Source organism: Peromyscus leucopus, chromosome 7 (assembly GCF_004664715.2).
Source record: "Peromyscus leucopus breed LL Stock chromosome 7, UCI_PerLeu_2.1, whole genome shotgun sequence".
In the NCBI taxonomy this organism is placed as follows: domain Eukaryota; kingdom Metazoa; phylum Chordata; class Mammalia; order Rodentia; family Cricetidae; genus Peromyscus; species Peromyscus leucopus.
In genome coordinates, this window is record NC_051069.1 from 90,184,937 (window position 1) to 90,257,025 (window position 72,089).

At 41.0% G+C, this 72,089-nt stretch overlaps 1 long non-coding RNA gene across 1 annotated transcript; it reads left to right on the top strand.

Annotated features, from left to right (window-relative positions):
• Positions 1-10,621: 10,621 nt before the first annotated feature.
• On the top strand, positions 10,622-33,391 carry LOC119088432. Its single transcript, XR_005092103.1, has 4 exons — positions 10,622-10,634; positions 24,634-24,640; positions 32,169-32,172; positions 33,334-33,391. It is a non-coding gene; the product is annotated as an uncharacterized LOC119088432 (long non-coding RNA).
• The last annotated feature ends 38,698 nt before the right edge of the window (positions 33,392-72,089 follow it).

Sequence of the window (72,089 nt, forward strand, 5' to 3'; positions counted from 1 at the left end):
GGCTCTCCTAACACCTTGAATGGTTTTCTTTAGCCTCTAGCCGGTGACAATACATTTCTGTGGTTTTGAGCCACCTAGTCTGTGGTAACTTTTTACAGCAGGGCTACATAAGACATGAATGGACACCCTTCATAACAAATGCTCAGTAGAAGACTGGAATGGGAAGTCAGTATCAGGCTCTACAGGAGTCAAAGACAAGTGAGGTAAGATTCCTGCTCTTCAAGTGACATATAGTTTTCTTTCATTCTTGGTGGGAGAACAGATAACTACAATTAACACTCAACAGTGGAAGTTATAAGTGAAAGCAGAAAGACAAAGTGAAAATACATGTCTAGGAAGGCTTTCAGGGTGAAGTTAGAACTTTAAGGATACATGACTTTGACAAAAAATGTGGACCGAAAGGCACCATTAGGAAGTGGGAACAGTCCATGGAGAGGTGTGGTCAGGGAGGAACAGGACATGCATGGACATAGTAAGTGGGCTGCTGTCATAGGTGATGGTATTAAGTGGTGAGTACCTTAGACATACACTTTGGTAGGAAATATTGACAAAGCAAGGGCTTAAAGTTTGGAGTACAGTGGATGTCTGCTTATATGACAATCCAAGGAGCCATTGGTAGCACAAGTGCCTCCTGAATTGACCTTCCAACACAAAGACCAAAGCATCCTAGGTACTTGGTGGGTCTTTTGATGAAGAAGTCAGTAAAATGTACCATGTATAAGTTCTGAGCAACTCCACTGCCTCATCACATGACTGATTCCTTTATTATTGAACCAGATTCTCTCCCAAATGGTGATTTTTGCCCTGGGACTAGCTTTGGGAAGGAGTGGCAGTGTCCCACCATTTGCTATCTATCTGAGGACCACCCAGTCCCTACAGGGAGAGGCTTGCCTTTTTCCCTCTGGTGGTTCTTTCCCAATCAACTTTGTAGCCATCTCCTGGGAACTCTTTCATCTGTAATCTTGACTGTCCCATACTGTGCTGGATAATTTTATGTCAACTTGACACAAGCTAGAGTCATCTGAGAAGAGGAAACCTCAATTAAGAAATTACCCCATAAGACAGGACTGTAGACAAGCCTGTAAAGGCATTTTGTTAATTAGCAATTGATGCAGGGAGGACCCATCCCACTGTGTGTTGTACCATCCCTGGGCTGGTGGTTTTGGGTTCTATAAAAAAAAGGCAGGTTGAGCAAGCCATGAGGAGCAAGCTAGTAAGTAGCACTCCTCCATGGCGTCTGCATCAGTTCCTGCCTCTAGGTTCCTGCCCTGTTTGAGTTCTGCCTTGATTTCCCTCAATGATGGACTAGAAGTGTGAACTGAAATAAAACCTTTCCTCTCCAAGTTGCCTTGATCACAGCAATAGAAGCCCTAAGACACATACCTTCCTGTCACTTTGTTTAGAAATTTTGTGTAACCACTTGTCTTGTTAGCATATGACTATATGACTAAGTTGCTTGGAAAGCTGAAGTGGGAGCATTGTTTGTACCAAGAGTTCACTACTAGCTTGAATAATATAGTGATACTCTGTATCATAAAAAAACAAAAAATGAATAGAAATCTTGTTTCTCATTCTCTGACCAAAGAATCAAGTCCCTCATTGTTAACCCTGGCTCATAAGCTCCTCTTCAAGGTCCATTCCTTTTATAATTCACTCACTCAATTTTGAATGCCTACTATGACATATTTACTGTGGTAAGATAATAGGAGAAATCCATGGAGTCTATTTAATGAGCAAAGGAATTTATTTGGGGGTTAACTCACAACCAGGGGAGATTTATCATAGGGTCTGGGAAAGCTGAGCTATGTCCCATGCTGATCTGCCTGGTCCAAGATCTCAGCATCCAAACCACCAGGAAGCCAAGATAGAGCTGCGTACATGTATCCTAGGTCTTAAGGGTCCCCAATCAGCCACGCCCCAGGGGTAGGTACTTCAAGGTCATAGGCAGGTGTAACAGTTATTTGCTGCTTCACTGGGGTGGTACTTCAAGGTCAAAGCTGGAACAGCTACCACTACATCAAGAATCAGATATCTGGACATACAGTAGCTGCCTGGGACCCTGTATCTCTCACAATCCAATACACCTAACTGCCATCTGTGTAATTGATATTCAATTATGATAAGTGTAAGGAAAGGAAAGAGCAGGTGACTGTGGAAGGGAATGAGGAGCAGAGTTGTCTTGCTCTAGAATTTTGGAGAGGAAAATTACGAGTGGAAAGAAGCCCATTTTGCAAAGGGATATATCAGAAATGGGGAGTGGGCATGTGCAAAGAAGCACTTTGTTAAGTTCAAGGAATTGGAAAAAGAGACCAGTGTGGATGGGATGGTAGGGTGAGTTGACAAATAGATTGATGTAGGTCATTCAGAACATTGGGCCATAAAAGATTAGGGATATAGTCTAAAGACAGTACAAAACCATTTAAATGTTAACTAGAGAAGAAATTTGGTTTAACTTTAATTGTATGAATTATCCAGTAGGAAAAGGGAAGCCAGGAACCAATATTGAAGACAGACAGGTATGGCTGTAGGGATGGAGATAAGTGCATAGAGTGGAGCTAGGTTTGGAGGTAAAGCCGACAGGACTGGTTTGTACATTGGAGAGATAGGGCACTGAGAGTGAAGGATATACAAATAATTGTAGTTCCAGCAATAACTTCAGTAAAGACTTCTAGAGAGGGAAGGGGTGAGGTGTGTGTAATATTCCAGTTCAGTTTTGAGCATGAGGATTTTGAGATTCTTGCAAGATTCAAGCATGATGCTGAATATATAGATTTGGCTCTCTGAGGAAATATCTAGGTTGGCTTTATAGTGTGTGTGGAGTCAGAGAAATGGATGAGACCCCTTGATGACCAGACCAGGAGAAGGGAGAGAACAGCTAACCTCTGAAAGGCACCAACATTTAGAGGTTGGATAGAAGAGAAGTAGGCACAGGAAGTAGAGATGCAGTAGCCAGAGAATAGGGAGGGGATGGGCTTCCATAGGGTCGGAGGGGATGAGACATTTCAAGAATGAAGCATCAGGGGCTGGAGAGATGGCTTGGTGCTCAAATACTTGCTGTATAAGCACGATGGCCTGAGTTCAGATCCCCAGCACCCATGTAAGAGCTGGGTGCAGCAGTACATCTCTGTAACTCCTGTGCTGGGATGCAGAGACAGGCAGATCTTTAGAGCTGGCTAGCCAGAAAACCTAGCCAATTGGTGAGCTCCATGTTCAGTGAGAAACCGTCTCCAAAAGTAAGGAGAAGAGCAATAGAGGAAAATATTCAACAATAACTTCTGACCTCCAAACATGCACGGACACTCATATGAACTTAAACACACACACACACACACACACACACACACACACACACACACACACACGAGACAGAGACAGGTAATGAGAGATGTGGGCTGAGGAGATGACTAAACAAATAAAGCAAAAGAGATAGACAGAGAATGAGAGAGAGAGAGAGAGAGAGAGAGAGAGAGAGAGAGAGAGAGAGAGAGAGAGGGAGAGAGCGAGCGAGCCAGATGTGGCTGAGGAGATGACTAAGCCAGTGAAGCAATTCCCTCAAAATTATGATGACCTTAGCTGAGTTTGGATCCTCAGGACCCCCACAAAAAGTCAGGCATGGTGGCACATGCCTGGAATCCCAGCAATGGAGAGATAGGAAGATTCAGTTAGATTGGCCTGAGTGGTGAAGTCCCAGGTCAAGGAAAGACTCTCTTTCTCAAACAAAAGGACCTATACCCGAGGCTACCACCTGACCTTCACATATGACTACACACACACACACACACACACACACACACACACACACACACCAGATATTAGTAAGAAACTGAGTGAGATAGGGCTCCAAATATCTGTGGGTGGGCTCTCTCAATACAGGATCTAGTCTTAGCCTTCACCATGGCTGCTACTTCAGCTCCTGCTTCACCACACTTTCCACGTCTGTTGCTGTTGATTGTAGGATCACTATTCATCCACTAGGCAGACAGGCAATTTATTTGGCACTTGCAACAATTCCATCAGGTGGATGTTGTTATCATTACTATTCTGATTATACAGAGAGGGACCAGGCTTGCAGAACTCAAAAGCTCCTTGCTCTGGTCTTGCCTTTATTTTGCATGCCTTCACCATCATCTTCTGTTACAAAATCAGAAAAGTTCAGAGCTAAAAGAGACCTTTGAAATGTTCTAGTACTCATTCATGGTTTTAATTGGAGAAATGGATCTTAGAAGTGGGAGTAATTCATGTTCATTTGCTGTCCCTTAAAGCTCACTGCAAGAATTCTATACACATCTCTCAGGCAGCCGTGCAAGAACAGGATGGGAGTTTTCCAGTGAAGAAACTCAAGCCTTGGGTAGTGTGGTCTTGGTTTATGATGTACTTTTCATAAGCAGTGAAGTGAGGATCTGAAACAGGGACTCAGTGGACCCAAAATTTCACTTGACTTCCTGCACCTTAGCAGTCTTCCAAGGATGTGAGAAAGCAGGAACTAGAAGCAGACTCCCTGTCAAAAAGCTCCACTCTTCTGTTTGTTATACAGGGAGTTTGGGGCCCACCCTTCATCATTTGTCCAGATTGTACAAATTGAGAATGCCGTACAGACACTTAATATTGTCCAGTGATCTTGAACTTCCTGCTCCGTCTTAGCTGGCAAAGCTCTCAGATAACCCATCTCACTGTTTTGGTCCTCATCTGTAAGCTGTAATCTTTCCCCTCAGCCTGCCTGCTTCCTGCCTCCTTCATTTCCAGGCTTAGAGGTTTCCTCATTATAGCTTCTATTTGCTTAAGATCAACTTTAAGTTCCTTTTATCTCTACTCTGAGCTTCTTAAAAAAAAAAAAAATCTTCCTGGAACTTTGATTGGTTGTTGTTTGATGCTTTTTTTCAAAGGCAGCCTGACAAAGTCTTTTCAGGGCATTTGCAGCCCCGTTCAATTAGAGCTAAGGCTTCAGCCAGCCTTCTCCTTTCCGATTTGAGGTCACTCACTGTGTACAGTTAGACTCTTAGCTCATACGTTTTTTTGCTCTTGGCTTATTAAGTCCACTTCCTTCAGAATTGTAGCTCTAACTTCTTTTTCCTACAGGAAAAATATATGTCTTTAATTATCATTATAAATACACCTTCTTGGAAACTTACAGTGGCAACTAGACAGTTGATACATAATTCATGAGGAAACAGCATAAGGGGAGAAATCATCTATTTTGCCTCAAGGTTTGAGTCTGTCATGGCAGGGAGGGTGTGGCAGAGCAGCTGATGTCATGGAAGACAGGAGGTGGAGAGAGGAAGAAGGGCCAGTGAAAACCTTTAGAAGCAGTGACTCATTTCCTCCAGCTAGCCCCCAGCTCCTAAAGCTCCTAGCACCAAATAGTGGCACCATCTGGGAACCAACTGGGCCAATGCTATAGCCAAGCCTTAATATCAGTCTAGGTGGCAGTAACATCTTTACTGGTTGTGATGTCACTCCAGCCCCTGGGGGAGGGGCAGATGGAATGAGGTGCCACAAGAAGAGGTGGTTCAGAGCCTGTTAGGAATGATGGATACTTGTTCCAAAGAACCCTTTGGAAGTTTCCAACTCGTCTGTGAAGTTGATGCTAAGAAAGACAAGGTCACTGGAGACATGATAGCACCCTTGTGCACACACACTTTTAACTGATAAAGGGCAGCCTTGGTAATGCTACTCTTCCCGATTTTCATTCTCATTCCCATCCTTCATTGTCTTTACTTTTCTCTCTTTTAAAAAGATTTATTTTTATTTTATGTGTATGAGTGTGTGCCTGCAGGCATATGCACCATGTGCATACAGCGCCCATAGAGACCAGAAAAGAGCAGTGGGTCCCCAGGACTATAGACGGCAATGAGCTGATGTGTGGATGCTGTGAAACTGAACCTGGTCCTCTACGAGAGCAATATGCTCTTCTACCCACTGAGCCATCTCTCCAGCTTCCGACTCTTCTTTGTTTCCATTATCCTTTCCTAGCCTTCTCCAATGTTCAACCCCATTCCGCCAGTCTCTCGTCTTCCTCACTGACTCTCTGTGATACCTACCATTCGAAGGAGATGTCACAGTAGGGCAGGGGAACTCTTCCTAGGAAGACTGTTGCCCTGGTGAGAGAATGAGAGAAAGGGCTGGGATTCTGGCTGAGACTAATTTCTTCCTCTGTCTGGCATCCCCTACATCTAAGGTAAAATAAATACTACTCATGTGAGGAGCCATTTCTTTTCTTAAACCTCTGCCTGGCCATCTTGAGTCTATCAAAGAAATTCATATTCTGTATATTAACCTAAATTTGGTTACACTTCTTGCCACCTAATACCATGACCTTATTATGCTAACTCTTTGCCTGCCTGGATTATGTCACAAAGAATTCTGCATTAACTCAACAAGAAAGAGCTTAGGGCCCAAATTTGCTTCTCCCTAGTTCCTAGATGGAGGAGCAGGGAGTGCATAATAAAGTTCCATTTTATCATAACATATAATTCAAATAAAGTTGGTGTAAATACAACAGAATCATTCCAAATAACACGCTGTGAATGGCAGGCCAGCACAAGATAATGAGGGTCTTAGAAAAGATATCCAGTCCCTATGTTCAAGAAGCTTAGATTTTACAGAAAAACAAAACAAAGAAAAACAAAAGCTGTTAGAGCTCCCAGCAGGATCTGCGCAGAAGCTCAGAAGTGTAAGGCTAAGGAATTGGGGAACATTCTTCAATCAAGTCCTCTCCTCTAATTTGCATATGACCCAGAAGTACAGAACTTGAATCTTACTCAAAGTTGGGTTCAGACTTCTGCACAAATGCTTATTCAGGCCCCAGTGGGTACTAGGTGAGGACAATGATGGGTGTAGATGCAGCAGAGCCTGAGTGTGGAAGGGGCCATATTGTTCATGTATAGCCAAGGCTGTCGTTGAACCCATCTCAACCTACCCTCCATTCTGGATTGCTCTGTCTCCTTCTCTCTCTCTGTATGTGGTATGTGCATGCGTGCGTGCGTGCGTGCGTGCGTGTGTGCGTGTGTGCGTGCGTGCGTAAGATAATGTAGCAAAATAAAAAACCTGTGCTGTCCTCTCCTCATCTTGTTAAATCAGCTGTAAGGGATGTGGATGACATGTAAACTAAAATTTTGGAGAACTACAGGTGTAATTCTGATGGGCGTAGTGACCAGTGCTTTCAACAGAGTAAAGAGGGTGGCTATGACTTCATTTCATCTCAGCCAAAAGGTGGAGAAGTCATAGCTGTGAGACAGATTAGTGACAAAGAAGAGGTGGCCTGATAGGAGTGATAGATACTTGTTCACAAAGAACCCTTTGGAAGTTTCCAATTCATCTGTGAAGTTGATGCTAAGAAAGATAAAGTCACTGGAGACATGATACCACCCTTGTGCACACACACTTTTAACTGATAAACATATGGACATTTGCACCTCCTAAATTCAGCACCACAGCTAACAGAATGGAGTCTATGGAAAAAAGAAAATTGGCACTAGAAATTGTATTTAGTTTTTATACAGCATAGCAGAGAAGAGAGAAATATTTATCCAATAGCAAAAGAGAATGCAAGAGATATTTATGTTTGAAAATGGAAAGTTGACTCCATAATTTTTAGGTTGTTTACTTAGTTATCATGAAGACATATTAAATTAATAAGATAGTCTCTGTGAAGAAGTGAAACAAAAGAATGAAAAACTGGCCTTTAAGAGTCAAACTAGATAGCCCTCTGTCTATGGTGCCTTTCTTTAGGAAAAAAAGATTTTTTTCCCTACTGGAAAACTATGGGTCCAAGATATCACAAAGCCAGTGTGAGATTTTGTAAATGACAGCATTTGCAGCTGAGCTGTGTGTGCCTTGTGGTCAAGGGGAGAGGTGCCAATGAATGTGCATAACAGCACACCATGGCTTGCTGGGCTGGAGCATCAATGGGCCAAGAAGGATGGACTGCAGAGTAAGACAATGCACTTCCCAAGCTAAAAGTTATGAAAACCAGAAGGGATGCAGAGGCCTGCCATTTCTTTAGTGGGACTATTGGCAGGGAATACCATGGACTGTATTAACACCATCTAGGGAGGCATCTGTACCTGATAGGTCCACAGGATACTCAGGTATACAATATGAGAGTAAAACAAATGGCATCAGGCCATGAAAGACGTTTAAGTGAGTTCTAAGGCAGCTGGTGAGTAACTACTCAATGAGCGATCCTGAAATGAGTTCTATGAGGAAAGAGAAGGCCCTGTGGCTGGCCTGGTCTGGTGAGGTTTACTGGGAAGGATAGGCAGGTAGAACTTGAGGGCTGAGACCTTCCGGTAAAAGAGTAAAGTAGGAAAAGGCAGTGTCTAATGAAAAGAAAGCGGCCTTCTAGTTTCAACCCTGACATATAAAAATTTTGGAAGTCAGCATCTCTATCCATATGGTGTAAAAAAAAATCCAGACACACTGAAATCAATCAAATGTCTTTATTGGATTTACAAAGAACTGTGGTTCTAGGGTGTCTGGGTTTCTTTTCCTGTTGCTGCAATAAAGTACTCAGAAAGTAAGCTAAAAAGGGGAAAGGGTTAATCTTTGCTGACAGTTCCAGGTATGGTCAATCATGGCAAGAAGTCAGAGCAGCAAGAACTGAAGGCATCTGGCCACATTATGTCCATGTCAGAAGAGAGCAATGGATGCTTGCATGCTGATGCTCAGCTTCTTTACTTACACTGTCCAGGATTCTCTGCCTAGGGAATAGAGCTGCCTAGAGTTGGGGCTTGCCACCTCAATGAACATAATCAGGATGTTTTCTCACAAAGAGGCCAACCAAATCTAGGCAATCTTTCATCGAGACTCCTTTTTCAGGTGATTCTGGAATCTGTCAGTTGGCAATTTATACTAACTGTCATGTAGGGAAACTCAATCTCCAAATCTAGAGACAGAAAATCTACAGATGGGGGAGTTGCTGATCAGAGAGGCTATGAGAGCCTAAGCTTAGGGATATCAAATGGGTGAGTGGCTGGGGGCCGTGTGTATACTGGAGTAAGACAGAGACCCCTGGAGTCTATAGTCTTAGGGGTTCTCTGACACTTGTGTTTTTATTCTCTAGTAATCCCACATTACTAGAAAATACTGCAAAGATATGCTGTGGCTCTGGCAGGGGAAGGGGAAGAATAGTCAATGTGCAGCATATTAGAAACTTCTCTGGAGCAGAGGTCCACACTCCAGAGAGTGAGACAGCTGTGTAAAAGCAAGAACTGAAACTTTATGCCAATTATGGAAGAGAAACTTTCCTCCAGACTTTTTATCTCAACCAAGGTGGATGAATCAACAGGGCATGGAATCTGAGGGAACAGATTTGCCAAACTGCAGCCTAGAACTGCAGGGGAGAAGGGATGATGAGCTATGCTCCTCATCTGTAGATTTTCTGTCTCTAGATTTAGAGATTGAGTTTCCTTACATGACGGTTAGTATAAATTTCCAGCTGACAGGATCCAGAATCATCTGAAAAAGAAGTCTCAACACATGTGAAGTCCAAGATATGACCTCACACTAAAAGACAAACTCTTAATGGGAAGATTGTTGATTGGTCCTCTACCTCAACTCCTTATTACCACATCATTAGGTCCCAAGTGTAATAAGTGACAGGGCAGCAAGACGTAGACTCTTATCAAGAAGCAATGCATAGGGCGGTCCCTAAGACAAGAGTTGAGACAGAAACAAAGGTACATGTGGAATTTCAGCCTCTGATTTTTATAACTAAAACAGACATTAAACAGTGAGATTCCCAGTCCCATTAAAATAAATCTTCACATTAAAGGCCCATTTACCTCAATTTCTATTATATAATACATCTTGTTCAATTAAACAAAGAAAATTATAAAATATTCCAAATGTGAAATTTAAAGACACAAAATAATCATCAGTACATATATGAGACAGATGCTAGAAATACCTGTAAATTTAAGATAACTATGATTAATATAAAGGCATCTAATGGAAAATTAGACAAGATACAAAGACAAGTAATTAAGCAAAGAGATGGAAACACTAAAAAGGAATTAAAAGGAAAGCCTAGAAATCAAAGGCATGGAGAAGTGGAGAATTGCTTCAAGAGGCAATTTAGACTCAACTGAAGAAAGAATCAGTGAAACTTAAGACAGCCAATAGATACTTTTCCAACTGAGATGTAAAGGGAAGAATGTGGAATTAAATATCCAATACTGTGAGATAGTATCAAAAATATAAGTAAAACTGGAAAACATGGAAGAAAAAGAAATATTTCAGTTAATCATGACTGAGAATGTTCCGGAATTTTTAAGTACAGTGGCCACACCAAACCATGGATCTAATGGGCTGAGAAAATATCAGGAGACAAAAGGAGAAGAAAATCTTGAAGTAAGCGGAAAGCAGCAGTAACACAAAACCATGAAACCATCGCAAAATTTAAAGGATAAAAATTACAGTGGACTGCCTGTCAGAAATCCTGCAAATGAGAAGAGAGTGGTATATTTAGTGTTTAGAGAAAAAATCTACCAATGTGGAATTCTCTGTCCAGTGAATTTATTCTTTGCAAATGAAGTTAAAGAATCCCCAACCTTGACATCGTAAACATTGGAAGCAAATTGAATGACTGCTGTATACTACCTTATGCCTAGAAATGCAATAATTAGATAAAGTGGGTCAATTATTTGTTTTAGCCTGTTTTGTGCTGATAAAACATAATGTCTGTTACCCAGTAATCTATGAAGAAGAGAAATTTGACTTCTCACAGTTACGGAGGCTACAAAATATCTCCTGAGGACCATGTTTCCATGCCTTACATGGCAGAAGGAGGAGGGGCCTAAAAAGGGGTGAGCTCTGTGATCACACATACAAGAGGGCAGTAGAGGAGTGCAGTTCTCTGATGGCATTGTCAGGATTCCATATTCAAAATCTATGCAACCCCCACTAGTGCACCACATGTTAATTTTGAGACACACATTCAGACTGTATCATATACCGTGCTTCAAAGACAAAGCTGTTCAAATACACATGGAGAAGTAATATTAATAGGCTTGCATCTAATAAGAAAAATTGACTTAATACACAATGACCTTCTAAAAGAGAGAACAAGTACAGATGATTTTATTGGTGAATATTATCTAATATTTTAGGAAGGAATGATACAAATTCTCCACAATTGCTTCTAGAAAAGTAATTGGAGGTAACATTTCTTAACCTCACTTAATCAGCCAACATTATTTTAGTACTAAGACCAGATAGGAGAGTATAAAAGAGTAAAAACATAGACCATTTCTTTTCTTTTTTTTAATTATTAAAATCTAAATGTGTAGCCAGGCTGCTGAATGTGTCTGTCTTCAGCAAATTTGTGTACCACAGCTATAGACCATTTCTTAAGAATACAAGTACAAAAGTTCTTGACAAAATACCACCAAATCAGTCAATAATGTGTAAAAGAAGTCACACACCATGCCTAGATGGGATCTTTTCTCACTTAAATGAGAATTCAAGACTAAGTCAATATTCAGAAATGAATCAATAAAATCAACTATGTCAAAAGGATAGGGAAGAAAAATCATATGGTTATACCAATTGATATAAAAAAAAATCCAACACACATTTATGATAGCAAGTTTCAGCCACCTAGTAATGAGGGAACATCCTCGACTCAATAAAATAGTCTATGAATATCCTTCTTAGCATCCTTCCTTAAAGAAGAGATGGAACTCTTTTCTCTTACTCTGTTTTTGTAGTATCTCCTGGTGAATCTCATCTACTGGAGAAAGACAAGAACAGATGTACAGATAGGAAGGAGACAAAGAAATCATTAACATTCGATATGAGTGTTTATATAGAACATCCAAAATAATTAAGAAACTCCAGAAACTAATGATTTCAACAAGATAATGGGAACTATTATTTAGAAAAAAAATTCTAAAGTAGTATTTTTCCATATTATATCCCCCAATGAACAAGCAGAAATGAACTAGAAAAATGACCACTTATTGAGACTCTTCCAAAAAAAAGTACATTAGCTGTGACTGCAACACTGCATGCAGAGAGTCAGTATGTTAAAAAAAAAAATTATAACTGTGACAAAAGAAATCAAAGGAGATCTAAATAATTGCAGAGATAGACTGTGTTTATGGATTGAGACACAACACATTTAAGATGTCAGTTTTTCCCAAATTGCCTATAGATTCAATGTAATTCCAATCAATATCCCAGCGGAGCATTCTGCAGATACAAGAAAACTGTTCCTCAAGTTTTTATGGAAAAGCAAAAGACCCGGAACAGTCAAGGCAATATTGAAGGCTAAAGTTGGGATCTATGCTGGTTAATTTTAAATGTCAGCTTGGCATAGCCTAGGATCACCTGGGCAGGGAATCTCAATAGAGAAATTATCTAGGTCAGATTGGCCAATGGGATGTCTGGGGGATTGTCTTGACTCTTGATTCATATAAGAAGACCCAGCCCACTGTGAGTGGAAACATTCCTTGGGATGGGGGCTAGACTATGGGTTAGAGAAAGCTGCAAAGGAAGAAGCAAGCAGGCATCATGGGTGTATTTGTTTCTCTCTGCTCTACACTATGAATGTGTATGAGTAGCTGTCTCAAGCTCTTGATACAATGAAGGGATGGCCTAAAACCTGGATTTATAACCCGAATAAACCCTCTCCTTCCAATGTTGCTTTTGGTCCAGATGCTTCACCACAGCAACTGAAGCGAAACTAAAACAGACTTTTCACTGCCTGATCACAAGACTTATGAAAACGTTATAGCATTGCAGTGTGGGTGGGGCAACTGAATAGGCACATGGCCCGAGGGGACAGAACAGAGCCTGAGAAGGGATCCCACACCAACAAATGGAGTGATGGCAATGCGGTAGAGAATGGAGCCTAAGCACCGAACATAGACACAGATCTTTCACACTCACAAAGCTGTACTCAAAATGGAGCACAGACTTACATGTAAATACAAACTAGAAACTGTCAAAAGAAGAGGCAGGAGAAATATCCAGGTGATCTTATGTTGGGCAATGTGGTTTCAGGTATAATGCCAAACATGCAACTCATGAAAGAGAAAATTGACAAGTTGGGTTTTATTAAAATAAACATTTTCAGACTTGCAAAATGGTTCAATGGGTTAAAGTACTCACCACTAAGTCTGGTGACTCTTGGGACATGGCAGAAGGTGAGAATGAAGTCCTGCAGGTTGTCGCCTGACCTTCCCAAGTACACTACCACACACACACACACACACACACACAGACCCCAAACAGATAGATAAATGTAATAAAAACACCACTTTCATATTCATGCAACAATGAGAACCTACCTGTGTTCACTCCCTGTGTTAGTTTGGATGAGAATATCCCACATAAGCTCAGATATTTGAATACTTGGTCCCCAACTGATGGTGCCATTTGGGGGTTTTAGGAGGTATGCCCTTGTTTTAGGAAGGACTATGTCACTGGAGTTGGGCTTTGGAAGTTTAGAACCTTGCCTATTTTGAATTCACTGTCTCTGCTGCATGCTTGTGGTTTAAGATGCGAACTCTCAACCTGCTGCTCTAGTAGTCCTGCCTGCTGGCTGCCATGTTTTCCCATGGTGATGGTGATGACTTTTATCCCTCTGGAACCATGAGCATAGATAAGTCCTTCTTCCTGTAAGTTGCCATGGCCATGGTGTCTTATCACAGCAGTAAAAGAGTAACCAATACAATTCCCCACATTCACATAAAAAGCAGGTGTGGTAGCATGAGTTTGTAATCCCAAGCACTGAAGGAGAGACATGTGAATTCTTTGGGTGTTGATGGTGAGCCAGCCCAGCCTAATCCTCAAACCTCAGGTTCTGTGTCAAAAACAAAACAAAAATCAAACAAACAAAATAAAAGATGGACAGCTCCGGAGGAATGGCACCTGAAGCTGAGATCTGGCCTTTACATGCATGCATACATGTGCACTCCTCAACACCTGCACATGTATACACAGACAAATAAATAAACTAAACATTTCATTTCTGTAAAAGACACTGTTGAAAGCCACCAATTGAAAGAAAATATTTATAAGAGATGTGTCTGATAAAAGACTTTCATGTAAACCCTACACATAACTCTTAGAAAGCAGACAACTCCTAAAAAAGAAAACTCTTAAAAATAAGGCAATTAAAGAGAGGCAGAAGTTCTGAACAGATACCACAGAAGAGATACAGATGGCAAATAAAAAACTAAAAAATGCTTACATCATTTGTTGCTAGGGGATTTCAAATCAAAACAAAAACAAGATGTCTCTGCATACCTCTTAGGATGGCTAACACCCAAAATGCTGAAGGTAATGTTTGGTGGGGATGTGAAACCTGGAGTATCACTCACTGATGGCAGGGATATAAAGTGGTGCAGTCACATTCACGGCAACTTGGCAGTTCTGAGCAAGGCTAAACAGCCTTGTCATATCATTCGATAACTGTACTCAGGCTTTTAGTCTGCTGATTTGAAGCAGGAAAACCTTCACACAAAAATTCACTGTATTTTTGTTTTTAATTGTCCCAAATTGGAAGCAACCAAGATGATTTCCAATAGGCGAAGGAATCAACAACCTACAGCACTTCCACACAAAGGAATACCATTCAGTGATTAAAAAGGAATGAGCTATAAAGATACAGAAAGACATGGCAGAACCTTAAATGCATATTGTCAAGTGGAAGAAGCCGTTGGAAAACATATGTTCAGTTCCAATTCCATCATGCTCTGAAAAAGGCAAAGCTGTGGAGTCAGTGAACAGACTCTATGCTGTCAGGGAAGGAAAAGAAGAAGTCTGAGCAGGTGCAGCTCATGGGAGCATTTTGAGGTGAATAAGTTATTTTGTATGATGATGTAATGGTGCGTGCATGCATCACACATTTGCCAAGATCCATAGAATTTACAGCACAGTGAGTGAGCCTTAACACATACTCATGTAAACAACCACTCAGGATGGTTCTAGGACTGAATGTAGACTGGGTAAAAGACTCTAATTATATTACAAATATATGAAAAAGCCCTTTAAAAATATTTTAGACAGGGTCTCTATGTAACTCTGGCCATCCTGGAACTCTCTGTGTATCAGGCTGTCCTTGAACTTACAGAGATCCACTGCCTCTGCCCCCTGAGCCTTCCATTAAAGGTATGTACCACCAAGCCTAGATGAAAAAAGCCTTGCTGAGGGTATAAGGGAAAAGATGCTCATCTCGGGAACTTTAGAAATGAGAGAGGACTATAGACTAAAGACAAAGGAACTGCACATAAATACTACTGTGGCTAAAAATGTGAGTTTCCCATGGTGGTACAGATTAACAATTCAGAAACTATTGTTCATGTGTGCTACAACTAAGGGACTAAATGAATGGACATTGGGAATTGGATTTCCATGGATGATGTAGACAGACAAGGGAAGTTAGAAGAATCCAGATGGTGCTAGCAGAGTAGGAGACATTGATCTATGAACTCATATTTCAGTTTATATAGATACAGATGAATGCATGTTAAAATCTTTGTAGATATGTATATATCAATGGGTTAGGAGCACATATATTTTATCCTCTGTCAGCTGAGAAGGTTTAGATCCATTAGCATTCTAGTCACAGTGCACATACCACGATTCAGATCCTTGTCTCAGATATAGTCTCTCACAGAAAGGTCCAGTGATCCTGGAGAAATGATTTATTGTGGGGGAAGGGAACCTATAAGATGATCCTGGAGCATCAGACAATGCCCAAAAGTTAGAGAAGTGTTTGAAAATACACAGCGACAGGGTTTGTCAAAGGGCCACAGAGTCAGCCGCATAAATTCCCAATGGCTAATGGGTGGAATCAGAGTGGCACTGGGTTGTATCAGCATAAAATAAACACCCATCAGCGCTGAAATAAGTAAGTGACTAAATAAGTCATGGAAAGAAATGTGCCTCCTATGTGTAAGAACTACAAATCACTCATGTAATTTTCTTACCTTTAACTTCCTACTCCTTGAGTGTGGATATAGTTAATTTTTTCCAAACAACACAGAATGGAAAGGCCTAAAAGGATGAGCTTGTGGCCAAGATGCTTACAAACAGAACTCCAGCCACATGATCCCCCTCACCCATCCTCTGCTCCAAAAGGGTAAGGCCTCTCATGGGAGGACAGCAAAACTTGACACATTCAGTTGAGGCAGGACCAAGCCTCTCCCCCTGCATCAAGAGTGAGAAAAGTGTCCAACCATAGGTAATGGGCTCCAGAAAGCCAGAAAGCTTGTAGTCTTGATAGGATGTGTCAAACATGGCATGCTACCTCCATGGAGATCATCCCCAGCACAAACAAGACAAAATAGGCCAACACCACAGCCCTAGTACAATCACAAGAAAAATATCAGACAACCTAAAACTAGAGTATATTCTAGAAAAACATTTGACCAGAGTGCCTCAAGTTTTAAAACTAAGACTATCAAAAAACGAAGGGAAGTCTGAGAAACTCACACCTAGAGGAATCTCAAGAAATCCGATGTCTACATAGAGCATGGCATCCTGGGCAATATTCAGGATCAATGATAAAATCGAAGGTATGTGAACTTGCTGTATCTGAGCGAAGTCTGGACTTCAGTCCACCATCAGGTGTCAGCATGGTTCACTAGTGACAGGTGTACCCTATGAATGTCAGGCTCTGATCATTGGGAGCTAGATGTGGCTTGTGTGGGAATTCTCTGTAGGGTTTCTGTAACTTTTCTGTAACTCTTAAACTTAAAAAACAAACAAAAACTCCCCCCCCCAAGAAAAAAACCAAGATAGACAGTTTAGAACAGGAAGAGAGCAGGGAGGACAAAGTCAGCCCTAGAGAATTAGTTGGTGAGGAGGAGGAACTGGTGAGGAGGAGGAGCTGGTGAGGAAGAGCTGGTGAGGAAGAGGAGCTGATGAGGAAGAGGAGCTGATGAGAAGGAGTAGCTGGTGAGGAGGAGGTGGTAATAGGAGGAGGAACTAGTGAGAGGAGTAGCTGGTGAGGAGGAGTAGCTGGTGAAGAGGAGGAGCTGTTGTAAGGATGTACCCACTCAGTTTGTCTTCAAAGTGAGGCAGAGAGTTGGGTCCTGATCCAAATATACAGCCCCAGGAACCAGAAAATCGAAACTCCAGTGGGTCTCTCATACTTCGTTCCATGAAATCTCTCATGCCAGGCACTTGCTCACTGAACCTTCCAGCAACTCTGAAGCAATTCTCTTTGCATGGATGAAAAATGGAAATCCAAAGAGGACACGAGTCCTGCTGGTTACAGTAAAGACTGTACATGGAGTTTGAGCCCAGCTCTGTTTCAATCTGTGTCCCTTGTTCTGCTTAATGACTTGCTGAGCACAAACACTATTAAGTAGCATCTGTGTCGGACGCTCTACGTGATTCATCATGGGAAATTCCTGATTTGGGCAACAGGTCCAGCATCTGAACTTTACAGATCAGGAAAGAACCTCAGAAGGGTTAACTGTCAGTTTTTTAAAGTTCCACAGGTAGGGCCAATATTCAAACCCCAACATTTTTGCTTTCTGGAGCATAGGGTTAAGCCACTAGCACATACATTTTCTGTGGTTGTTCTGGGAAGTGGCTTTCCCTGTAGGCTGTGGGACCTTCCAGACCTTTCTTTGAACTACCTCCTCTAAGTCTGGGGTCAAGTGGAATCACCAAATGACCACAGAAGCCTGCTTTGCTTCTGCATCTCTCACTGCCCAGAGATCGACGTTTCATACTAGAAGTCTCACCGGTTGAGAGCGTTACTGCAGCAGACAGAGGTACTGACCTGCTTCAACCCAGCAAGGGGAAACAGCTTCCTCTCTGCCAGCGGCAGACCTCTGCAGTAGAACTTAGGATAAATTTCTCCAGTAACATCTCACACAGCTAGCTACATTGAATGTGTCACTGTGACTTCGGATGCTTAATGTGTCCTCAAGTGTGAGTGTACAAGGTGAAGGCCAGTAGTGATGGCCTCTGGTAAACAGACTGGCTTCTAACTGCAAAAGCTGCTGGCTGTTTAGATCTCCTGATTGTGTTTGGGTGTTGCATCCCACAACCTGCATTGTAGTGGACAGCTGTTCCAGCTTTGACCTGGAAGTACTACCCCCACTGAGGCTTCCGGTAACTGTTGTGCCTACCTATGGCCTGCCCCCGAGGCGGGACCAAGATGAGAGCCCTTAAGACCCGAGATCCAGATGCGCCAGCTCTCTTGGTGATCCTGGTGATCCTGGATGTAGACTGAGCATAGTTCTCCAGAGAACACTGCTGGACCGCATTTCACCTCTCCCGGATCCTGTAACCTATCCCTTTACTTGTTGTAAGTTACTCCCAAATAAACCTCCCTTTTAACTACATGGAGCTGCCTTAATAAATCCTCCAATAGTAAGGAGCAGATTCAATGGTAGAAGGGACATACCAAGAAATCAAGGTCTCAAAGCCCATGAGAATGATGTCCATCTCTGTGGGAGGGCCTACCCATTTCTCTGTGAGAGGCCCCCTCTCACTTTTTCCCCAGGGTACTCTTGAGGAGGGTGAAGTGAGAAATATTTAGATAGAAAGATAGAGGGGAGAGAAACAGAAACACAGGATAGCCTCAGGAGGGCCTGGATCATTATCCATCAGCCTCTTTGGTCTCTTCTAAAGGGCCTTTTATAGGAATGCCAAGGGGTGGAGCAAAAGACCTCCCCCTAGTATAGCCAAGCAAGTGCAGACCCTTTCCAATCACCTGGCAACCACACATGTGGTCAAGCAATCCTCTAATGAAGCCCTGCTGGGTAAAGCAAGCTCATATCCCACTAGGAAACCTTTGTGGGCCTCCACACACCTCATCATCCACCCCAAGAGAAGATGCCTCCAGGAACATCACCATCTTTAGCATGGTCAGAGCATCAGGGAGCAGTTAGCTCAGCAATGGACTACCACATGCTCTCTGACGGCTTTGTTCAGAGTCAGTAGGTCATTTCCAAGATTGTGATGAGCCAGGGCTTAGCCTGTGCTGAGACCTGCGGGGTAGTGTTAACAATCCAATTCTCAATTGCAGCAGATGCATTGTTTCCTGAACACATTATATTTCTTCCTTGGGAAATGTTATTGCCTATGGGTGTTGGGGATTAACTTGTAAGCTATGGCAATAACATATTTATGATGGGATTTGCTTGTATTTTTATAGTATTTTGGGATAGAATTGGTGAAATGCTGCATTTACATGTTCTCTTGATCCTCTGGACTTCTCTTTAAAGTTTTATTTATTTGTTTGTTTATATGCCTACGTGTGTGTATACATGTGTGTGCTTTCTGGTGGATGTGCTTAGCTTGTACACAGAGGCCAGAAGAAGGTGTCAGGTGTCCTCTTCATTCACTTTCCTTCTGTCCCTCTGAAGCACGGTCTCTTTCTGAACCCAGGCCTCTTTACTAGTCTGGAAACCAGCAAATCCCAGCAATCCACCTGGCTTCACCACCCTTAGAGAGTTTAAAAACATTTTTAGAGAATGTCTGGATTATTATATGGGTATTAGGATCTGAACTCTGGTCATCATGACTGTGGGACAAGTTGTCCTGGCTGGTTTTATGTCATTTTGACATACAATCGAGAGACATTTAGGAAGAAGGAGCCTTATCCGAGACAGTGTCCCCACAGATTGAGCTGTGAGCAAGCCTAGCATGCATTTTCTTGGTAGATAATTGTTGTAGGAGTGCACACCTTGCTATGGGCAGTACCACTCCTTGGCTGATGGTCCTGAGTGCTATAAGAAAGCAGGATAAGCAAGCCACAAAGAGCAAGTTGCAAGCAGGACCCTTCTATGGCTTCTACTTCTGTTCCTGCCTTTGGGTTCCTGCCTTGAATTTCTGCTCTGACTTCCTTGGATGATGGACTACAAGCTGTGGGGTGAAATAAATCCTTTCCTCCCCAGCTTATCTAGGGCCATGGTGTTTTATCACAGCAATAGAAAACCGAAGACACAAGTGCTCTTGATTCCTGAGCCCTTTCTCTGCAATTCTCTCGACTTTTGAGGAAATGAAACATACAAGATCCTGGGTGAAAAGGTTGAAGATGTTTCTTTCTCTCCAGGTGAAGGCAGAGCAGGTTACAGCTCTTAAAGAAGAAATCCCAAGATGATTGTGCCTGTAGTAGAGTGGAAAGGAAAGCATGTGGTGGAAGAGATATTTCTGCACACATTTTGGAATTGTCCCTATGACAGCAGGAGGTAGGAAATTAAGTTTATCAGAATTTTGATTTTTCTGCATCAACAAGGGATGGACTTGGAGGAAAGAGAAGGAATAGAATGTTAAATTTTATGGGCCAGTTTGGGGTTCTCTGTTCGGTGAGCATTGTGTTCTTTGGCCCCTGCAGTGATCACCTGCTGCATATTGTTTAACATGGTCTGGCAAGCCTGACTGAATAATGTGGGGTGTTAGTTATTTAAGATGGGAAATAGGATAGCAATGCCTTCTTGGCCTCCTGCCCGATGGTGTAGTTGAACCTCCAGCTATATCTTGGCATGGCTGGCAAATTGGAGGAGCTCTTCTGCCAGATAGCTGTGTTTAATGGAGATCGACGAGCATCCTGTGTGAACACACCCCAGAGGGAGAAGGAGCCAGGCACAGTCCATGTGTCCAGAACAAAAGCCCTGTTTGTTGGCAGACAGGCATCGTGTTTTCTCCTCGCCCAGTACTCATTGGACTCAGCCATTCATCCAAAACACTTTTACTGAGACATTAATATGTAGCAGTCACAGTGTGGTATGTAGATGCAGCAGCGAGCAGGGCAGAGACAATGCCTGTTCTTCCTCCATGAACATTAGGAGGCCAGAAGTAAACCTGAAAGAGCCAATGCTCTAAACACTTTGGCAGATACTGGAGCACAGTTCACTTCCTCTAAAGCAGGTGTTGGGTAGAGAATGGCCCCATCATTCGCAGCTGGCATTTTGGCACCATCTAGACTCTGATATATATCAGTGGTCCTTTCTGATGGAGTAGGGAAGGGAGATTCTTCCTGACAGAGCTGACATCTTCAGGTCCAGAGGAGAAGCAGAGACCATGGTACCTCCCAGGGCAGTGACGGAGACCACACTGCTGGTGGGAACACAACACCAGCAGAGGGAAGACGGGGAAGCAGCAGATTCTGTGATGACTCGAGGAACTGAGGTTAAAGAGGGGGGCTAACTGTGCTCAGAGACTACCTCCCTGTCTGCATAGTTTTGAAAGTTTTCTTTTGAAAATTTCTTATGTATGGGCAATATATCTTAATCATTCTCCATTCCTTTCCTCTAGCTTCCTCATTCCCCCCAACATTTCTCCTATCTCCCTCACAATTCCACACTTAACAAAAAAAAAATAAATAACCTACTCAGCCCAATTAGTGCTACCCATATGGGCATGTGTATGGGGTCAGCCAATGGGACATGGGCAACCTTCCAATGGCTACCCACCCCAAAGAAAAGTGACCCTACCTCAGGCAGCCATCAACTACCTTTGGCTCCATAGCTGGACGAAGAACATTAGGAGCCCCACCCTGCTTCCTGCTGGAAATTTTGCCTGGCTTTGCCTTGTGCAGATAACAGCAGTGGCTGTGAGTTGACATATGTAACAACCATGCCATGTCCAGAGACTGTCCTTTCACAACACTCCTCCTCATCTTCAGGCTCTGAAACTGTTTTAGCCCAGTCTTCCATTATGCTCCCTGAGCCTTGGGAGAGGGCCTTGATATATATATATATATGCATGATATATATATATATATATATATATGCATGATATATATATATATCATGCATGCCTGAGCACTCACAGTTGCTTATTTTCAGCACCCTGAGCAATTACAAGTCTCTGCATTAACCACTGCCCTCTGTAGTAAGAAGCTTCTTTGAAATCAGGGTCGAGAGCAGCACAAATAGAGATACAGACATAAATATTTAAAAGAAGTTTGACAACATGACAATTTAGAACAAAAAACCCTAAATAAACCAAACCAAACAAACACACAAGTAAAAAGAAAAAGAACCACACAACAACAACAACAACAACAACAAAACCCATGAATATGTTCTCCCCTGAGGGCTACAGCTACTAGGGAAGTCATGGGTGTTGACCATGTTTGCAGTACCAGGCATGCATTGCCTCATGTAGAGTAGGCTTCAAATCCAACCAAGAGAGGGGATAGTTATCTCCATACTTTTGATTCCATGGAACCAAGCAGAGACCCTGGAGTATATTTTCAGGACATAAACCTGTTCATCTGTTTGTTCATTTTCCTCCTGAAATGGGCTCATACACCTCTAGTGTGTAGAATGAAGTAACTGTGTGCAATCATCAAATATGAGGACATCACTGATAGCACAGCCCTCTATCTCTATTTCCACCACCACAGTAACTAACACTGTCCTTGAAGTCTTACCTGAGTCCTGGAACTGGGATACGAATTTTGAATATATATTATTGCTAACAATGTAGAAGAATCTGAAGGGGCCAAGATAAAATAAGGTGGACCAGATTTATCTGTCTGAAATAGCAAAGCATAAACAAAACACATGAGATGATGGTTTAAAATACATGAGCACTGGATAACAGAGGGCAGTGATGCCTAAATGATGAAAAATTTTTAAAGTGTGCCTATGATTACTTCAGCTCATCAGAAAAACTTTACCCTTAAAGTTATGGGGTTTAGCTAAAACCACACACTTTAGAAGGGGAGACCCAAGATTCTTAATGCTGTATGCTTTTCAGTGGCATCAGATGGCTAATATTCTTTGAACATGATTCATAAAAAGATTGCATTTTAATCCCCCCTTTCTTTTTCCCTGGCCAATGAGCAATACTTAGTACCATGTGACATATTATAAACATACTATTTTTTTTTATAAATTCCAATCTCCTCTTCCCTTTTTTGGCAAATAGAAAACAGTAGGGATTTTCTTCATGCTCTTTGTGTGAATTTTCTCTTATCTATTACCTCTGTGCCTTTGTTGTCTCACTCATGAATTCTAGTGGATTTTATAGCGCTATAACTTAAGGCTGCACACAGTAGGTAGGGCACACACAGATGGTATCTGGGCAGAAATTATTTGTTATGATATCTGATAGGTACAATGATAATTCTGGGAAATATAGGGTGCATAGGCTTTAAAAACCTCTATTAGAACCTTAAAAGTGACCATTTCAGATCAGCCAAATTCTGTGTAAACCAGAAATGTCTTCTGAAGCCACAGAGCAATCTCCTGAGGTCTGGAAAAACATCCAGCTGTAATGATGTTTGTCAGCGCTGCAAAGGAGAGGGATGGATGGCTGGGCAAGTCTCCCATGCCATGGCCATGTCTTGATCAGGAAACCAGTGGAACCCTGGGATAGGGCAATTTGACTAAAGGAACCAGGAGATCTTGAGGCCACAGTCTCCTGTGGGCTTTCCACAATGGCAAAGGATCCTTATCCCTTTGTCAGAGCAGAAGATAGTAGGCTTTTCTTGTTTGGAGACCATGCAATGACCTTACATGAGGTAGCCACCCCACAAGATTTCATAAGATATTCCCTCACCCCCTCTCCCTCATTAATCTAGGCCAGTAACAAAGGCCAGATGTCAACATTGCCTAAAGAGAGAAAACCAGTCCTGCTATGGGAAAAATAGCTTAGAGCCTGAAGGGTTTGTAGAGACCAGAGCATGTGTGTGTGAACAGTTCTTATGGGTGTTGAACTAGAAAAGGAAGTAATACTCTACAGGAGAGGATTCGATGTTGGTGAATGTACCCATGATTTTGCATTCACTGACATGGGAGCTTGCATTTGACATTGGTCTAATGTCATGCTGTGATGATCCTTTGCAGCTTGTGTGTCAAGATAGACTAAGTGCATGGTTGTTTTTAAAGTGTAGTATCAGAGTCATCTAGGAAAATAACAATCATCTGTTGAATCAGATTTTAAGAGTGGATCCCAGAAATTTGTGCTTTAGTGAGCTCTCTAGATGACTACTTTACAACCCTGTAATGTTCCCTGGGAACCACTGACCTGCAGTACTGAGGTAGAGAAGACACAACTTTTCAGTGCAGTATTTGGGGACTGAGTCAGGGTGCTCAGAGAGATCGTATTGTTAGGACACATTTATTACGAAGGATGCAATATTCATCTTGGGTCTGCTCCCCTGGAGCACCCTGGATGTACCCTTTCATTTAATCAATAAAGATAAAGAAGGCACAGGTGAAAGAGACATGGATGTCTTAAGAAACTTGGTGGGGCTGTATCTGAAGGATGGAGTTAATTATGGGAGATACTGCCAATAATCCTGGGATTTCTGATGTCAAAGGGATTCTGGGACAGGTAACAGGAGTTAGGAATTCAAGGCAAGAATTGCTAGAATAGGCAGGAAGGACAAAATGGCAGCTGGGGTACATTGACCTACAGGGGTTTGCAGAAATGACTAAAAATACCAAGGCAATTGCAGGCAGGTTTGCACCACGATGGAATGACAGTCAGTCTTAGCATTGTTCAGACTGTAGAAAAGGAAACAGACTCTTCAATGACTGCTGCAATGGGAAGACAAAGCCTCTCACTCAATTTAGCGTACAGTTTCAGACTCTGTACTTTAAATAGAAAAACACACTAGTTCAAAAAAGATTTAATAGTGTAACTTCATGTCTACATGGTGAATACTCTGTAGACCTTTTTGTACAGTGACCCTGCCACTGCTAGACTCATTGTTTACTGTAAAAAGAGAAAACCCCAGACTTGGGGGAGCATCTGTTAGTTCTAAGGTCTGAGCTGGCATCAGTGCCAAGGGACTGATATACCATCATGGGCTTTGAACCTGAAAAATGCTTAGCACAGCATTCCTGTGCAACGTCAGTCTTGGCTTCCTTATAGCTTTTCCCTGATTATTTCTGTATTCCCAAGACCATTAAAAATATGTTGCCCAGTTTCTGGTAGTTCATGTTTTTCTTATTTTTAGCTATGACAGAATCTAAAATGGCTATTGAGCTACCAGCTTAGTCTTACTCAGGTAAGGCAGAATTGTGCATTGTTAGTGATTGAAGTCTACCTTTGACAAAGCTGGGCTGATAGACGCATCTCTGTCTCAGTACCGAACCTATAACATAGGTTTCTCTGTTTCCGAACTAGAACAATGTAGCTGCCCCTTCTGTATTCTTCTTTCCCTGCAGGCAGGCCTCAGGAAAAGGAAACCTTCCCAAGCAACAGGCATTCAATGGTATATAGTTCAACGCCACACCACTTCCTAGTGCCCCGAACATCAGGGGCGCTCACTTTTTGTCAGACCCAGAATGTTCCATGCTTGAGGACTCAGTTGCATAATTGAGTACTGATTGACAGAAAGCCAAAGAAATATGGTCATAGCTGTGAAAATTACCCATATTGAATTACCAGGACCAGCAGGAGAAGCATTGGATGGGATCTATCGACCCTAGTAGTTCCCAATTATATAAACATACAAGAACCCAAGCCTCCCAACTATGGTTTTCCCTTCTTGTCTTTGCTCAACTTCCATGTCATCATGACATGGAGGAGATTATTTGATGTCCCCACCTCCTTATTTATGTAGTCTTCCTGGAGGGGCAACTCTGGCTAGCTTCCTCTGACATGTGTACAATAGTAATGGATCACTGAGATCTACAGAGATCCTTCCTATGGTAGACCTCCCATATCAGTTGATGTGCTTTCTCAGTGTCCTTGTGTTTTCCAATTCCATGGTGGCTTATTTTGTTTGTTTATGTCTACTTATTCCTAAAACATTTTAATACACACATGCTTCTACACATGCACACACACAGTTTAATACCCTTTTGTTTTTAATTGATCTGAGTATTGTGAAGGGAAAGTTCAAACAGACAGTTTCTGATATGTATTTACTCATTCTCCAAGTTTGAATAATGAAAGAATTTTCTGAGTTTTCCATAGAGAAGAAAATAAGGATTTACACGGCACAAAAAGACAGTATAGATTCTTCACTGTGCAGAATTATTCAACTAATTTTTCTAGTTAATTGAAGAAGTACAAACACTGATAGGGCATCTTTTGGATATCAGGAAAAACTATCCAAAGGGCAGGATTCTAGCATTTCAGCATCTTTTAGTCTAATTATTGTAGCTATAGCTTAGTGGTAGAGCATTTGCTTAATATGCATGGGGTCCCACGGTCAATCCCCAGTATTTCAAAAAATAAGATAAAATAAAATTAAAAGACCCTGTAGTCTAGTTAGGGAGGGACTGAAGGATGCATGAAAATAGGAAAGCATTGACATCATGCATAAAGCATCTGAGGCAGGATGCAAATGGAGATCTCACTATAGATATCAGCAGGACAGTAATGCCTGAGCAAGGTTCTCAAGATGCATCAAGTGGGTAAATTGGAAGAATGGGATATGACAGTTCTGGGAAAGAACATTGTGTCTACCAGGAAATGCAAGTACATCATTCTGCTAGAGTTCAAACATCAGTGGGTAGAGTGAAAGGAAAGAAGCTGGAGAGACAGCTAGAGTCAGTCCATGATTGCTATGAATTATTTGAATGACAGGCCAGTGGTTCCAAAGTGTCTGTGGACCAGTGACACTACAGCATCAACGAGCTTGTTAGAGCTACAAATGCTCAGCCCCGACTCCAGTAAATGAACAGTGAACCCTTGAGTTGCAGCTAGAAATCTTAGTTTCAACAATCTCTCCAGGAGGTTTGGATGCATTCAGAAGTTAGGATAACATCTTCAGGGGGTGAGGAGCTATGCCAGGTTCTGGGTACTGTAAAGCTGTGAGTATGGAAAGAACTCACAGTTGTGTGCAAACTGGATCAGAACGAGAAGCCCCATGATAAGTCGCCAATTGGAAGACTACTCCAGTTGTCCAGATGAGAAATTATGAAGACTAGAGAAGACCAGAGACTAGAGAGAAATAGAAGGGGTTGGATATGGGAAGGGCAGACTTTGAGGTCATCTGGACATGGAAGATAAGGGAATGTATCTAGGCCAGGGGGCCTTTGCTACTGTCACTGAGGTGGTACTAAAGTGACCTATTATGATCATGCCATCCAGCTGGGAGAGATGATGCCTCCAGGCACATATCCCACATCTCTTCCATAGGGATGCTTATTAGTTGCATCTTCCCCTTGACTCTCATGATGAAGATGTCTCTTTCTGAGCCATCAGAACTACTGACATAGGGATTACAGTATTGTTCATTGTGCACACAGAAAACATCTCAAGACCAGCCCTGCTGCTGAAAAGAATGGAAGGGGGGCATTGTAGTGCTACGGTATTTCATAACTTCTGATTGTCTTATATTTCCCTGGTACTTACGTATATCAGAGGGGAGGTGGACTAAAGTGAGTCACATGGCTGTCAGTACTTCATCAATACCTATGTTTATACTGTCTCAACTTCTGTGTATTTAGATGCCAACACAAAATACAGTTAGGAAAGTCATATCTCTTTCTGTTTAGGAGGTTGTTCACTTCTAGACTCAAACATCTTTTAAGAAGGTTCGAAACTCCAGGCTACAAACCAGAGTGTGACCATGCCACCCTGATGTTCTAGCAACAAATACCCAAGGGTCACATTTACATATTGCCACATTTCCACCAAACATTCCCATGTGGGTTGAACTGTGTTCTATTAAGCAGTGCTTTTCAACCTGTAGGTCAGAACTCCTTTGGGGTGTCATATATCAGAGATCCTGCATTTCAGATATTTACATGACAATTCATACAGTAGCAAAATTACAGTTATGAAGTAGCAATGAAATAATTTTATGGTTGGGGGAGGGGTCACCACAACATGAGGTACTGTCCTAAAGGGTCACAGCATTGGGAAGATAGAGAACCACTGTGCTAAAGGATATATTTAAACTCAAACCCCAGTACATGTGATTGTGACCTTATTTGAAAATAGTCTTTACAGATGTGATCAAGTCCAGAGAAAACCAGACTTGATTAGAGTCAGGCTTGAGCCAACGGCTAGCTTTTATTTAAAGAAAGAAATACAGATGCAGAGAGGACATCGCTAGCCCATGGTGGCAGAGTTTGGAGTGATGCACACCCACAAGGCAAGGAACACCCAGGATGAATCTCCACCAGGAAGAGTTAAGCAAGGGTTCCTTCTTGGGCCTTTGAAAACACCTTGGTTTGGGGTTTCTGATCTTTGAGACCAGGAGACAATACAGTTCTGCTCTTTAAGAAACTCAGTTGATAGTAATTTGTGCTTGAAGCTAAAGAAACCAGCATATCCTTCAAATCTTTAATAGTTTAAAATCTACAGTTCTAGTCCCCCAAATACCAAGGCAAAAAACAACCACAACAGGCACAAGATGATTTGAAACTTTCATGAGACAGGCTTTGATATCAGGGGAGCCAGAGAGATGGGCAAGAAGCCTCCTGTGGATAACGCATAAAGAAAATAGATCGCATTCTTTTATCAGGCTGCCTTAAAATGCGATAGACTGCCATCTAAGAAGTGAGGGGAAATTCCCCGTAATTTCCAAGGAAAATAAGGACAGTCAGATAACCCTCCTATCCCCTGACAGCATATCACCAAATGAGAGATGGAGAATAATAGAAAAGATGGAGAGGATATAAAACGGGCCCCAGACATAGAGCATTGCTGGATTAACTCCAGCGGCATTTGTGTATGTTGTCATGTCAATAAAATTACTGAAATTGAAACCTGAAATTGAACAGAGTGTGAAGGAAAGACGATATTACTCAAGGGATCCAGGCAGTAAATATTCACATTAAGAGGAGGTGATATCATGGAAGGTTTCTGTGCTTTGTGATGCCATTGAAGTCTAAACAAAGAGGGTATAATTTCATTATTTCCCTCTCTGCCATTCTCTGCAGCACAGAGCACTTGCCTGTAATGAAATTGGGCTCCTGAGAAGTGAAATCAGAGTTCAAAGATGCATCAGTAGGTTGGAGCGCATATTCATTTGTTCACAAGCCTTGTGGGGCTGCTTTCTCTCAATTAGGAGCCACGCACTTTCCTTACTCACCAGCAGGAACTGATGTGAAGAACAGACAATGTCCCATTCTTGGACAAGGGAGAAGGCTGAGTCTGAGAATAACTGAGATTAGCTCAGTGGTATAGCTAGAATCCCACCTTTCCCCTCACCTCTGCTTTCTTGGTTGTGGAATGTTTCCTTTTGGTCCTATCTTTATCCTGGAGACCCTTACTACATTTCAAGTGCACTCTATCTGTACATGGAGCCCTTGCTATGGGCCTCCCATATCTTCCATTTCTTCTGGTGTCTTAGGGAAAGTCTGGTCTGTGTTTTTCCTTTTGTGGAGTCTGAGAACCACAAAGGGTAGGTTGTCCCCTTTTCTAGTCCAAAATTCCCTGGCAGTGGTTTTCATCCACAGCAGACTGTGTGCCCAACAAGAAGACTGACACCCCAAAACCTGATGGGGAAGGATATTGGAAATTCTGGTGCTGATCGGATCTGCCCATAGGGCAGGTTTCTGCTTCAAAATACACAGAGAGGGCTTCCCACACCCAAAAACCTGCCAATGTGTCCCCTTAGGGATTATTCTTTATTGAAAGAATTGGAGCTTGCTTTAAGTTCTCACATTCTTATAAAAACAAATCAAAGGGAAACAAAACACAGCATCTAATTCATCACTGGATCCCTCTAGGAAAGGCCCAGTGTTGTCAAACTGGAGCGGAGCTCTGCTTTGTCTTTCCTAGGGAAGTTATTAATATGCCGAGCGCCAGATAATTTTAGCTGAAATTTTACAACTGATGAGAGGCAACTCCCATTATGATCCCTGTTTATAAATGGAAACCTGCCCTGGAAATGCTAACAATTGTTTTGTTGTTTACCAAGCTTATAGGGTTAGAATTAGAATCCAAGTGTATGTACATCTCTCCCAACCAACAGCACGGCCATGCCACATTGCCACTCACGAACTGCAATTTTCAGGGAAGCACAGAATGTTGAGTCTGGTGACTATCTTGGGCTGTGTGGGCTACTAGAACAAATGTCATGGGCTGGGTAACTTATAAACAGCAGAAGTGTCTTTCTCATAGTTTTGGTGGCTAGGACTTCCAAGGGCAAGGTGGTACTGCCAGAGGGCTGGTCTCCCAGCTTGTAGATGACACCTCTTGCTGTGACCTTAGAGTGGCCGATCTATGGGGCCTTTTAAACAAGGCCACCAATCCCATACTTGAGGACTGTGACTACATGGCCTAACTATCTCCTAGTGGGCCCCACCTCTTCATACTATCTCTTTTGTGGTTAAGATTTCAAAATATGGATTTTGGAAGACTAAGACATTTAGACTGTAACTGTGATTATCAAAGTAACTCTCTAGACAATGCATAAGTTGCCATATAACAGTGCTGACCTTGGTTGTATAGCACCCACCAGCTTACTTTTAGTGTCAGAAAACTCACCATATTTGGGGTCAGATCCAAACATTAGAATCCATGTTTGGTTGTGATTAGGTTATTACATTTGTAACCTCAACTATTCAATCATTCTAGCTATTTCCTCTGGTACCACCTAAAATAATCTCTGTGCTGGTGGAGTGCTTGGCGATAGGATTGGCCTCTCTCTAAATCTTTGCTCTTTATTTAGTCTCTGAACTGTGATGATCTCCAAAAAATTTTCAATCCTTAGAACATATGAAAGTTTGTTAATGCCTCTTTGTATTTTTGGAGAGCAGAATTTGGATAATATTGTAGGTGTGGTTTAGTCAGGGAATAACAAAGTGATACTTTTATATCCTGATTTTTGCCACATTTGTATACTGGTACTCAACATGATATTGACCTAAGTTTCACACAAGATTAACTTGGACTCTGCTCTGGGTTATGATTTGTGAGGACCCAGGCATACCCCCACACCATCAACAAATAAATTTTACGAGAATAAGCCATATTAAAAATGTTAGCCCTTTGTGTATCCCATTGGCTAATGTTTGTAAAGTCATGAACATACTCCTTGACTCAAACTGAACTCATTAAAACCCAGTGATCGAATTGCAGCTGTCCAAATTCTTCCCCCATGGCTATTTGCCAAAGACTTTCATATAAAAATCTGTAAGTGAAACACTCTTATCAGTTCCAAACATTGGCTAAGCAAACACTATAGATACAGGAAGTGCATTTTAGACGCAGGCTAAAGTTTTCTATGATTCATTCAGTTTAGAAGCAAGAACAATTGAGATCCCTAGAAACTGACAAAAAGCGTGCTGCCTCCAGTTCTGCCTCTTTTTACCTCCTTCTAGGTGGCAACTGACCTTTTCCTCTGCACCAGCATGGCAGTATGCTCAGAGTCAGCTGCTGTGCTAGGTCTAGCTGGTGAATCTATTCAGTTTTCCCTAAAGCACTTGTATGAATTTTGGACAAATGTACTAGGTTCTCTCTTGGCCAAGATATGGTCTCAGTCTGCTTGAAAATAACAAGAAGTAGCAATAATTAATAATTATTTGATAGTCTCTATCGACATCTTTCTGTCTCTCTCTCTTTATTTAGCCCAACATCCCAATAAAGTAGATGATGTAATTTCCACTATCAAATATAGTTGCCATGACTTTAGTCCCAGCGCTTGGGAGGTAGACGCAAAAAGATCAGGAGTTTACAACCAGCTATAGAATGTGTTTGAGGCCAGTCTAATCCAAATAGGTCTCTGTTTCAACAATTAAAAACCAAAGCTCTGTCTATTAAACAACTCTCCAGTCTTCCTTCTCCAAGTCCCTTGCAAACAATACTCTATTTTCTGTCATTGGGATCTTAACTACTTTACAACTTTTGTATAAATGAGATTATGTGATATCTGTCTTTTTGTCACCAGCTTATTTCATTTAGCACAGTGTCCTTTAGTTTATCCATGCTGCAGCTTATTGCAGAACATCCTTTTTAAAGACTATATAATATTCCATTATGTGGATATAGCACAGTCTATTTACCCATTCGCTTGTTAACAGATACTTGGACTGCTTTCATATTTTAGATTTTATGAAAATATCAATATTGGGATGTGTGTACAAATACTTCTGAGAGACCCTATTCATCATTATTTTTAGTAGAATTGCTAGAACATATGATAATTATTTGTTTAAACTTTTGTAGATGTGTATAGGTTTATACAGACCCACAGTATGCAATCTGACTAAGGGAAGGGGAAAAAAGCATTTGACTGGGAAAAGAACTCCAGATAAGACTTGGACCCTGGAGTCGTAATCAGGGATTCCTAGCCCATGAAAGACACATTTTTTTTTACTACTTAGCAGCCAAGTATTTACATGGTACCAAGTTAACCCAAGTTAGTCCTAAATTAAGATTCTAAAGTGAGGTATGGAGGGCAAGGGACCTCTGTCTGAACAGAGCCATATAGAAGACAAAACAAAAATACTTAAGGAAGGAGAAAAGATGCAGTCCCTGTACAACCCATGTGGGAAGGTGATAAGAGTGGAGCTGTTAAGGCTTCCTAGAAGTCTCAAATCTTACAGCTTTGTGGGGGGAGAGGGCTTGATGTCAATGGTTCAGGCATTTCTCGCATGCCTAATAGCAATCCAGCATCTTCTTCATTTCTTCATCCCTTATTAAAAATTATTATGGGGCAGTGCCAAACACATATAAAGAGAAGATGATGAATCTCTAGATGTCCAACACCCACATCAACAAGTATGCGTTCACAGCCAATCTTCTTCCTGCTGCGTACCCAGGTAACGGTCTTGCCCCTGCAGGACCTCCACTGCTCTGAAGCAAATCCCAGCCAAAGCATCAATTTGTCTGCAAGCCCTTCCCACTGTATCTTTGAACGTTAGAAGTTCTTTTCTTTTTCACTTAAAAAATACCATCAAAGCATCATTCATTATTCATTATTAGAACAGCTATTTCTAAAAGCTATCAGTATTTGCATTTTGGCTAATCTGAATCTTTCTATGTTTTATAGTGTGATTTCATCCGCCCTCACATTGCAATTGTTGATATCTATCCTAAGTCTCTGAACCCGAAGGTCCTCTTCCATCTCTCACTCTTTCTCACCTTTTTTTTTCTTCTTTATAATGTAGTCATTGAAGAAACAGAGTTGTTTTTCCTAAATACTGTCTGGGCTTTGCTAATTGGATCCCATGGTGTCATTTAATGAGTTCCTCTGTTCCTTTAAATTGGTAGTGAGAACTAGGGGCTTGATTAAATCAGATTTTATTTTTTTATGTTTTTAGAAACTGCTGCATGGTGGAGTCCTATACTCTCACCAGGAGAGTTAATGTCCAGGGGTCTCTCTGTGATGTCACACTTCCTAGATCCACTGGTTCATCTGTGGTTACTGAATCCTTATTTTCTTATTGCATCATTTTGTCTTCACTTAGCATTTCATTTAATAATATGAAGAAATAATACCCTTGCCATCGATTCGCTTACTTTGAAATGCAGCTCTTTTAAAACAGAAAGGTACAGGGCTTCGAAAGAGTCCTGTATTGTTATTTTTCGTCACTACCTCCCCGGGTCGGGAGTGACTCAGAAAGACAAATATGGTATGTACCCACTCATAGGAAGATACTAGATGTGGAACAAGGATGACTGAACTGCTACTCACATCACCAGTGAGGCTACCTGGAAAACGGGACCCCAAAAAAGACATGGAGAAGTGGATGAGATCTACATGAACAGCCTGGTCATGAGTGGGAACAATGAAGAGCGACGGTCGAGGGAAAGAGAGTGGGAGATCCTAGCTGGATCAAGAAAAGAGAGGGAGAACAACGAATAGGAGACCATGGTAAATGAAGACCACATGAGAAGGGGAGGAAGCAGAGAGCTAGGGAGGCCCACGGAGATCCACAAAGATACCGCCAGAAAAGACTGCTGGCAATGGACGAGAGACGGCAGGAACTGACCTACTCCGGTGATGGGATGGCCAGACACCCTGTTAGTTGTGCCATAAACCCCATCCAAGGAAGGTCTGAGGAATCTGGATGCAGACATCCATGGCTGGGCCCTGGTGGAGCACTGGGAGTCTAATTAGTGAGAAAGAAGAGGGTTTATATGAGCGAGAATTGTTGAAGCCAGGGTTGGATAAAGCACAGGGACAAATAGCCAAACGAATGGAAGCACAGGATCTATGAACCAAAGGCTGAGGGCCCCCAACTGCATCAGGCCCCTGAACGGGTGAGACAGTCATTTGGCTTGATCTGTTTGGGAGGCAGCCGTGTGTTGGTGCCGGGTCCTGGCTTGTTGCATGAGTTGGCTGTTTGAATCCTGGGACATATGCAGGGACACTTGGCTCGGTCTGGGAGGGGGGGACTGGTCCTGGCTGGACTGAGTCTACCAGGTCGACCCTGGTCCTCAGGGAGACCTTGATCTGGAGGAGGTGGGAATGGGGGGTGGGATGGGGGGAGGGGGAGGGGGGCGAGAGTGGGAGAACAGGGGAATCTGTGGCTATTATGTTGAACTAAATGATGTTGTAAAATAAATTTACTTAAAATAAAAAAAAAAAAAAAAAAAAAAAAAAACAGAAAGGTAAGTAGTTGATACCCAACTTTATCAGCTTTCAGTAATGAACTGTTTCCCTAATTTCCCATTAGTTACTACTGATATTACTTTTTGTGGTAGTATTTCGTTAGTTTAGGACTGGATTTGTGAATTGAAACACGTTACACTGCTATCAGTCCATTAAAATGTATCCTTATTGATGACTACTTGTCTCACCTTTGGGTAATGGGAGCCCTTTCAACTTGGATCCCTAGTCCATTTGAAAGAAAGAAAGAAAATCCTTTATTGGTCCTTAATTACAACCTTGATAGGGTGTTTCAGGCTCATCTTTTGGGTCCCCCTTTTCAGATCTGAATTGCCATTTTTTTTTCAAGTAAAGTCCTTTGGGGAAAAAGTATTTAGAGACCACAGTCTGGACCTCAGTGTTGTGTAGTGCTATGAGTTAGTCATTGTTCTAAGCTTTTTAACACATGGAGCCAGGATAAAACTCAAAGTATTTCCAAAGATAAAATTCATGAGTTCATACTGAGACTGGAAATTACAGCTCAGGATTACAGGGTTTCTACTGAATCTCATTGACCTTATACCTGTAATATTTCTCTAATATTAAAATTACAGTGCTCAAAAATGGACAGTGACTATTTTTTGGTGTGCTTTCTGTTTTATTTTGTTTGGGTATTTTTTTTTTTTGTCTTATTGATTTGTTCGTTTTGATTTTTGGTATCTTCTTTTTAGAGATGGGGAGAGAGAGAGAAACACACACATACATATACACACACACAAACACATACACCAACATGGTAAAACCAAGCAATGTAATACAGAAGATAATTGGATAAATACCACTCATAATATTTTTATGGTTTTTTTCTTTAAGCTTTGTTCTACTTAGGACTTACATGTTTTAAAGCATCTTGGAATAACTTCTCTGTGTTGTTTTGCCACTCCGTTTAGGTGATAGTTTTTTCCACTTTGTTTTAGAATTTGGAGAAATTAGAATTCACACAATTATTTTTTAAAATTTAATTTTGGTTTATACTAGTGCTTTAGTTAATTTGGGCAGCTATAGCCAAGTATCACAGGCCACAGCTTCCTAAGTTTTCCCACTCTCAATCCCTTTTTTCATAACACAAGACAGGTAAGTATATAAAATAGATATGCAAACCAAATGTTTAGTGATATGATCATAAATTTATTTTAAAAATTCCTTGGTATCTATATAATTTTATTGTTGCCGTGAGGCAACTCTGCCAGAGAACACATTGTCATGCTTATAGACAAATAGAAAATTTTTACTCTCACTGACTGGCCACTGTATGGGGAACTCACCCAAATCATGCCACCCTGAGTCTTGCCATTCTTGGCTCTGTATGTATAAAAACCACATTCTGGTTTATCATGCTTCAATTAACAAGAAAAGTTAGTAATAATTGGAGATACAGAAGCCAAAAAAAATAAATAAATAAAACAAAACAAAACAAAAACCAGGGTTAGTATATTTAGGGTGCTGTGGATATTGCTCTGTATAAATAAAATACTGATTGGCCAGTAGTCAATCAGAGGGACAAGCAGAGAAGAGAACTCTGGGAAGTGGAAGGCTGAGGTAGAGAAACACTGCCAGCTGCCACCATGAGAAGATGTTAAGATACCGGTAAGCCACAAGTCACATGGCAACTTATAGATTAATAGAAATGGGTTGATTTAAGATATAAGAACAGTTAGCAAGAAGCCTGCCATGGCCATACAGTTTATAAATAATATAAGTCTCTGTGTATTTACTTAGTTGGGTCTGAGCAGCTGCAGGACTGGTGGGTGAGAGTGATTTGTCCTGACCCTGGGCCAGGCAGGACCAGGAAAATGCTAGCTACAAATTTAGGGGCCTTCCTAGAACTATGGACTATGATGTATTAAGTCTTTATTCTCATTTTGGCAGGTGTTGGGGTCTACATGCTGGGCTCTTAGGTCAGAATGGTGCCTAAGTACCTTTAACATGGTGTCAATTGTGCTGAGGTCTGGGGGTCTGCACACCATTTATTAAAGACAAAAGCAAATTTACCTACCAATGAGAGAGGTGTACTTGTTTATTTTTCCATAAGGAATTAAACATTGGATGAATATTTAATACTGTAGGATGCACAGATTTTCAACATCTTTCAGAATTAATCAATACATTGATTTTTATAATCATCAATGCTGAGAATACAGCTTCCTATAAATACAAAATAACAGCACTATGTTTAGGATTTTTCAGGAATAGTTGGAAATTCTGTTCTAATCTCAAGCCAAATTTCCTTTAACAATTTTTTTTATTAAGCAGAAGTCATCAATTCAAACAACAATTTTAATCATTAAACATTCCAATATAATACAACCCAAATGTACTGCAATGTGAAAGTTCCATGTTGAGGAACATAGTTGAATAATATTTAGTGTCTTTATTTTCAATAATTAAACTATTAGGTTTTTTTTTTAAATAAATGTAGAAAAATTTGTATTTACAGTAAAAACACTGCAATTAGTAACATACAATAGCCTAAAATTTTAGCTAAAGTATTTCAGGAAGTATTTTTTAAAAACAGTATTATTTTTTCTTTAAATATTTCATACATGTATATAAGGTCTTTTGACCTTATCTGTCCCTTAATACCTCCCTCTAACAAATCCCAGGACCTATCAACCCATCTCTCTCATTATTATTATTATTATTATTAATATTATTATTATTATTATCTGAGTCCAGTTAGTGATGATCATTTTGGCCATCTACTAAGGTATGAGCAACCTATCAGCAGCTACATCCTCAAATAAAAGTGACTGGTTGTTCTTCAGTAACCATTACCTGCCCATAGCTCTCACTCTACAGGTGGCAGTCTCAGGATCACCTAGCCTATCCATGCTAGAATTTTGACCTGCTTGATCTTGTACAAATCTCATGTGGGGAAACATAGCTGCTATGAGTTGATGTGAGTATCAGACATGTTATGTCTAGATGATAGCATTTCATAGCCTTCCTCCCTACCCTCCAGATCTTACTTTCTTTCTGACTCCTCTTCCACAGTGTTCTCTAAGTCTTGGATGGGGAGAGGCTGTTATAGATGACACCAAAGGCTGAGCACCTATAGTCAAATATTCTCAGCATTTTGACTAGTTACTAAGTCTCTACATTAATCACCACCTACTACAATAAGAAGCTTCTCTGACAAATGTTGAGAGCAACACAAATCTATGGCTATAAATATCAAGTAGGTAGTTGGACAGCATGACCATTTAGTGAAACAGCATCAGTAGGTTTCTCCAAATAGCCTATGCTATCTCCAGTCTCAGTCTTTTGACCTGGTTTACAGTACCTGACATGAAATTTCTCCTGTGGATCAGACCTCAAATTCAAGGAAGTAATTGACCCCTGTAACTCTCATGCAACTATTTCCCCAGTAGGCACAATAAATCTTGCAGGTTGATATCATAGCATGAAGACTCCAGGATTATGTAAGACTACTGACATCTTTCTTCCCTCCTCAGCCTCCATTACCTTCTAGCACTAGGAAAGCCAGGCAGAGGGAAAGAGTTAGTTTCCTGGTCATTTTGAGACTGATTTCTCCATGTCCTATAACCGAAGTGGGGGGTGTCTTCAGCAATAAGGTCTTACCATTTAGTTATGTGAACAACCAAGAGCAATGGTGATAGTCCATGTTGTTTTGGGAGCTGCGGGGCCTCCCTGATCAACACCTAGGGAAAGTGCTCATGCCTAGAACTGAGATTTAATGACCATTTCTTTGGGGAATAGTATTCTTCATCATTCAGGGTATACAGTTAAACTCCTCTTTTAATATTATATTTTTAAATGAGCTTATAAACTAGTGAGGTTTCATAAGGCTTCTTCATACATTCTTAGCTTTGGACAACCCACTTCTAGCCCCCTGCTCCCCTGTTTCCCTGCCCCTTATACCCCTGACCTATCCTCACTTAAATCTTTAACCCTGAGTACTCACCCCCAATTCTTTCATGGCACCCATGTTTTATTTTCACTTCTAATTATGTGTTTTGCTTGGTTTACAAGATCATAGATTTCATATATCCCTAAATTTGGTTAAAGTTTCTGCCACTCTTATTTCTTCAGCCTCACCCCTTTATTTTTGAACCTTTTTACCCCTCAATGTTCCCCTCTCTGCTTTTATATTACCTTTGTTCTCTAATTAACTCCCTAAGTGCATTTTCTACACAAAACACTCAATTTCTAGTTTCTTGGCTTCCACTTGTACTTTATGCTACAAACACAACCCAAAATATTTGAAGCTAGGACCCCATATAATAGAAATCATGTGGCATTTGTGTTTAGGGGCCTGGGTAACCTCACTATAATTTTTTCTAGTTCCATCTATTTACCTTTAAGTTTCATGGTTCTGTTTTTCTTACTCTTATATCCATAAGCTTGTTCTTATTCCATTGGGTATATGTTCCACCTTTTACTTATTCATTTATCAGTTGATGGGCATCCAGGCTGATTTTACTACCTAGTTATGGTGAATAGAGTTGGAATGAACATGGATGTACAAGTATCTCTGTAATAAGATATGAAGTCCTTAGTGTGTATACTCAGGAGTGGAACATCTGGATCATAAGGTAATTCTGTTTTTGTTCTTTTAAGAGACCTCCAGACTGACTTCCAAGATGACTTCACTACCTTACACTGCCACCAGCAGAGTCTTAAGTGTCACTTTCTCCACATCCACACCAGCACTTATTGTTATTTGTTTTCCTCATGATCATTGTTCTGATTGATGTGAGATGGAACCTTAATGGTTCCAACTACATTTCCTTGCTAGCCAGGGATGTGCAGTTTTTAAAGTGTCAGTAGCTATTTGTATTTCTTGTTTCGAGAATTTCCTGTTCAGTTCTACAGCCCATTTTTTAAGACTTTTTTGCTTTTTGTTTAGATTTTTGAGTTCTTTATACATTAGACACCAATCCTTTGTCAAAGATTTCCTCCCATTCTGGAGGCTGCCTCTTGACTCAACCGACAGTTTCATTTGCTGTTCAGAATGTTAGGAAGTGTGTTTTGATGTAGTATGGAACAATACTATGTGTGCTTGGTGTGTTCATAACCAAGACTGTAGTGAAATCAAACAATGAAACATGGGTGAAATTTGTCAAAAACACCTCAGGTTCATTAGGTGCTTGAATTTGAATTAATTTCTGTAGTTGCATATTAAAAAATCTCTTACTTAGGGTTGGGAGCTTGCCACTGAGGAAACTGGTTCTTCCTCCCTCTACAGCCATTGACAGCTTGTAACTCTTCGTCTAGGGGTGAAAGTTTCCTCCATCTACGTGGGCATGATCATTGGTGTGCTCTTTGCTGGTCTTGTTCAGGTGACTGTATTGTTGAGCCCACACATATAAGCAATACTAGTATGACTCAGCAACACAGACACACACACACACACATTAGGCAACAGTAATTGGACTCAGTATATAGAAGAAGGTCATGAATTTGAGAGGGAGGTGGGGGACACAGGAAGAGTTGGGGAATGAGAGTGGTATACATTATGTGGAGAGCGATAAAAGAAGATATCCAAAGCTGACCTCTCTCTCTCTCACACACACACACATACAAACACACACATAAGCACATGTGAATACACACACACGCACACACACACACACTAAAACTAAAAAAAAAAAAAAACACTACTGTTGCCAAACTTGTCATGACCCCTCCCCCCACACTCTGGTGTGTGACCCCAGTATCCCTACATTGACTCTGGAGCTCATAAACTGAAGGCACCCTTTTTTGCAGCTCTGGAGGTGAGACTGAGCATCACATTGCCAGCATGGTCAGCTCAGGTGAGGGCCTTTTTGGAATCTAGACTTCTGTCTTCTCTCTACATCACATCTCCATGGTAGAAGGCAGGAGGCTTTCTGTGGTCTTTTGTAAGTACAATAGTCCCATCGACAGAGGCTTTAACCTCATGATCTAAGGTTCCCCTCAACATCCCACCTCCTAATACTGTCAATGTGATGGTTAGGATTTCACAACATTTATCCATTACAGCTCGTCCCTCTTCTTCATACTAAAGTTTGTCAGGAAACTAATGTTTCTTCTACCTGGCTCTTGATTTAATACTTTGAATTCTACTTGCTTACTCTGTGATTTTTTATGATTCAATCACCCCTAGATCTACCTGAAGTTAACACAAATGCAGGAGATTTGTACCAAGGAACTGTCTGTGGGTAACAGGATTCAACCCCCCACAGACCCTGGCCTCTTGCTCTTTCTTCCTCCCGACTCTTCTGTTTTATTTTCTGGCTCTGATGGTACAAACCACAAACTCCCAGTTTTTTGTTTTTGTTTTCTCCAGAATAAACGGATTTATTGGAACTGGCATCTGGAGAAAATAGCACTTGATATATCAGACTGAGGGATGTGGCCAGGAAGCTGATATGCAGATATCATTATTAGGATCTCTCTCTCTTCTCCAGAAGACTCCTCTTAAGTTCAGGCAGTACAGGGCTCTGTTGGGAAAGCAGTTTTACCATCCCTCAAACATTCTATCAAGCTCCCTTTATTTTTAAAACCGTGGAACTATTTTCTTAATCTGTCTCTTTCATTTCAACCGCTCCTGTTATAAATAGAGAGAAATGCCACTTTAGACCAACCTTACATTTACACTCTAATGTCAGCTCTAAACATTGCCTATTTTCTAGTTGTTGCTATTCCAAACCTACAGAGAGGTAGCTACAGAGAGGGGGAACAAAAAAGGTCTGTGTTGCTTTCTGATCCTTCCTTATCAGTTGGGGTCATTTGACAGGGAGCCTCAGGCTTGGGCAGTAGGATTTCTCCTCACCTACCTACATACAACAACACAGTAAGACACTGAAGGTGTGATAGAAGACTAGGCTGGCAATACTTGAAGGCTGAAAACACAGTTCTGCTCTGGGGAAGGAAGGAGAGGACTGTTTGGCTGGCTTGGTTACATGATCTCTCTGGAAGTTTTCTCCCTCTTCATCTTTTTCTCATAGTCCTGGCTTGTCTGTAGTGAGTGTGGGAGATAGCAGGAGTAATGATGTCCAGAGCAGAGGTTTCAGATCCTGGCTATTCTGACTGTAGTCCAAAGCAAAGGTACACCTAACAGAGAGCCAGATGTGGGGCCCCTTGGAGTGTATGCAGTGGTGTGTGTGTGTGTGTGTAAGGGAATAGGATTCACAGAATTGTAGCATTCTAGAAAAGCAGAATTGGGAGACCATGGACTCTTAAACTGCTGTTTCTGGGGTTCTGCGGGCTCAGAACTCCTTGCTAACTCTGTACCTGGACTCCATTCATCATTCTCTTAACTGGAGACATTCATCTCCTCTTTCCAACCTAAACCAAGCATTGGTCTGGGTTTCCATATCTAAACATCCTTAGAAATGTCTTATTAGCAGAAAAATATGTACTCAGGGTCTCCATATGTTCAAAACAAGAACAGAGCTTAGAAATCCTATATTTCTTGGTAACTGATCACCATCTGGTTTAGTCTGTCTTGCCTTTCTCCTCCTTCCACAGCCAGACCTTGGGGGCATGGGGATTTTTTTTTTTTACATTTATTAATTTATTTTATGTGTGTGGAGGTCAGAGGACAACTTGTAGGAGTCAGTTCTCTCTTTCATTATGTAGGTTCTGGGGAAACAGAACACAGGTGGTCACACTTGGCAGCAAGTACCACTACCTGATGAGCCGTCCATCTGGTCCTAATTCTTTTCCTTCCTTCCTTCCTTCCTTCCTTCCTTCCTTCCTTCCTTCCTTCCTTCCTTCCTTCCTCCCTCCCTCCCTCCCTCCCTTCCTCCCTTCCTTCCTCCCTTCCTTCCTCCTTCCCTTCCTTCTTCCCTTCCTTTCTTTTTTCTAGCTAGAGAAACATCAGGGAAGAATGTGCCGCCCAGACAGCACGATACTATATCCCACGTGACAACAGGAGTCTTTCCCCTTTCATGCATCCTCCATTCCCTTTCTAAAAGATTGATCTCCCTGTGTCCACCTGAAATAATATCCCAGAGCTGTCTCAGCTCCACTGTGCTCTTTTATCCCATCCTAAAGGGCTTGCTGGTTTCTGCAAATAAAAACAAAAAGACCCCAGAACCCTGAAAAATCTAATAGTGTATCTCATTTGATAACCAGAAGCTTTAACCTGACTGCAAGGGTACCCCAAAATGAAATACGATGGAAATTATGGCTTGAATAAAGTATGATTCAAATAGATAATTGATAAACATTTTCCCTCTATATACAAAGCATTGGTACTCCACTGAGTGCCCTGGGATGGAAGAGACTCTGGCCTGGATCCTTGCTTTTTAGCCTTACCCAATCTGACGACTCTTCCCATTGTCCCTCTGCAGCCTGCTCTCCTAAACCAGCAGATATTCTGCAGAGCTTTGGAACTGCTCTTTTCCAGACTACAGATAGGTCACAAGTCAGATTCACAGACATCATCCAGGGACTTTGTGGCCTGAACACACTGGGCAGATTTGCCATGTGCATCATTTGGGTCTTCCTTGATAGAATTGCCTGATGTAAGGTGGAGTGTTTTGCACATGCCCTGCATAACTCTGTAGAGAACAGAGGTCTTGGGGAATTCAGCACCCCATCTTATTAGTCTTCACCCCTTCTCTCTACCTCTGCTTCCAGAAGGATAACCCAGTTCTAATGGGACAGAGGTGGCATGGCCAGGAGTGGTATGTGAGTACATTTAGAAGCTGTCACTGGAAACCTACTTATGCAGCAATCATGAGAAGCTGACCTATGATGTACCAACCCTTACTGCATGTCCACTTCCCATAATTTTGTTCCTCCATGATAGCCTTCATAACCATCATGTCAACTCATTATTTTGAAAATTTCTGAGGAATGCCAGTTACAGTGAGTGGGCTTGAGGAATTGTCATATCTCGGCAGATCCTCCACCCGTGTGCCCAGATCATCAGTTGCCAGTCTCTAGGCTAGTTGTGCTCATCAAACATCATCTTGGTTTTTTCTCTGATACCCTCTTTTGCTGGAGAGTCCACATGCTTAAGGCTCCTCCTGGTCTGGGCTTGCCACTGCTGGGTTTGAATCACAGTCAGCGTTTGGCTCTGAGCTCCTGGGACTCTTTGCAGCTGTTTCTTTGACCCACACATGTTTTGTGTAGTTCTAATGATTATTTTTTGAGCCCCCAATCAGTGTAAATATCTGTCATGCTTAAATTCATTCTCTGTAATAGAGTATTTCAAATGACCCCTGACAAGGAGACTTAGGGGCAGATGATCATCTTACCTGGTCACTGGTATGTAATGATCACGAATTCAGCAACAGGGCTTCCTGACACTGTGACTATTCCCTCTTGTTTCTGAAAACTTAAAGTAGGTTACCACTTCTGGAATTTTTGTAGTTAAAAAGGGTTCAAATGTCACTGTCCGTGACTGCGTTTTACCCATAAAACAAAGGCACTTGAGTAGAAAAGCCTTAATGTCTTTTCTGACTGGAATGAATCTATGGTACTATGATCTTTCTGTGATTCCATAGAATAAGAAATACCAAGAATAAGGAAACAGGATCCTGGTGGACTACTATATCTTACCTAAACATAGAATGTCTTATAAGGTTCTCAGGGTAGACAAAATTCTCATTAGAATAAACCATGTCCCTGAATTGATCACTTCATTTGCATAAAAATTAGCATAATGTTACATTTATGGAGGCAATGTCTATAGGATTAGCATGGATGCTGACAATTAGTGGAGAACCCCTGCATCTACAACCTAAAGAATCAGGACATATACATGGGTGAGATGAGTTCTCTGAGGCAAGGCGTTAGAGATAAGCTCCTACTATAACAGAAATCAGTGGAGATTATCACGTAATTGCCAACGAACTAGTTTGCCGATGAAAGTCCAGAAAGCCCACTCTGGTAGATAACAGAACTTTCAGGTAAGCAAGTCAGGGGATGAAAGTGTCCTGTAGACATTAGTTGTCCAAAGCTTCTACAGGGCTTTTCCTCACAGGAGATGCTCTTGCGTAATTGGAGTCAAGGTGTTCCCTAAGAGCACTTGATAAACAGAGATGTTACTGCTGTTCCCCCAGGTCTTCTGTTCTGCTGTGGTTTGGGGAGTATTGTGCTGGAACATGCATAAGTTATCCACATTCCTGCAGCATCAAAGCATCAAGACCTGGCCTTGATCAAATAGAATAGCCAGCATGCCTTCCTGGGCTGATCTGGCAAACAAGGACAAAGAGAGTTCATGTTCTTTCTTTCAAGCCACCTTTATTACACACCTACTTAGCACATGTTGATATCTCTTCTTAGCTGGGCTGCAGGCACATCAATGGGGATTTATAACCATGTAGGCGGGGCTGTGAAAATTTAAACACCAGATGCCTTGGTAACACAAAATGGGGGCCTTGACCTTGCCTGGTCAACAGGGGAAATCTGAGTAGCCCAGCATCCATGAGGGCAACTCCTGCTCAGCCTCTAAAGACCATGTCTGCTCTTGGAAATGGAGTAAGGAGAAAGGTACGAGAGAGGTCATTCACAATTCTGTCATTCATAAATTTTCCTGAACCTTTTTTGGAAGGCATTTGTGTTTCCTGCCAGCACCACCTCTTGGGGGTGATGAATTCCAAAAAGTTCCAACCCATTTATTATTACTCACTGTGAGAGAAATTGCTTCCTTTTATGTCTGAACTAAACCTGGATCACATTTTGCGGCATGTCCCTAGTCACAGACTTGGGGATTTGATAAGTCTGTGGCTGCGGACCTGAAAAGTTCTGTGATCCCTTCAGACTTAAGCCCCTCACTTCTCAGCTTGTCAGACTCACCCATTTTATCTGGCCATCTCAGAATCTTTACGTGCTGTGCCTGTCTAGAGTTCAGTGTCCAGGATATCCCTCAACCATGGTACTTCATAGAAAATCAAGACTGCTTTTTCTAAGGGAAGAAAGACTCCTGCTTTCAATGTCTGATCATGCGGTATGAGAACATGGGGTATCTGGCTGAGAAATTCTATATGGAGAGAGCCTGCACCAGAAGCACCTCATGTTGCCAGGACGCTATCTAGGGATGACCAGAGGATTGGCACAGAGGACTGGACCGGGGGGAACATGAGTGGCTGGATATCCTGAGTGCTAGTGGGGTCTCTGCTCTAATCATTGCTGAGGATTCAGACCCTTTATGTGATACATAGGGCTGTTTTTTGTTTTGTTTTGTTTTTTGTTTTTGTTTTTTTAATTTGCTTTGAACCTTCCTAATCTCTCATGAGATTCTATGTACTTCTTAAGTGGCATTTCTCTCCGTGGCCTGTGATGATCAATTCTGACAGCATCTAGAATCAAGACAGACTTCTGGGCATGTCAGTAAGGGAGCTTCTAGATGGAATTAATAGAGATGGGAAGATCCACCCTAAATGTAGTTGGTACCATTCCATGGGCTAGGGTTCTAGACTGAATAAACAGGAGAAAGCCAGCTGAAATACCAGGATCCATCTTTCTGCTTCTTGACTGTGGATGCAATGTGACCACCCACCTCATGCCCTGGCTGCTGTGCCTGCCCTTGAATTGTGAACCAGTTAAGTTTCTTTCAGCAAGTATTACCACACAAATGAGAAAAGTAACTAACATACTGCCTTATGGACCTAGCTGATTATTTACATAATTTTAATTTTTTTTGAGACTAAGTATTGCTATGTTGTTCAGGCTAAATCTGAAATTTTATAGCCTCATCTTTCCAGTGCTGGAATTATAAATATCCACCACCACCCCCAGCATGATGACATTAGTTATAATGCTTTCTTCACAAAACTGTTGTATTTTTATAATTATATATTAGAAAATTTTCATTGGGAAGCATTTGGAAATTTGGACAAAGTAAAAATGTAAAATTCTCAACCATTTTGTTATACCTCCATTTCTTCTCAGTTTTTCCCCCAAGATACATTAATAATTCCTCTTTGTACCAGGGTATCGTAAATTGCCCTTTTCATGTACTACACACCATGAACACTTTTATGTGCCAGAGCATTTTCTGAAAACATCATTTGAAATTGTTGCTTGACAATCTGCCAAATGGATATAAATTTGACCAGCAATTCTCTTCTGGATGGGCTAACATTTCCAATGTTGGTTATCACAAATATTTCTATTTTTTTTTAAATGTTGTTTTAATCTTCCAGGGCCTGAAGGTTCTCTGTTCACTGCATATGATTGAAATGCTTTATCTAACTCAGTGGTCTCCAAAACTGAGGTATGCTTGCTCCTGATTCCTGAGGTGATACCAAGTGTGGAAACCAAAGTTTCCAAAAAACCTTTGTTTTCGTCTCTTCTTACCTCTTTCTACAGTTTCTATTTTTAATGCTTATTTTACAATTAATATAAGGTACCAACATAACTGTGTGTGCAGGTGTTATGGTTTGAACCTGGAATATTAGGTTTGAAATGTCATGTTTTGTGTACTTGATCTCCAGCATGTGATGTCATTTAGAGGCTGTGGGGCCCCTGGGAGGTGGGGCCTCACGGCAGAAGTGTTACTCAATTTGGGCATTTGAAGATCCTACCAACCTCTGCCCAGCCTAAGCTGTCTGTATGCTGGCCCAGGCTCCACGAGCTCCCGCTGGCACAGACCCAGGCACTCCCCGTGACACGCTATACACACCAAGATGGCCGGAGAATCTCTGAAACCACGGGCCAGAACTAAACCTCCCTCCCTTGAGCTTCGTCTGACAGATATTTTGTCCTGGAAACCAGGAAAGTAACTAATACAGCATGCAGCCTGCTAGCAAGTGCCCCTAATTGAAGACGCGGACATCCCTTTTAACTGTGGGTGGTTACAATCATAGTCATTTGCAGACCACTGGTCTCAATCACTCAGAGATGTGGCAAAGGTTTTTTTCTCCTGGAGTTTTCCTGAAGCTTTGAGAGGTTTGTTTGTTTGTTTGTTTTTCAGAAAAGGAAAGCATCCAGGGACTCCTAACTTCCTGCTGGCTCTTCTTGATCAATGTCAACAGTGGGGGGTCTCTTCTTCAGTCATTGGAAGTGTGTGTGTGTGTGTGTGTGTGTGTGTGTGTGTGTGTGTGTGTGTGTGTGTGATGCAGGGTGACTCTCTTTGTCTGAATAGTCAGAGATAATGTCTTTGTAGCTTCTGTGAGATCTTTCTTGCCTCCAAGTAAAATGCTTCTTTGTTGCTGGAAGTTTTCCTGTGTCCTGGCCTGCCAGTGGTGGAAACAAATCTCTCCCACTCGCGTCCCCTAAGTAGACACACAGAGGCTTATATTAATTATAATTGCATGGCCATGGCTCAAGTCTTTTGATAGCTAGCTCTTATATCTTAAATTAGCTGGTAACTATTAATATGTGTATTGCCACATATTCTGTGGGTTTATTTGCGTCCCATTACATGTTGCTCCTTGGGTGGCTCACTGGTGTCTCTCCCTGCCTTCTTCCTGGCTCTCTCTTTGAATTTCCCTCCTGCCTCTAAGCCGCCTTGCCATAGGCCAAACGGCTTTATTTATCAACCAATCACTTCTTTCTTCAAACTCTGCTTCCTTCCCAAGTTTTGAACTACCTACTTTTCTTGTACTTTCTGAACACTTTGACGGCCCCTTCACTCTTTGGTTCCTTCACTCCTTTACGATGGTATCTTTTTAAAAGCTTCACATACCAACATAAATAAGATAAAAAGTACTCACTTTAAATTATTCCATGAGCATTATAACTTTATAATTTGTATTTGTTTTCATATTCATACTTTAACGTGTATAATTTGGTAACCTTTGATGTGTGAAAACTTCCACGAGCCCATCACAATGTGAATGAATTTCCTGAATGCTCCCTGCAAAGGGTTGTAGCCTGCTCCACCTACTTCCATCATTCACAGGTTAACAGAAGTGCTTTATATCATTACAGAGTGGTCTGCCTTTTCTAAAATTTATATAAATAGGTCTATCATATGTCATTCATCTTTTTGCTGGCTTCATGGACTCAGCTTAATTATTTTGAAGTTCATCAGTGTTGTTTTATCAATGATTTGTTCCTTATTGCTGTTGATTACTACATGGCTGATTCATAATTTGTTCATTCAATTGCCTGTGAATAAACATTTGAGTTGTTTTCAGGTTTGGGGCTTTTATAAATGAAATTGCTATAAGCATTTGCTCACACATCTTTATATGGGTGTATGCTTTCATTTTTCACTGGGAAATATCTAAAAGGATGCCTGAGTCATAATAGGTGGATTTTACATTTTTAAATAGATTTATCTCTTTCTTAGTTATGTGTTTGTGTGTGCATTTGTGTGTATACATACATATGGGTGCTGGTGCTTAAGGAGGTCAGAGTTGGAGTCACAGGTGGCTGTGAGCTTCCAGATGTAGGTTCTGGGAATCAAACACAGGTCCTCTGGCATGTGTGCTTAACCACTGATCCAGCCCAAGTATTTTAAAATTTTGAATCCAGTAGAGTTTTCCAAATTAGTAGTATCATATTACACCCAACCAGGGTGTGAGAGAGAATTCTGTTGGTTCCATATCTTCCTCATTTCTTGGTGTGGGTCAGTGTTTCTAACTTTAGCCATTGCCACAGACCTGTAGAAATAAAGTACAGCACATATAATCTGAAAAAACTCAAATTTGAAATGCTTCAAAATCTGAAGCCATTTGAGAACCTCTATGATAGCTTAGGTAGAAAATTCCACACCTAGACTCATGTGATGAGTTGCAATTAAAACATAGGCACATGAGAAAACAATAAGGGGCATGTGAACCATAAATGGACTTCTTGTTTAGACTTGGATCACATCTCTAAGAGACCCTATCACACATTCTCAAATGTCCCAGACTCTAAAAAGAGGAAATCTGAAACACTGTGTATTGGTCAGGATTCTTGAGAGGAACAGAACTGGTAGAATGAATATATTTATGTATTATACACATATAAATGCACACATATACATACATGTACATACACATATCAATGTATATATGCACATATAAAATATGTATATGCACATATATGTATATATCATTCATAAATCTTTGTATAGATGTACACCATCATTTCTCTTTTTGTAAGTATCTAGAAGAATGGCTGGGTTCTAGTAGGTAGATTTTTAATTTTTAAATAGATTTATATGTTTCTTAATTATGTGTTTGTTTCTTAATTGTGTGTACACATACATATACACACACACCCACATACATATTAGAGTGTCTTACAGGCTGTGGTCCAGCTAGTCCAACAATGGCTGTCAACCAATGGAAAGTTCAAGAATCCAGTAGTTGTTCAGTTCTTGGTGCTGATGTCTCAGCTGGTCTTCAGTATACACTGGAATTCTGAAGAAGTTGGCTCTAATGCTAGGGAAAGAATGGACTTGCCATTCAGAATGAGAGCAAGCAGGCAAAGTGCTTCCTTCTCCCAAGTCCTTTACATGGGCTGCTAGTAGAAAGTGTGGCCCAGATTGAAGGTGGATCTTCCCATCTTACTTCTTTTAGGCAGGGTCTTTCATTGAACTTGGGGCTCACTGATTGACTAGGTTGACTGGTCAGTGAGCTTCAGGGATCCACTTGTTTCTTTCTCCCCAGTGCTGAGATTGCAGGCTCATGTCACCTGTCTGGTTTTTTATGTGGGTGCCTGGGATCTGATCGCAGGCCTTCATGCTTGTACAACAAGCATTAAACTGACTGAGAATTTCTCTAATCCCATGTGGAGCATCTTTTCAAGGAAACTCACCTAACCATATGAATATTTTTGTTGATATGCTTTCAAATGTTCTACCTATGTATAATTATTGACTTTGTTTCTCTTATTGTTTTTTCTGAGAGTTCTTTATATATAGATTGTCCCTGGCCTATGATGGTTTGGCTTACAACTTCTTGAGCACTTTGACTTTAAGTCTTGATCTTCTTCTGGATTATCAACCCTGGACAGAGGCAGAAATACTCTCTCTAATGCTGGACAGGGGCAATACACTGTGCACAGCTCCCAGTCAGTTACAAGATTCAGAGGATAAACCATAGATACCCTGCAGTATACTGTGTGGCTAAATCCTAATATTTCATAGGTTGGATGTATTTTGTACATATGTGGTATTTTCAACCTATGATAGGTTTATCGGGACATGAACTTTTTTTTTTAGTTTAAATATTATCAAGTTATAAACTGGAGGCATGGAAATTATTCAAGCAATAAAAGATGGCAGAGCTCCAGTGTGATGAGCAGCGTCATGGAATGCCATTTCATTAACACTGTAGTAGATCATTGATATTCTGGACACAAGTTTCCTACCTGATATACGTTTTGCAAATATTTTCTTGCAGTTGCATCTTGTCTTTTGATTCTTTTAGTATCTTTTGAAGATTAAATTTAATTTTTGCAAAATACAATTTATCATTTGTTTTAGTTTTTGGGTTGGGTTTTTGGGGTTGTGTCTAAGACTGTATGATCTAACTCAACCTCACAGAGATCATCTGCTGTTTCTTCTAGAATTCTTTGCCTGTGCATTTAGGCTATGGTTTTTTTTTTTTTTTTTTTTTCTGAGCTACTTTTTGGGTATGGTGCACCTTTCTGCACATGCATGTGCTCTTGTCTTAAGGCTGTTTTGGGAGGTATTCTCTGCACTGAGCTGGCCTTCCATCCTTCTTGACAATCAGTTGTCCCTATGTTTGAGGTCTGTTCTAGCTACCTGTTGTGGTTTATAGATGCAGTCGTTCATCTTGGGGCCAACTTCACACTGTCTTGACTGCTTCAGTCTTATAATTCTTGAAATTGGGTGATGTTAGTTTTCCATTTTGCTCTTTTTCAATGTTGTTTTAATTATTGTCGGCAATTAGAATTTTCATATGAATTTTTGTAATAAGTTTGTTAATTTCTCCAGAAAATCCTGCTGAGATTTGATAGGAATTATGTTGAATCAATAAATCAATTTGGGAGGTTTAACATCCTAGCAACACTGAGTCTTCTGAGCCATGGGCAATGGACACCATTCAACTTATTTAGGTCATCTTTAATGTCTCTCAGCACTTAAAATTTTTTTTCATTGTATAAGTCAAGTGTAAAGAAAGATATTTTAGTGAGCTTTATCCCTAGGTAGATAACATTTTGAATGCTATTCTAAGTGACAATCCTTTTTAATTTCAATTTATGATTGTTTATTGCTAGTGTATAGAGATAAAATTGATTTTTGTGTATTGATTTTATGTGGTGGAACTTTTCTGCACCTACACATCAGTTCTAATAGCTTTTTCTTTGGGAAATCCATTGACTTTTCTGTGTAAATGATTGTGTTATCTGTGAACAAATATGGTTTTAATTCTTCCTTGTGCCTTTATTTTTCCTTTTTTTCTTTATTGAATTGGCTAAAACCTTTAGGAATGTTGAATGAATATAGTGAGATTGAATTTCTTTTCCTTATTGTCAATCTTAAGTAAGATATTCAGTCTTCCACAGTCATGATTTTCCCTGCAGAGTTTTCAAGTCTGCTCTTATTTCATTAAGGGGTTCCTTTCTGTTACTCATCTGCTGAGAGATTTTTGGTATTTTGTTTTAATCGGGAATGGAAATTTAGTTTTTTCAAATGCTATTTCTGCACCAATTGAAGTGAACTTTTATTCTTTTTAGCTTGTTGATGTAAATTACATTGAGATTTTAAAAATTATTTCCTTCTTTAAATTATAATTATATCATTTTCCTCTTTCCCTTTTCCCCCACATACTCTTTATTTCTCTCTTTCAAATTCATGCCCTCTTTTTCATTAGTTGTTTTTACACACACATATATTATATCTATATTCCTTATATATATGCACATACATATACATATACATTCCTAAATATATAAATATAACCTACTCAGCTATATAAATACAACCTACTCAGTTATATAATGTTACTTTGTATGTATGTTTTCTGAGCTGACCATTTGACATTGTATAAACAATTGGTATGCTCTTTCCTGAGGAAGACTACTGCATTTTTAAATATTAAATCAACAAAAACTTCCTGGGACAGATACTGCTTAGTATAATGGATTGTCCTATTTGAATAATCTTGAACTTGACTCTCTAAACATCTCTTTGAAACATTTGCATCTATGTACAGAAGATTTATTAATCCAGAGTTTTTTCTCGTAATAACTTTGTACATATTTAGTATTAAGGTAATGTTGGGATCATACAAAGAGTTGGGAAGATTTTGTTCCTTATTACTTTCCCTTTAAATGGCAGAATTCACTAGGGAAGCCATGCGGCCTTGAAATTTCCTCATAGGAGAGTTTTAACAGCAAATTTAGTTATTTAATGCAAAGAGATCTGCTCAGGCTACCTCTTCCTAAGCAAGCTTTGATGGTTTGTATCATATAAGAATTTTGAGTGCTCTAAGCTGTCAGATTTACTATATATATAGTTTGTATCATATAAGAATTTTGAGCACTCCAAACTGTCAAATTTACTATCATGAGGAGATTCCTAATACACCCAATAATTCTTTTAATATCATAATTTATTTAAAAATTTTTTATTCATTTTACATACCAACCACAGATTCCCCCTCCCACTCTGCTCCCCACCTCTCCCCACTCTCCCCATCCTCCATCCCCTCCTCCAAAAGGGAAAGGCCTCTCATGGTGGAGACAGCAAAGCCTGGTATGTTCAGTTGAGGTAGGACCAAGCCCCTATTCCCTGCATCAAGGGTAAGCAAGGTGTCTGACCATAGGTAATGAGATCCAGAAAGCCAGATCATGTACCAGGGATAGATCCTGATCACATTGCCAGGAGCCCCTCAAACAGACCAAGCTACACAACTGTCTCCCCTATACAGAGGGTTTAGTCTGGTCCCATGCAGTTTCCACAGCTGTCAGTCTGAAGTTATGAGTGTTCCAATAAGCTTGGTTCAGTTATCTCTAGAGATTTCCCCATCATGATCTTGACTGCCCCCCCCCCGGCCCCCAGCTCATCGAATCCCTCTGCCCTCTCTTCGACTGAACTCCCGGAGCTTGGCCTGGTGGTTGGTTGTGGATCTCTGCCATCTGCTTCCATCAGTTGCTTGATGAAGGCTCTATGATGACAGGTGGGGTATTCACCAATCTAATTACCAGGGTAGGCCAGTTCAGGCACCCTCTCTGCTATTGCTAGTAGTCTACTCTGGTATCGTACTTGTGGATTCCTGGGAATTTCCCTAGCACCAGGTTTCTCCCTTACCCCATAATATCTTCCTCTACCAAGATATCTCTTTCATTGCTTTCCCACTCCATGCCTCCCCCAGCTCAATCATCTTGTTTTCTCGCATTCTCATTTCTCTTTCCCCTCCCCTCCCCTCCCCTCTCCTTTCTCATGGAGATCTCCTCTGTTTACCCTTCCCAAGGTGATCCATGCATCCCTCTTAGAGTCCTCCTTGTTTCCTAGCTTCTCTGGAGTTGTGGGTTATAGTCTGATTATCCTTCACTTTACATCTAGTATCCACTTATGAGTGAGTACATACCATGTTTGTCTCTCTCAGTCTGGTTTACCTCACTCAGGATGATATTTTCTAGTTCCATCCATTTGCCTGCACATTTCATGATGTCATTGTTTTTTATAGCTGAGTAATACTCCACTGTGTATATGTACCATATTTTCTTTATCCATTCTTCAGTTGAAGAACATCTAGGTTATTTCCAGGTTCTGGTTATTATGAATAATGTTGATATGACCATAGTTGAGCAAGGGTCCTTGTAATATGATTGAGCATTCCTTGGGTATATGCCAAGAGTGGTATTCTTGGGTCTTGAGGTAGATTGATTCACAATTTTCTGAGAAGTTGCCATACTGATTTCCAAAGTGACTGTACAAGTATGCACTCCCACCAACAGTGGAGGAGTGTTCCCCTTGCTCCACATCCTCTCCAACATAAGTTGTCATCAGTGTTTTTGGTCTTAGCCATTCTGACAGGTGTAAAATGGTATCTCAGAGTTATTTTGATTTGCATTTCCCTGAAGACTAAGGATGTTGAGCAATTCCTTAAATGTCTTTCAGCCATTTGAGCTTCTTCTGTTGAGAATTCTGTTTAGATCTGTAGCCCATTTTTTAAAATTGGATTGTTTGGTATTTTGATGTCTAGTTTCTTGAGTTCTTTATGTATTTTGGAGACCAGCCCTCTGTCAGATGTGAGGTTGCTGAAGATCTTTTCCCATTCTGTAGGCTGTCATTTTGTTTTATTTACTGTGTCCTTTGCCTTATAGAAGCCTCTCAGTTTCAGGGGTCCCATTTATTAATTGTTGCTCTCAGTGTCTGTGCTACTGTTATTATATTTAGGAAGTGGTCTCCTGTGCCAATGCATTTTAGGCTACTTCCTACTTTCTCCTCTATCAGGTTCAATGTAGATGAATTTATGTTGAGGTTTTTGACCCACTTGGATTTGAGTTTTGTGCATGGCAATAGATATGGATTTATTTGTAATCTTCTGCATGCTGATATCCAGTTATGCCAGCGCCATTTGTTGAAAATGGTTTCTTTTTTTTCCATTGTACAGTTTTGGCTTCTTTGTCAAAAATCGGGTGTTCATAGGTGTGTGGATTAATTCCAGGGTCTTGTTTCTCTGATTTCTTTCTCGGTTCATTTATCATTTGTATATAGAAGGGCTACTGATTTTTTTGAGTTAATCTTGTATCCTGCCATATTACTAAAGGTGTTTATCAGCTGTAGGAGTTCCCTGGTAGAATTTTGGGGGTGACTTATGTAGACTGTCATGTCATCTGCATATAGTGAGAGTTTGACATATTCCTTTCCAGTTTGTATCCCTTTGATCTCCTTTTGTTGTCTTATTGCTCTAACTTCAAGTTCTATATTGAACAGATATGGGGAGAGTGGACATCTTTGTCTTATTCTTGATTTTAGTTGAATCACTTTGAATTTCTCTCCATTTAATTTGATGGTGGCTATCAACTTGCTATAAATTGCCTTTATTATGTTTAGGCATGTTCCTTGTATTCTTGATCTCTCCAAGACCTTTGTCATGAAGGGGTGATGGATTTTGTCAAGGGCTTTTTCAGCATCTAATGAGATGATCATGTGATTTTTTTCTTTCAGTTTTATTTATATGATGGATTATATTGACAGATTTTCATATGCTGAACCATCCCTTAATCTCTGGTATGAAGCCTACTTGATCATGATGGATTTGGTTTGCCAATAATTTATTGAGTATTTTTAAAAAGATTTTTATTTTATAATTAATTTAATTTTATATATCAGCCAAGGAGTCCCCTGTTCTCCCTCCTCCTACTCCCAGCCTTCCCCTCCAACCCACCCCCCATTCTCACCTCCTCCAAGGCAAGGTCTCCCCTGGGGAGTCAGCCCAGCCTGGTACATTCAGTTGAGGCAGGTCCAGTCCCCTCCTCCCTACACCAAGGCTGAGCAAAGTGTCTCAGCATAAGCCCTAGATTCCAAAAAGCCAGCTCATGCACCAAGGACATGTCCTGGTCCCACTGCCTGGAGGCCTCCTAATCAGTTCAAGCTAATCAACTGTCTCACTTATCCAGAGAGCCTGGTCCAGTTCCATGGGGGCTCCTCAGCTATTGGTTCACAGTTTATGTGTTTCCACTAGTTTGGCTATTTGTCCCTTTGCTTTTTCCAATCATGGTCTCAATATCTCTTGCTCATATAATCCCTCCTCTCTCTTGCCGTTTGGGCTCCTGGAGCTCCACCTGGAGTTTGGCTGTGAAGCTCTGCATCTGCTTCCATCAGTCACTGGATGAGAGTTCTATCACGACAGTTAGGGTGTTTGGCCATCTGATCACCAGAGTAGGTCAGCTCAGGCACTCTCTCGACCATTGTGAGTAGTCTATAGTGGAGGTATCTTTGTGGATTTCTGGGGACCTCTCTAGTATTCTGCTTCTTCCTATTCCCATGGAGTCTTCATTTATCATGGTATCTCTTTTCTTGTTCTCCCACTCTGTTGTGTTCCTGATCCAGCTGGGATCTCCGCTCCCCTAAGCTCTCTTTCCCCCAACCCTTGCCCTCCATTACCCCCTCTCACCCCTAGTTTGGTTATGTAGATCTCATCCATTTCTCTGTCATTGGGCGATCCCTGTGTCTTTCTTAGGGTCCTCTTTACTAGGTAGCCTCCCTGGAGTTGTGAGTTGCAGTCTGGTTATCCTTTGTGCATCTAGTATCCACTTATGAGTGAGTACATACCATGTTTGTCTTTCTGAGTCTGGGTTACCTCATTCAGGATATTTTCTAGTTCCATCTATTTGCCTGCAAACCTCATGATGTCATTGTTTTTCTCTGCTAAGTAGTACTCCATTGTGTATATGTACCACATTTTATTTATCCATTCTTCAGTTGAAGGGCATCTAGGTTGTTTCCAGGTTCTGGCTATTACAAATAATGCTGCCATGAACATAGCTGAGCATGTGTCCTTGTGATATGATTAAGCCTTCCTTGGGTATATGCCCAAGAGTGGTATAGCTGGGTCTTGAGGAAGGTTGATTCCCAGAGTATTTTTGCATCAATGTTCATGAGGGAGATTGATCTGTAATTCTCTTTCTTTGTTGCATCTGTGTGTGGTTTGGGTATCAGGATAACTGTAGCTTCATAGAAAGAGTTTGGCAATGTTCCTCCTGTTTCTATTGTGTGGAACAATTTGAGGAGTATTGGTATTAGCTCTTCTTTGAAATTCTGGTAGAATTCTGCCCTAAACCCATCTGGCCCTGGGCTTTTTTTGGATGTGAGACTTTTAATGACTGCTTCTATTTCTATAGGAGTTTTAGGTCTATTTAAATTGTTTATCTGGTCTTGATTTAATTTTGGTATATGGTACCTATCCAGAAAGTTGTCCATTTCTTTTAGATTTTCCAATTTTGTGGAGTATAGGTTTTTGAAGTATGACCTGATGATTCTCTACATTTCCTCATTGTCTGTTGTTATGTCTCCTTTTTCATTTCTGATTTTGTTAATTTGGACATTCTCATTCTCTCTCTCTCTCTCTCTCTCTCTCTCTCTCTCTCTCTCTCTCTCTCTCTCTCTGTTTTTTGCTTAGTTTGGATAAGGGTTTGTCTATCTCATTGAGTTTCTCAAAGAACCAACTCTTTGTTCCTTTGATTCTTTGTACTGTTCTCTTGGGTTTTATTTTATTTTATTATTTCAGCCTTCAATTTGATTATTTCCTGGCATTAATTCTCCTGGGTAAGTTTGCTTCTTTTTGTTTTAGAACTTTCAGGTGTGCTGTTAAATCACTAGTGTGAGATTTCTCCAACTTCTTTATGTAGGCATTTAGAAGTATGAACTTTCTTCTTAGTATTGATTTTATAGTGTCCCATTAGTTTGGGTATGTTGTACATTCATTTTCATTGAATTCTAGGAAATCTTTAATTTCTTTATTTCTTCCTTGACCTAGTGGTGATTCAATTGAGCATTATTCAGTTTCCATGATTTTCTAGGCTTTCTGTAATTTGTGTTGCTGTTGAATTCTAACTTTAAGCCATGGTGGTCTGATAAAATACAGGAAGTTATTCCAATTTTTTTGTATCTGTTGAGACTTGATTTTTGACCAAGTATGTGGTCAATTTTAGAGAAGGTTCCATGGAGTGCTGAAATGGAGGTATATTCTTTTGTGTTTGGGTGGAATGTTCTGTAGATATCTATTAAGTCCATTTGAGTCATAACCTCTCTTAGTTCCCTTATTTCTCTGTTAAGTTTCTGTCTGGCAGACCTGTCCATTGGTGAGAGTGTGGTGTTAAACTCTCCCACTATCAGTGTGTGAGGTTTGACATGTGATTTAAGCTTTAGTAATGTTTCTCTTATGTATGTGTGTGCCCTTGTATTTGGGGAATAAATGTTCAGAATCGAGACTTCATCTTGATGGATTTTTTTCCTGTGATGAATATGTAGTGTCCTTCCCAATCTTTTTTGATTAATTTTAGTTTGAAGTCTATTTTGTTAGATATTAGGATAGCTACACTAGCTTGCTTCTAAAGTTCATTTGATTGTAAAGTCTTTTCCCAATGCTTTACTCTGATGTAGTGCTCTCTTTGAAGTTGAGGTGTGTTTCTTGTATGCAGCAGAAGATTGGATCTTGTTTTCGTATCCATTCTGTTAGCCTGTATCTTTTTATAGGTGCATTGAGTCCATTGATATTAAGGGATATTAATGACCAGTGGTTGTTAATTCCTGTTATTTTTTGGTGGTAGTGTTTTGTGTTTCCCTTCTTTGGGATTTGTTGGTGTGGGATTATGTATTGCCTGTGTTTTTGTGGTTACATCTAACTTCCTTGAATTAGATTTTTCCTTCTAGTGCTTTCTGTAGGACTGGATTTGGGGATAGGTATTGTTGAAATCTTGTTTTGTCATTGAATATTTTGTGTACTCCATATATGGCTATTGAAAGTTTTGCTGGCTATAGTAGTCTGGGCTGGCATCTGAGATCTCTTAGTGTCTGCATAACATCTGTCCAGGACCTTCTGGCTTTCAGAGTCTCCATTGAGAAGTCAGATGTTATTCTTATGGGTCTGCCTTTATGTATTACTTGGCCTTTTACCTTTGCAGCTCTTAATATTTTTTCTTTATTCTGTATGTTTAGTGGTTTGATTATTATGTGGTGAGGAGTCTTTTGGGGGGTGTTCAGGCTATTTGGGGTTCCGTAAGCTTTTTGTATCTTCATAAGCATTTCCTTCTTTAGGTTGGAAAAGTTTTCTTCTATGATCTTGTTGAATATATTCTCTGTGCCTTTGAGCTGGTGTTCTTCTCCTTTTTCTATCCCTATTATTCTTAGGTTTGGTCTTTTCATGGTGTCCCAGATTTCCTGGACATTTTGTGTTATGACTTTGTTGGCTTTAATGTTTTCTTTGACTGATGAATCTATTTCCTCTCTCGTATCTTCAATGCCAGAGATTCTCTCTTCTATCGTTTGCATTCTGTTGGTTATGCTTGCATCTGTAGTTCCTCTTCATTTACTCAGATTTTCTCTTTCCAGAATTCCCTCAGTTTGTGACTTCTTTATTGTCTCTATTTAGTTCTCAAGTCTTGAACTGTTTCCTTTCACCTGTTTGACTGCTTTTTCTTGACTTTCTTTGAGGGATTTATTGATTTCTTCCAATTTTTTGTTTGTCTCTTCCTCAGTTTTTAAAGAGAACTTTATCTTTCCTCTTTAAAGGCCTCTATTATCTCCATAAAGTCATTTTAAGGTCATTTTCTTCTGCTTCTTCTAGTTTGGAATGTTCAGTTTTTGCTATAGTAAAATCACTAGATTCTGGTAGTGTCATATTGCTCTTTATGTTGTTGAATGTACTCTTGCACTGGTATCTACCCATCTCTTCCTCCAGTTGGTGCAAATAGTCTCTGCATCTCAGGAAGCTCTTGGTCCAATCAGAGCTGTCAGAGTCTGTGTCCCAGGGAGCAGCTTCAGTCCTGGGGGATGAGTGGTTTGGGAGATGGAGTGGGACTTCTAGGTTACAGGGTCTGATGGGGGAGTGGTAGTCAGGCCTGCCTGCAGGAGTCTTGCCGGCTGACCTAAAACTGGGGCTGCAATGGATGGGGGTATGCTGGCACAGGTTGTGCTCCTGGGCCTAAGACCTTGAGGCTGGTGTGATTGGCTAGGAGAACAATAACTCACCTCTTGGTCCAGTCATAACCGGCAGAATCTGTCCTATCATAATTTTAAATATTTTATTCTGAGTAATGCCAACTTGAACTTCACTTTTGCTGGTTGATCTGGCTATGTATTTATAGATGTGCTTAGAATACTAGATTTTAGTCTTTATTAATTTTTTTTCTGTTGTTTACTTTTATTTTTGCTGATATATGCTCCTATTTATTGCCTTCTGGTTGGATCTGGTTTTATTTCTTTGTCTTTTCTAGATTCTTGTGTTGGAAACTGAGGTCACTGAGTTGAGGTACTCAGTGCTATCAAACTCCCCCAGAGTGCAGCATTGGCAGCATCCTGCAAGTGGGAAATGTTGTATTTTTATTTACTTTATACTTTCTAGTCACCATTTTGATTTCTCTTCAGCTGATGGATTATTTGAAAATATATCATTTACTTTTCAAGTATTTATTGTTTTTTTTCAAGATCTTTCTGATGCTGATTTATAATTTAATTACACTCCAGTCATAAGATGTACTTTGTTCAAATTCAATTCTTTTAAATTTACCAAGACTGGTTTTCTTGCACAGAGCATAGTTTATTTTGGTAAATGCTTCATTTTAATAACACTTGAAAGAACTGTTTTCTGATGTCTTGGATAGAGGGTGTTCTATCAGTATCAATCAGGTTAAGTCAGTTGATATTGTTTAGTTCTACATTCCTTAATGATTTTCTATCTCCTTGTTCCATCAATCATTGAGAGAATACAATTAAAATTGCTAACAAAAATTTTGCCTTTGTTTTTTACTAATAGTTCTCTCCGTTTTTATTTTATGGTGTTGACTTTTGCTTGGAACTAAAAAGGTGTTTAGGATTGTTTATGCCCTGCTGATGAATTGAACTTTGTATCATTTTGTTATTCTTAATTGGGCACTAAATATTTGTGTATTAGTATAAATATTATTGAGTTTTGTTCTGGGCTACATGTAAGTTACTCAGAAGCATTTTAGTCATTGGTTCTTATGGGTTTCACTTGTACACCAGGCTGTGTTTAGTCTGGGCATAATTATTCCTCACCACTAAGGAAGGCTTTTGGGATGTTCTACCTCCTGTCCTGTGACTCATATGTTTCTTCCATCTTGTGGGTGGGAACAGGCTCTCTCTCTAGCTCTATGTGAATACCAGTAATGTTTGCTTAATTCTCCACTGTTTCTTCTTTGGGGATTGCTCCCTCACAGGCATGCAAACTGCAGTCCTTACAGAGCTCCTATTCTCCCAGGCTTTCAGCTCTGTAGTCTAAACTTGAGAAGTTCACTGGGTTCTTCTTGTTATCTCCCTTCTGGCTTCATAGTGGAGAAATATTGTCAAAGCAGCAACCTGGGACAATCATGAAAGTTCTCCTCACTGCTCACCACCTCTCTGCATCATTATTTAGATAACTTATTGTTGTGTCTTGATAGGCAATATCTTGAATACAATGTCTTACTGTTTATTTTGCTTTAGATTGGCTTTTGAGACAGGTTCTCTCTATGCAGCCCAGGTTGGCCTGGTACTTAGAGCCCTCCTGCTTTCCAAGTTCTAGAATTATAGGTATGCACCATTATGCCTGACTTAGATGAGCTTTTAATGTACAGTCATAAGAAGTGAGACAGACTCAACACATTTTCCTTTGATCTAGGAAAAGGAGTTTGCTGTTTGTTTATTTGTCTTCCCTTTGTGGTTTGACTATGATCAGAACAGCATGTGGTTCTGCAGAGCTCTTTGTGGGCTCTTCTTAGAGGAAGTCTTAGCAAAACTCAGACAGGGAATTGGCAGCATGAAACATGGATTGAGGAACTCAACATTCTCCCTTGACTGTCACAACAATGCTACCTTAGATGGCTGGGGATCTTTGTTTCTGGGACTCTTGATGTTATTTGTTACACGGCATATTGTCACAATAACTAACTGATACATGGTGCTTGATAAATATCACTATACTATTTTCTAAAAAGGGTGTAATTATATTAATATTTACACCATATCTAGCTTGACAAACCAAGAGTTATCTTTATGTTTTAACTTTTGAAAGCACAATACACTCATTCATGTTTTTGTTACTGTTTTGTTTTTCAGAACCATCCATGATTTTGCCAAGCACCTGTGAGCCATGGTTGCATGAAACATTAATGTGTCTAATTTCCCTTCCAGTGAGTGAAAGAGATAAAACCCTCTATGGCAGCTGCTTGTAGAAAAAGCCAAACACCGAAGCTGACAGAGGCAGCAGACTATATAGCCCTAGTCTCAAACAGCCATATATTTCTCTCTTGACTCCTCCTACATTCACAACCTTGTGTTTCCAATGGACAGTTTTCTGGTGCATGGCATTCAATGTCACTGTGACCTCTTCCTGCTATGGTCTAGTCTCTGTCCTTTTGGTTATCTGCTAGCTCAGAATTCACATCCTTGCCTGGTTACTATCTTGCTCTTTGCATTTCTCCCATCCTATTAAATACCCAGAGGCTCCTACTCACAGAATGCCTCACCTAGCACATAGAAACACAACAGCAATAGCAAGTCCTGCTGTGAGACGGGAGGAGGGACAACTGACTCTTCTCATCCCTGGACTCAGGTCCTGTATCACACACTTGTTTTTATTGGCAAGGCTGGGTATTTCAACACTTTTTTTTATTTGCTGGTTAATATTCCCCTTATATGACTATTTCTATTCTTGTCCACTGCCTACTAATCTCTTGAGGTCTTGGTTTTAAAAAAATCAATTTATATGAATTCTTTATGTAGCAGAGATAGCAAACTACTTCTGCAACGTTTGCTGTGAAATTCTTTGTCTAATATTCATTTGTTACTTTGGCTTTTGCTCTTCAGAAGATATGTGCTTTGAGTGTAAGGCTTATGCCCATAAATAACAAGGGCCACATTTAAATGTGTGTACTTCCATCTTTACATGGTCTGTAATACGTTTTCTCAGGCAAACTAAGTCTCACTATAGAATGCTCAGATTAGCAGCCAAGGATGTGTTCAGGGGGAAGAAGAAATTGGATCACTCTGTGACAGGAATGGCTAATGACATCTTCTCTCTGATGAGACTCTGTGGCCTACTCTTCATTTATGGATTCTAAAATATTTATTGCACATCTACTCTATGCCAGGCTCTACTGCCTGGGACATTCTGAACCCTTGTTTAATGGTCACTGAGATTTAATTGAGGTTTGATGAGATGGATGAATAGTAAACAATATCAATAAAGTTGAGTGTTACCTTAACTGCATTCTTGGAGTTATTAACTTTAGGATCTATAGAGACAATCTTGGGGGAGCAGAGCAGACATAGTTCCTACCCTTCAGATGTCAACAGAAGATTGGGGAAGGCAGACAAGCAAAAGACAATTACAATAGAGTATGACAGGAGCTTTGAGGGAGGATATGGTGTTTGAGGGTCTTGCAAATATGCATCCAGGCATCTGTCTAGATTAAAGGGCAAGCTATAGCTTCCAGGACTAGTAATGTCTAAATGGAGACCTGGGGGAATATCTAAGAATGGCTGAGAGGGGTGGGTTGGTGGTCACCATGTTCTTGGAAAGACACAGATTTTCTTTAAGTGGGAGAAAACTGTGTCTTTGAGAATGCAAGGTGCTGTGGAGTATCCCAGAGGTGACGTTTGAGAAGGGCCAGATGTTTGTTATCATGGTTAGTCCTTATATTGTCTGACCCCTTCCTTCCTTCCTTCCTTCCTTTCTTCCTACCTACCTACCTACTTTTGTACATTTATTTACTTAATGCATATATACTTGCCCATCGATGATAGAGGACAGCTGTAGTAGTTGGTTCTCTCCTTATTTACCTGGTTTCTCTGGATCTAACTCAGGTCGTCAGGCTTAGTGGCAAGCATCCTTGCCTGCTGAGCCACCTCACTGGTCCTTCCCCTTTTAACTCCTTTAAAACTTTATAAAACATACAACCATTACCACTTACCAATGAAAAGGAGGCTGGCTTGAGAATCAAGACAGTCAATTTTCAATTGTTCTGTTGTATCACAACAATACGGCTTGATGAGTTGAACCTACCTGGGCCAGTTTCCTGTTCTGTGAAAGTGGGGACCAGGCAGTTCCAGCACCCACTGTGAGTCATAGAAGCTGCATGGACTCTCTTTGAACACAACTGTTGAGTGGCATTATGTTCTCTTCTTCAGTCCATTTATTATGCCTGTGTCTCCAGCTCACAGAAGGCACCTAAACCCAAGAACACGCATAAATAGCCAGAGTCCAAGAGGAGATTTTCCCCCAAGTCAGCAAAGCAAATCCCCCAGCTAGATTCTGCCTTGTCCCTGCTCCCAAACCCATCAAGCATAACTCTGTGGGCTATTGATTTCCATAGAAGCAGTCAAGCTAGAGGGTGAGAGCTCCTGAAGGGTACTTGGGAACGGTGGGTGGGATTTTCTAGGCAGTGCCTAGTACATTATGGGCCCTCAGTTAATACTCATTGAAGTTTCATTGACGTTTGATGAGATGGATGAACCATACAATATGTCAATAAAGTTAAGTATTACCCTAACCACATTCTTAAAGTTATTAAAAATGTCAAGAGCAGGGTGATTTATTTCTTCATTCTATGGAAACATTGCAAAGACAGTATGTCTAAAAAATGTGCAGGGCTTAAATGATAATGATTTATCTTTCTGGTTCTCCTTAGTGTTTAGTGTCAGAGACCATTTCTGATGCCACTGTCTCTAAGGTCTTTGGCCATTTGACACCCCTTTTTTTTCCCTAAGAGCTTTGGGAGATTGCTGTCTAGGCTGGAGGCTCAGAAGCTGATGTAAATTCATTCCCTAGCCACCTCCTGTCTGCAGCTGATCCCCGGCAGCTGCCTAAGTGTGACCCTTTACATTTGACACTGTTGCCCTTGAGTAATGGGTACTTTATGGTGTATGTGTGTTGGGGTGGGTGGAGGGAGGATTGTTGGCTAAAGCTCAGATCCTGAGTTAAGAGATGAAAACTATAGCTCCCTGTCTGACATAGTGTCTCTCCTGGGAAGCTATAAGCACCAGTGACCACTGTAACTGGAATTATCTGCTCTGGGAATTTGTGTTCACTGTGAAATCACTTGGCACATCTTGGTATGCAGTTGGGCTCCTGGTGGGGCTAGCTTTGGATTCCCCGGGGTGACTTGGTCACAGGAGTCAACTGGCATGAGAATCCTGAACCTCAGTGTGTACCTTTCAGTATCTAAGATGCACATGCCATGGGGTCTGTGCCTGTACAGATACCACTCAGCAGTGTGTTCAGAGAAACACTTGGAAAACTGTATTTTACTTCCTGAACTAACAATGTGATTAAAAACCACGTGCAGAATAACAACAGCTGAAACAATAACTAACCTTCCAGCCTTGCAACCTCAGCAAAACCTACACCCCCACACCCAGCTGCTCCCTGGCGCCCCCTCTTTCAAGGAGTCTGTCCTCTGAAAGCCTAAGCAAAGGGCTTTGTGTGAGCTCTCTGCCTTCTGCCTCCTCTAGGATCATCTCCACGTTCTGTGCCATTCTTGGCCTCGAGGGGGCACCAGAGCTTGCACATAGCAAGGTGGCGGCTCCTTGAGACAAAAGAGTTGGATTTTTGATGCCAATTTGTCTTAACATTGTGTAAGGTCTGTCTCAAGCAGAGAGGCCATATCCGGACCCGAGTCGGGATGCACGTTTTCTGGCTGTTCTGTTGCTAGCCAGGGGATGCCAGTGGTCCACAACGCGAGGTGATGGGGGACAGCGAGATTCAGCTGCTTTTTGTGTGGCAGACTCCACGCTATCCGGGTGAGCGGCTGGGAGAAGCCCCCCCCCCCGAAATAAAATCTTTGGAGGCAAGTGGCTTCTCCTCACCTCGCTCCTTGCTGTGGAGGAGCCGCCTTCAGCAATGAGACAAAAGGTCCAGAGACTCGAGGCAAAGAACACAGCGAGATGTAAGGATCAAGAAGAAAGAAAATGAAAGAATGCGAGCTGAGGGCAAAACCAAGGAGACAGAGAGAAGCTAATATATGGTGATTGTTCTAAGCAGTGTTATGGGTTTTTGGAGCAAAACACAATTTGTAGGAAGCAAACTTCCCCAAATGTGAGTACTTAATACAGAAGAAAACAGAAGGATTGATAATGGAAATTAGGCTAATGAATAAACAAGCTGCTTAAAAAATGGGCTCCTCTCGCAGTCCGTTATTTTTAACTTAGTGGCAATTTGCATACTAGTTAATTTGCATATATTAAATACTGCTCCCCTTCTCCTTCCCACCTCCTCCACTTCAGAATAACATTTCATTACGGTGCTGCTGGGCCTGAGGACTCGTAGGCTCCAGAGAGTTTATTAATTTATCCAACACATGCTGTGTACATTTTTATCACTCACTGCACAGTGGACCCGGTATCTTTGAAGTCATTAACAAGACAGGGGTGTTCTGCTCGAGGTATTCAAAAGACAGCTGAGAAAAGCCAGCCTGCGAAAAAATGTACCAGCAGAACAGGGGAAGATCATGTTTGGCATCTGCCCTTTCTAGGAAGACAAAAGTGAGCCACGGATGACTCCTTCTTCTGTATCAGGGAGCCTTTGGACTACTTCTCTTGCTTATTTATTTTAATTTCCATAAAAGAAATAGAACTGATTCCCAGTGGGCCACAGATGCCCCCAAAGAACTAGCCACACATGACATTTCCTTAGGTGCTGTCCATACCAAAGACATGGCCCTTAGGGACCTTCCAATACTCCTGCTGACAAGATGGGCTAGGGAATGATGGCTAGGCACCTCCTCTTCTGTGCCTGCTGTCACCACCTGAGACTACCTGGCTCATCCTTGGGTGTACATTCTCTTCATTGCCCTCTCCTGGGGTCCTTTCCACAACTCTCCCTTCCCTTGCAGCTTCTGTTATATTAGGAACTTCTGCCTTGGGCTCAGTTGCTTAGAGAAATGTTCTGCAGTCAGCTAGTCATCTCCCATGGGAGTAGAAGGACAACTACCATTTGAGGGGTTCCCTCAGAAAGTCACCAGCACTGGCCTACCTGCACTAACCCCACTGATTTCAATTGTCATCTTCTCAGTTTGCATATTTGTCCTGGTTTCTGCCACCTCAGGTGCTTCCGTTGAAGAGAGACCTGTGTATGTGTCTAGAGCTGGGAAGGCTTTCTCTAGATGCCAATGAAAACTGAAATCAAGTTAAATAATGTGTCTAATCATTCTTTCATTAAACATTTATTGAATGCCTACTGTGTGCCAGCCGACCAGGCACTAGAGACATGGAACTTACATCCTGCGGGCAGAGACAGGCAATACACACATAAATGGTAAATAATTGATAGTGTTTGGGACAGATAAGTGTTAAGCCAGGGGGTAAGTGAGATGATGGAATAGTGAGTGACAGACGGGAGGGGACCTTTCTTTAGGGTCAGCCCCTTAGAGGACATGCTTTGAGAGGATAACAAAGAACAGAGGAGGTAGGACAGGTTCAGGAACTGTTTCATCTTGGTGTGCATCTTGAGCCTTGTCGAACTTTAGTGACTTTGCATTTGGCCAAAATAATCTACCAATCCCAATGTACTGTCACCACTTGGTCCCAAGGTATGAGTTAGCAGATAGTTCTGAGTCTAAGAAGCAGCTGTTCTTAGGACTCTTGCTCTATTGACAGACATGATTCCTTCAAACTATCCCGAGGAGCAGACTCCTCTGAAAGAGACAGTGATGCACATTGCTAGCTAGACACTCAGGATGAGTCTCATGACCTCCTTGTCCTTCAGTTTTCCAATTTGTGGAGCAAGTAGAAGAAATGTACAAAGATTGATATCTACAAAAGGCTCAATAAATGTGCCTAAGTGTGGGAATGGTGTTGAAGAATTTTTATGTGTTATAATGAACATCTATAGAGTAGAAAATGTTCCAAGAATGGTCTCTGAGCCCCTGATGGCTTCAGTCAGAGAACCAGGCAGCCTTGGGTTTCAAAGTTGTTCCACTAGCTTCGTAACAGCATTGTCCTTGAGCAAGCTATCGAATCTGATTATGACTCGGTTTGCTCATTTGTAAGATGAAGATAATAACAGTGTCTCCCGTATGTGCTATTACAGGGATTAATGTGACAATACTTGTAAAACATTGAACCCACACATGTGAGATGCCATGGTTAATACTATTTCACTGACCTGGCCTGTGGCAATAAGTAGCTTGATTCCCTTGATTAGCAAGAGCTGGTTGCATTCTTCATGCAGCATGCTGCCATCCTTTCTTTTTTGTTAACGTATTCCCTGACTGTCTGCCACGCTGTCATTTCAGTACCATTTTCTCCACCACTGATGCCTTTACCCCAGTCCAAGTCAGCGTTTTCTCTCTCCGGTGTGACAGCAGTGGCCCCAGATTGTCTCCCTGCCCCCGCCCCTCCTAAGCCCCTCGTCAATTGCATGGCAAACGGGTGATGTCTCTAAAACATTCAGTGGCCACCCAATGCTGTCTGTTCACTTCTGTAATACGATCACACTCTCTGCCCCACATCTAAAGCTTTGACTGCCCTGTCCCTTGCTGTGTCCCCAGCCTCAGTGGTTCTCACTTCCCTCTGTGCCTGCCACACTCCTGTGACACTTGCTATTCTATTCATAAACGCACCAAACTATGGCAGCCTTCAGGTCTTCAGACAGTGGATTTCTTCTGCCTCAAATGTGCTTCCTTGTGGGCTCTGACTAGCTGGGGAAATCAACAGGGGGTTTCATCTGACTATGAATAATAGAAGATTCTAACAACAGTGACTTCCATATATACTAGTATATATTTTTGTTATTTGATTAAAAATCTGTTAAGGGTGGCATTCATCATTGGCTCAAAACAAGAGGATAAAGTCTCTAAGGTTTTCTTTCACGGCTGCAAGAAATCTGCCACAACCCCAGCCATTTTATTTATACTTTAGGCAGGAAAATGGAGTCCTCCTGGGGCTGAGGAGATGTCTCAGTGGATAAAGTACTTAATGTGCAAAGCATGGATACCTCATCTCAGATTCTCTGTGCCCCCACAAAAGACAGGCATGACAGCATGTGTCTATAATATCAGTGTTGGGTGATGAAATGGAGACAGGCAGTGTCTAGTTAGTTTTAATTGTCAGCTTGATACAGCCCAGAGGAATCTGTGAGGAAAACCTTGATTGAGGAATTGTTTAGATCAGACTAGCCCATGAGCATGTCTGTGAGGGATTGCCTTGAAGATTAATTGATGTGTCGGGATTCTTGATGTGGGTGGTACCATTCCTTTGGCAGGAAGTTGTGGGCTGTGTAATAAACCCAGCTAAGTATGAACTGGTGAATGAATCAGCAAGTAACATTCTTCCATGGTTCTTGCCTTTCGGTTCCTGTTTTGACTTCCTGGGCTGACATATCTCAGTGACAGACTGTGGTCTAGAAGTGTAAGCCAAATAAACTCTGTACAAGTTGCCTTTGGTCAGATTGTCTCATCACAGCAACAGAAAAGTAGGACAGACAATTTGGGACCAGCCTGTGTAGCCGAAACAGGAAGTTTCAGGTTAAGTGAGAGACTCTCAAAAAATGAGATGACAGAAGGAGGTGATAGAAGAGGATAGCCATAGTCAAAGTCAACTTTGATCTACACACACACACACACACACACACACACACACACACACACACACACACACACACGGAGGTGGGGCAGCCCTTATATTAGAGAATCAAGGATTTCCCCTCAATAACAATTTATATCTCATTGGCCAGAACATTGTCACACTGACTGTCCCTTGAGCCCAAGGAGGCTGGACTATGTATGCTTTAGGAAGACACACTGGGCTGAGACCACAAACAAAATTGTGGCTGGGTACACTGTGTTCTTAAATAAAACCAAGAAGTGGGAAGGGGGCAGGTAGCTAGGGTGCCATAGTTAGCTTCTAATTTTGTAGGTTTTGGTTTACTAACCCCCCCCCCATCACATTATCTTTTGTCAGAAACCTTCTCTGTTTCCTTCATCTCAGTTTTTCTAATGTGATCACTTAATTCTTTGCTGACTTATGTATAAGAGCAGAGACTATGCCTGCTTGGCTTGCCACTCAAGTCTTAGAACTCAGATCAGAGCTGAGTGTGCCCTGGGTTCTCAAGAAATTATTCACTAAATGAATAATTTCTTGCATGGATATAGGATCCCTCCAGGATGGTGGGAAATTCTCTGTTTCTTTCCTAGGTAATTCCAATCAAGAGAAACCCTCACAAAATGAAATTGTTAAATAAAAAACGAACACAATAAGCCAATGTTAACATTTGTCAAATTATCACATGACTAAATGTGTGAAAATGAATTGCTGGGTTTCCTCTTTGTATGATGTTCAGATATCTAGAGACAATGGTCACCAAGCACCTCCTGTGCCATTATTTGTAATATAATTAAAACGTTCTCAGCACCTTCTCCATTTTCTGCCTCTGCTTTTCCAGCTAGCCAAATACTTTCTCTAGCACCACACATGCACAAAAAGAGAGAAATTAATTTCCACTGGGAAGTAACTAAAATTATTTTTTGGTCCTAGCTCCTCACTATTGAGTGAAGCTGGGTAGCATCTAGCCACAGCCTGAGGTCTTTTCCTACTGGATTTCTATCAAGGCATGTCTCCTCCCTTGTTGATGTTTACTTGTACATTTGACCCTTTGACTAGACAGAATTATCTGGTCAGGATGAGGCAATACACAAGACTTTTTGTGGCAAATTATTCTTCCATTTCACTCCTTAGTTTCTCCTGTTAGCTTTGTGGGTGAAGCAAGCTGGTGCATGCAGACAAAAAATATAATGCTTTGCGGGGGTGGGGGTAGGGGAGGGGCTAGAGAATCAGTTTAGTCAATAAAGTGTTTGCTGCAAATCACCGGTGATTTGAGTTTGGATTCCCAGCACCCACTTAACAATCTGGGAATGGCAGTATGCACCTGCAGTCCCAGTGCTGGGGAAACAGAGAAGGAAGGTGTAGCTTTTTGCTGTGGGATGGTCTGTATGTCAAATGTATTGCTCTGATTGGTCAATAAATAAAACATTGATTGGCCAGTAACCAGGCAGAAAGTATAGGCAGAACTAACAGAGAAGAAAATTGAGAGAACAGAAAGCCAGAGAGAGACACTGCCAGCAGCCACCATGACAAGCAACAAGTAAAGATGCTGGTAAGCCATGAGCCATGTGGCAAGGTATAGATTTATAAAAATGGGTTAATTTAAGATATAAAAACAGTTAACAAAAAGCCTGCCACGCCCATACAGTTTGTAAATAAGCGTCTGTGTGTTTATTTTATAAGTGGGCTGTCAGACTGCCGGGCCTTGGCAGGACCTGGAGAGAAAACTCCAGCTACAAAGAGGATTCAATTAGCACTCACTGGCTAGTCAGTCTAACCAAGTTGGAGCACTCCAGGCTCAGTGAGAGACCCTTCCTCAAAAAGTAAGGAGGGGAGCGATTAAAGAAGATATTGGATATTGACCTATGGACTCTACATGCATGCATGTGCACACATGTGCATGTACATCCACACACATGCACATATACATGAACATGAATGTGAACATACACACACATACACACATACTCATACACACATGAACAGGAATAGGATAAGGCTGAGATAAAAATTCTTCATTGTGTAGGGCATCCTGTAGATCATATCACCATTAATCATCATCTTTAAATTTACCCTACCAGTTATAAGTCTACCGAATGATATTATCATGAGGTCTATATCTCTGTAATCTATTTACAGCATTATAGGAAGCTCTATCAAAGTCATTACTTGAATGAACAGGCAGTGTATCTGTTGTGTCTCTTTAATTCTCTATTATGGTTGTACCACCAATAATTATGTCTAATAAGACTTGTTCTTAGTGTGTCTGTGTTGATACTAAGGAATATGCTTCCTAATCTAGGGACTCATATTCTCTTTATTTGGCAATCTGCCCATGGATTATTTATGGTACCATGTTGTTTGCTCAAACATCAGACCTAGCCTTCTTTCCAAAATATAACAAATATATGAGAATGGGATAAAAGAGAGTAAGATGAAAATCTGTAGAAATTACTTATATCAGGAGTTAATAATAATGCCCCAACCAGAAATTGTGCTAAAGTTCTAAAACTGGCTATGATGTCACTTGTGCAAATTATTAATAACTCAGTTATATGTCTGATGATTTTTCTTTGT